General features: G+C 32.3%; 2 protein-coding genes and 2 long non-coding RNA genes across 4 annotated transcripts; all 4 read right to left on the bottom strand.

Annotated features, from left to right (window-relative positions):
• Nucleotides 1–19026: 19026 nt before the first annotated feature.
• On the bottom strand, nucleotides 19027–28240 carry LOC140451063 (uncharacterized). Its single transcript, XM_072544781.1, has 3 exons — nucleotides 28049–28240; nucleotides 21736–21799; nucleotides 19027–19997 (listed from the first exon to the last, which is right to left on the bottom strand). The coding sequence occupies exons 1-3, from the start codon at nucleotides 28238–28240 to the stop codon at nucleotides 19027–19029; spliced, it is 1227 nt and encodes a 408-aa protein (XP_072400882.1).
• Nucleotides 28241–30039: 1799 nt separating this feature from the next.
• On the bottom strand, nucleotides 30040–31142 carry LOC140449665 (uncharacterized). The gene is made up of 3 exons (XR_011951856.1): nucleotides 30846–31142; nucleotides 30347–30455; nucleotides 30040–30294 (listed from the first exon to the last, which is right to left on the bottom strand). It is a non-coding gene; the product is annotated as an uncharacterized lncRNA (long non-coding RNA).
• Nucleotides 31143–35876: 4734 nt separating this feature from the next.
• Nucleotides 35877–36716, bottom strand: LOC140451064 (uncharacterized). The gene has a single exon (XM_072544782.1). It carries the CDS (start codon nucleotides 36714–36716, stop codon nucleotides 35877–35879), a length of 840 nt encoding a protein of 279 aa, XP_072400883.1.
• An 8198-nt stretch (nucleotides 36717–44914) lies between these two features.
• Nucleotides 44915–45437, bottom strand: LOC140449666 (uncharacterized). The gene is made up of 3 exons (XR_011951857.1): nucleotides 45377–45437; nucleotides 45171–45318; nucleotides 44915–45085 (listed from the first exon to the last, which is right to left on the bottom strand). It is a non-coding gene; the product is annotated as an uncharacterized lncRNA (long non-coding RNA).
• Nucleotides 45438–72089: the final 26652 nt, after the last annotated feature.

The raw sequence follows: 72089 nt of genomic DNA on the forward strand, positions 1-72089 counted from the left end.
TTATTATACCGCGTTTTTTATGTAATTGAACAATAATTGGATCAGACATATTAAATAATAAACGTAAAACGTAAACTTAGTACAGTCAAAACGAATAAGAAACACAAGGCAATAAATTGATAAGGAAATGTGTTTATTTTAAAGGTATTATGTATTATCCTACTCACTTTTTTGAAGAATTCGGCTAGTCCCCAAAACCCATACAATGATTGTCGCTTGCAGGTGTGCAATCGGTCAGTGGAATCGTCGCTGAAACGTCGCTTCGATCGCCAATTACTGAATTGACCGACCAGATGTGATTGTCTGGGACGCCTGCCCCTGCTAGGTTAACGGAAATTGAATGTGATTACTTCGTGATTTTTTATTGAAAAACTTGGATATCCGTAGCGATGGACCATATGATGGATACCCTCGAATTAGGTTTGCTTTGCTTGAAGTATGGTTGTTTTACACCCATTGATTAGATGAATAATGAGCCAGAAACTAGAAAAACTACATGTCGACTTTAGAACGTATATTTCTAGACTGTTCCGGACGGCGCTAGCAAGCTGCGTCGACGGTTAGACCTACAGGGTGGGCCTTGCCCAAAATATAAACATAATTATATTCATTTAAAAGAATGAAACTTGAACACGTACGTCCAGTGGACGTCCATAGTACGTCCCTCACGGACTTTAGGGACGTTCCTCGAACGTCCGCTGTGGTCCTATTTACGTCCGTTTTACGTCCTATATTGGTCCGAATGTTGCTGCGCCAAACGTCCTATGGACGAATGGACGTCCATTTTACGTGCCGAGCGGACGTACCGGGACGTTAATTGGACCTTAATCGAACGTCGATAATACGTATTGAAGACTTACTGGATGGACTTTTGTGATGTTTTCGGACGTCTATTTTAGCGGTGAGGATGTAAATTAGACGTCAACGCCATTGTATACAGTACTAACAGTGGCGTCATCCTATGCATATTAGGAATGTATTTTGGGAAATAAAACGTAAATGTTTAATGGAACTTACGTTTATTATTAAATTTATTTATATTTATTTATTATTAACCAAAATTATACAAAAATGCAACATTATAAAAATATAAATCATTTTGAGTAATAAAACGTACATTGTTTAAAGGACCTTACATTTATTATTAAATATATTTATATTTATTTATTAACCCAGATATTACTACCGTCCTTTTAAAAGGCAGTGTAAATTATGCGTAATTTAGGTTTGTACAGCTACCAACTGATAGATGGCTCTAGATGGAGTGTTTTCAAGAGCCAGCATTCGACAAGTTTTAACGATTTTAGTGCGCGCACATGCTGTAATTGTGAGGTTATCTGTGTAAATTGCCAGGTTTTGGACTACAAAATGGATGCTTATAATTGGAGGTAAGTCTAGAATTAAAAAACTGTTATTTCACGGCATTGGCATGTGGATTATTGTATAATAGGGACTTATGTACGTATATTCTTGGCTCGAATAGTTGTCACGTTGTTTCAAAGGCTCGCCGCTTGGGATTTCATTTTGTTCTTTTAAAAGGACGGTAGTAATTAGTACTACCAACGTGCGTATTGTTTCAGGAGGCCTCTCAAATTGCATGAGCTATTAGAAGAGCTTGATTCTGATGAAATACCAGTCCCTCCAGATGGTTTGATCATATTTCCCCCAGAAAATGCCAATGATGATGTCACCGATTGCGACTCCGGCGATGAAGAACTAACTACAATAAATAATTTACCGGGTAGTCAGTTGAGAAACGATGTAGAACTTGTTTTTGACAAAGCGACTGAATTACCACAAGATTCTGTGAATTCCAGCCTACCAGAAGAAGATTCGGATGATGACAATATACCATTGGCTTTGTTTCTTTCCAAGGAAAAGCTGCCCCATCAATTAGAGAAGAGAATATCTGCACACTGGATTCAAGGAGACTTGTATCAACACCCTGATTGTACTTACTGGAAAACTCAATTTGGACCAAAAATGACTTAGTCGCCGATGGAAATTTTCAATTTGTTTTTTGATGATGAAGTCATCAATTTGGTTACCGAATACACTAACATCTACGCAGGACAAAGAAATCTTTTGAACGACATTACTCAAAATGAGATTCGATGTTTTATAGGCGTTCTTGTATTGAGTGGTTATGTGGTTGTGCCGAAAAGGTACATGTACTGGGAAAATCGTGACGATTCGCACAACGCAATGGTGGTAGCTGCTATATCTATGGATAGATTTTCCCACATAATGAAAGTTTTGCATGTTTGCAATAACTTGTCATTAGATAAATTTGATAGATTTGCCAAGATGCGACCCCTGTTCGACTTAATAAACAAAAAATTTATACAATTTTCCCCTTTAGAACAACATCACAGCATAGATGAGGCAATGGTTCCGTATTTTGGTCGCCATCCCACAAAACAATTCATCAGGGGAAAACCAATCCGTTGGGGGTACAAAATGTGGGTAGGAGCCCTTCGTCTGGGATACATAGTTTGGTTTTCTCCTTACCAAGGTAATTCCACTACAATACCTGAACAATATAAAGTCCTTGGATTGGGTGCATCAGTAGTTCTATCCTATGCAGACAGATTGAATGAAGTATGGCCTCAAAGGCGATTTCATCTTATTTTTGATAATTATTTTACTTCTATTCATTTACTGCATGAGCTAAAACAAAGAGGCATATTTGGTACATGCACTGTAAGGGAAAATCGCACCATGAAATGCCCTTTACCCTGTTCATCTATTATGAAAAAAACTGAACGTGGTAAATACGAGTATCGTCTTGATAAAAATACAGGAATAGTGGTTTGCCGCTGGCATGATAATAATATCGTTTCTATTGCTTCCAATTTTGTACCAGTAATGCCTTGCTTCTCTGTAAAGAGATTTTCACAAGCAGAGAAAAAACATATTCAAGTTCCTCAACCAAATATTGTTAGAATATACAATAACTTCATGGGTGGCGTTGATCGCAGTGACCAGAACATCAGTTTATATCGAGTGTCCATAAGAGGAAAGAAATGGTATTTTCCCCTTTTTGCTTATTGCGTTGATATGGCTATTCAAAATGCGTGGCAGATTCACAAAACTCAAGACGGTAAACTGGATCAACTTGAATTTAGAAGATCTATTGCAACTAATATTTTGGAAACTTTTAAAAAAGAAACAAAACGCGGACCTTCTAAGCGGAATTCGAATTCGGTAGCCAATTCAAGATATGACGGTATTAACCACTTGGTTCTTTATCAAGAAAAGCAATCGCGATGTGGATATTGTCACAAAAAAGTCCAGTTTTTGTGTGAAAAGTGCAAAATACCTTTACATCCAAAATTTTGTTTTAAATCCTTTCATTCTTTGTAAATTGATACTAATAAAATATATATGATATCTGGTACCGTATATTACTACCGTCCTTTTAAAAGAACATGTCAAAACTTGACAGGTATCGTCATAAAAAAATATATGATTGTGTTTTTTGGTTCCATATGCTATAATTTCCATGAAAATTCGAAATTAATTTAAAATGTTAACAATAAAAGTTTCAGTAATATCTGGGTTAATAACAAATTGAACAAATACACTGTCAAAATTATACAAAAATGCAACATACACAAAATTACAGACAAAAATAAAATATACATGAATAAATAAAATAAGTACACATCTAAAGCTATTGATACAGAAGATTCAGACCATACCTATAACTGAACCATAATTAGTTCGGCGGTAAGGAATATGGAAATGTCGCAGTGAATGAGGAGGAATATGAAAACAAACTAGATGAAGCAATTCAGGAGATTGGTTATTTTATGAACAATCTTAAAAATAAAGATTGAAAGGTAACTCTTCTGGTAAGAGAATCCATATTCAAGAAATTGATCATACCAGAATAAGAATATGGTCTACACAATTTACAAAAACAGTAGATGCTTGTAGACAATTCGTATAAATTTAATCGACATAAAAAATTTTTTTTAATGCAATTAAAACATAATCAGTGTAAATTGGTAGAAGTTGAACGACCAGACAGGCAACATTGCTGACCAGTATGAAACGGATTCTTCAGATGTACTGTCAAAAAATCAGTCAGTAAAGCCTTGAAAATTTTAGGAATAGCAGAATTATAATGGAACAATAATTAGAAATCAATGTTTTAATGATGAAATCAATAAATAAATTGTGATGGAAAGTGACCCTCAGTCACGAGATTTATTAAAAATAAGCCATAGAGGCCTACATAAAAACAATGCATAATTGTTTAAAAATAAGTTAAGATGTTCCGTCTGGACCAATACCTTTATTGGTATTAAGACACTGTAAGCATGCTAGAATGTCACAAATTTTAATAGTTAATGAGTGAATATGGCTGTGACTAATATCAGGTCTTTGACTCCACTTGTCTGGACAGAAGAAAGAAGGATTGTGGGTACTGTTATAGAAATTGGAAAAATCAATATGACTGTGGCTCGTTAAAAACATAATCATTCAACTTTATGCAATTTTTAATATCAAAATTATTTCACTTACAATTGTGTGGTGAGTAGATATTATGTCAATATTTGAGTTTTAAAATTAAAATTAATTAATTAAAGTTAAAATCATAAGTATAAAAATGATCAATACTTGATATGGAAATACATACATCTTCCATCATTTTGATTTGTCTACAGTGAAACTTGGATAATTCGAATCTCAAGGGACCGTTAAATGCAAACGATAAAAATCAACAATAGTTGACCATTTTTATCGCTTGCAGATGTTTTCTGCAGAAATATCGAATTATTTTATCGTTTGCAGAATTATCCAAAAATTCGAATTAAAAATATACCCACAAAAAACAAAGATGCCTAAGAAAACATCTACAAATGATAAAAATCAACAATAGTTGACCATTTTTATCGCTTGCAGATGTTTTCGTTACAATTTTTGCCCGAATTTTGTCAACCGAAAAAAATGGGCTAACAAAATTCGGCCAGAATACCAATTAAAGCATTTGCAAGCTATAACAAATGGTCAATTATTGTCGATTTTTATCATTTGCAGGTTTTCTCATTGGTATTTTTGGCCAAATCTTGGCCGAAACTATCGGCAGATAAAAAATTCCCAGTCAGAACGCATCAGTAAAACAATAAAACATTTTGTCTCAAAAAATTTATTGAAAATAAGAATACATAATTAATGAAAATAGACTAATTTTTTCCAAAGAAATCCGAAATTTTTAGCTGCTTTTTAGAATTTAACTTCTCGGCAATGACAAACGATTCTAAGATGTTCAGTGAACTAAAAATAGAGTGACTTTTTTACTTTCAAAGTACCGTTTAAGTTGCGTAATATGGTGTGTTGCTTCGGCCGCAATCGGAACATGTATTTCTCCCGCCACTGATGATGCGTCGTCTTCATCACTCTCTTGTTTTTCATCATTGTCCTTAAGCACTTCAGCGATGATATCTGTATCGGTTATTTCACCACACACTACAACATCTTCATCCACGTTGACAAAATCTTCATAAGAGATGGCAGGATCAGAAATGATGTCCCCCCAGCAGTCAACTGAAAGCAGCTCTTCTGTTAAATTGTCGTCTGTGTTCTCCTCCTTTTTTATAAAACCAGCTCTTTTGAAACAGTGTTTGATCGTTTCAGGTGTTACTTGGTCCCAAGCTTTCTTACACATTCGAGATGCTTGTAGAATGTCTAACTTCTCAGTTCTCGAAAAGATCACTAGTCATCCAATCTCTTGCGCTGCTCACATATTCCACTGGTTTTGACTTGACGTTCTTAAAACAACGCGGATTAGCCGACTTGCCAATCATCAGTAGAGGCAGTCTTTCCGATCCGTCCATGTTTGGACCAATTAGGAGAGTTAGTCTTTCTTTACTTAGTTTTCCTCCGTGACATTTTTCGTTTTTAAATGCTAGCGTTTTATCAGGAGTGCATTTAAAAAAGAGACCCGTCTCGTCAACATGAAAGATATCTCTTTCATCTATACCCTGAATCATCTCTTTCAAATTTTTTTTCCACTGGTTGGCTTCATGCTGATTAACGGTCCCACTTTCTCCACAAATGGATTTGAAAGAAATTTTGTTGCGTTCTTTAAAGCCGTCGAGCCACTCTGTACTCGCCTTAAAATTATTTTTCCCCATTTCAATAGCAAATTGTTCAGCTTTGCTTCTTATAAGGGGACCACTCAAGGGTATCTTCTTATCCCTAGCTTGTTTGAACCATTTTAACACACAACTGTCTAATTTGGATTTTCTGACTCCCTTAACCTTTTTCGATCTTTACCGCACTCACTTTCACTGCTAAGAATTTTTTCTTTATTCTTCACGTAGGTGGATAATGTGTTAGGAGCAATTCCAAAGTCCCTGGCAATCTCAGATTTTTTCTTCGCCCCCTTTTCTACTTCTCTAATTGCCGCTATTTTTTCCGATAACGTTAAAGTTTTGTATGTTTTCGTATTGCCATGCGACGACATCTTTACTCAATACAAAGTGACTTGACGTGATTTGCGGTGATTGCAATTGCAACGTCAACGCATCTCAACTGAAGGGGCGTGCCAGATGGGGTAGAATTTAGGTGACAGGTACGGGTACAATGTACAATGGCCTTGAATGCCTTGAAACAAGTGGCACGTTAGAACAGAAAAGAATACTACCTCTTTTAGCGGAAATTTCCAGCATGAAATTGGCATTTTTAACTTGTAGAAAAGTTCAAATTATCCAAAATATAATTCGAATTATTCACGACTTTTTAACATTACTTATATAGGAAATGCTAGGGACCAGAATAAAAATTCGAATTAAAGAAGATTTCGAATTAACGAAGTTCGAATTAAGCAGGTTCTACTGTATTTTATTTCAGAGGTAAATAATTTTTTAGATATTTTTAATAAATAAAAATGTTTCTCAAAAATTGACTTCTGTTTTTGTCTACCGACCACACAATTTAACCATTAGATTTTTAAATTTTTATTTCGGCTTTTGCCCTTTCCTTGGCCCTTTTGAGGTATTTCATGATGTCACTCTCAATTTTCTTTTCTGTGGCAGCACTAGTTTTCAAATTTTTCCAAGCAGCATCTAAAAACAAAATTATTGTATATTATAAACTGAAGAAATTAGTTTCAGATTTAATGAATTATACTTTGTTTGTTGTGAATAAATCATCATGTGATTAAATTTAAACAAGTAAATTTCAAGTGTTAATGAATATAGCCTGAACTAGAAGAAGAATACCAACTCAACCATTGGTATTTATTTCTAATGACCCAAACATTTGTAGAGTCTGTAAATTTCATTACCTAAATTTTATATTGACACAGTTAACAATATGCTTTATCCTCAGTATGTGATTACTTGAGATAGAGTAAATTCTTAAATGTACCTTAAATTGTTTTATATTTACAAGTTACAAACCTTTTATAAGCATGGCTATATTTGTTTCTGCAAAAGCCTTTTTTACCTTTTTCCCAGCCAACTATATTTGCCCTGAATTTTGTTGCTGATGAGCTTCTTAAGGCATCTTTTAATAAACTCATCAATTGTCTCCCCACCAATTTTCGAAAGCTCATTAATATAAATCAAAATGTAATGGATATCTAAGTACCCCTCAAACTTGATTTTTCATTCTTAATTATTTTAGCTTAAACTATCTAATAAAAAAAAGTTATTTCAATCTTTCACCCTACGCCAATATGTGGTAACAGATAATCTGATAATATGATATGATCAGTGATAATATGATAATCTTATTATCACTGATTACCAAAATTATGAATACACTGAATTTTGTATTAGTAACAGTATAGAACTTACCGATTCAAATTTTTTTCTGATGATTTCAAAAAATCCTCAAAATTCGCAAACTCTTCTTCTGAGTCCAAAGGCAGGGAGAAATTTTCCAATATATTTAATATAGTTGGCTGTTCTCGAAGTTCTCGGGGTGATGTTGATGCAGATATCTTGAAAAGATTACTGACTTCAGCCCGTAAGTCAGTAACAATTAACTCTAACATACTTAATTTTCTAAGGATGTGCTTTAGATATTCTAAAAAAGAGAACATTTATGTGACATTGATATAACTAGTTGTTAAAAATTTTTCATACCCTCATTTTTTTGTTGTTGTTTTTCACATTTATATGCTGCTCCATTTTTTCCATTGCTGTCAACTAAAATATAAAATAGGTTAAAATTAAATATTTACTTATAGTTATGATATAAAAAGAATACAGTGGAACTTCTATGTAATTCATAAGAAGCATAATTAAATAAGGCCTAATAGAAACATAAATTTCTATTTGCCCCTATTTGGATAAGTGGCATTGTAGCAAATTTTGTATAAAAGATACTGAACTAAAATTAATTATAGAAGTTTCACTATGATGCTATTATTTTATATTTCCTCTGTACCTGATTCTACGTCTTCCATGGTTTCTTTCGCACATACCTCTTCCTGCAAAGAATCTGAATCACCTAAAAAACAGAGCGAATATAAATGGGAAATAATTCCTAAAATATAAATTATATAGGTAAAAACAAATCTAAAAACTTGTGATGAATTACCTGATCCTTTATTTAATGCAAATTCTGGCATTTTTGGAAGATTGCTTTGGATGGTTTTATTTTTATGCCCCATGGCACTCTCTGAATCACTGCTGCTGCTAGTGGTGGCAATCTGAGAGGCCTGTTATCTGATGAGTTGAGATTAGATGTTGGCACTTCCTCCTTGCAATACTGTAATCATCTATGAAAAAAATTATTTGTTTATTTATATAGATCAACTAGAAGGTCCTAAATGAACTTATGTCATGTTTTTCCGACGTAGGTAGAGGTGGGTCACCATTTTTTAGAGCCTTTCCTAATTGATTGGCCTCATAATGTGACCAAGAACAGGTATTGCCGCTCAGCCAATTTGTTGGCACAGCCTCTACTGAGCCATCTTTCAAAAATCGAACTATTGTCCAGGTTTTCATAATAACGCTAAAATAATAAAAAGCAGCAAATTTTATGTTTAAAACACATCCTTAGATTAACCAAATGGAATATAAAAGGGGTTATAATAAGTCTAATTTAGAATCAAACTAATTGCCAAATATCGAAGGACTCACCCATGATGACTCTAAGGGAGTAATTATTTAAATAAAAAGGTTAAATAACCGGGAATGTAACCAATACAAAAGAAAATATAAAATTTACTGGAAGCACTACAATAGAATAGGCTTAGCTCAATAGAATGAGAGTTGTGCTCAGAGAGGAGGTTGGCACGTTTGCTTGCCTGTAGTAACTTAAGGTTAGATCAATCCTAAGATGATCTTGAGATGGGAGCCAGGGTGAATTTTTGAATATCACTCCAATTTGGGATATATGTAGTTATATACTAACTGAAAAATAAATGATAGGAAACAAATAAAAATCTGAAATATATATATATATATATATATATATATATATATATATATATATATATATGAAAAAATAGTATATGCTATTATCGGATTATATTAAGAAAGACATGTTTATGTCAGGGATTTTAACAACCGTTTATTAGTCCAAAGATATATTTTTACAGAAATTCCACAAGGAGCTGTCTTAAGTTCTTTTCTTTTCAATTTATACACAGCTGACCTACATAAATTAAAAATGGAAAAATATCCTTTTAAGATCATCCAATATGCAGATGACTTCAGCATATACTGTGAAACAAAAAAGAGAGATGAAGCTTTTGGATTTTTAATGGATACTTACAACGTTGTAGAAATATGGTTGGAAGAAAATCACCTTCAACTGTGGGCCACAAAATCAGCAATGACCATTTTCAGTAGAGATAATATTCCCAATATCGAAACATTTATAGTAAAACAACGAGAAATTCCTTTTAAAAAGGTAATTAAATATTTGTGCATTATACTGGATCACAAGCTCACATGGAAATTTTACAGAATATGTGTTAAATAGATGTGAAAAATGCCTAAACTTTCTGAAAATGACAACTAAACCTTGGTGGGGAACAGATGTTCAGACTTCCTTACTGTTTTATAGAACGTACATTCGCTCTATCGTAGATTATGGATGTTGGATATATGGATCTGTCAGCAAGAACTTACTAAAAAAATTAAACATTTTTATAAACCAGTATTTGCGGATCTGTATTGGTGCCATGAAGACAACTCCTATTGAGCCTCTTTGTGTAGAAACACTTGAGCCTCCAATTTCTCTTAGAAGACATTTCTTGGCCGAAAGATTTTTACTGAAAATTAAACACCAGAACACTTTCCTTTCTACCGAATTAATAAATTTTAACAATAATGATTTAACGAATAAATATTGGACAAAGAAAAACTATCCAACCCTATGTGAAGCTCTTAGAGAAAACATAGTTTCTGCTGATGAAGCTATTAATTTAAAATCACACACAAATATAAATGATTTTGAAACTTTTTTTATAGCTTTAAATTTATTAAACCAAATTATGTAAACACTGGAAGAGCAAATAACAACATTATAACAAGCATCTTATCCAATTGGGATTACTACAGTAATATCTACACGGATGCCTCCAAATCAGAAGACGGTACAGGATATGCCTTTTACATCCTCATGGAGAAGGTAGAAAAAATGTTGAAATTAAAAGCAAATATTTCCATATTTAGTGCAGAAGCAATGGCCATATATCAAGCCCTACTTTTTGTTTCTAACAGGGAATCCTCCGTTATTATTGTTTCAGATTCCATGTCAGTTCCCACTGTCATTAACCAACCTTTTTTTCCAACCACATACTCCAATCCCTACATAATATTAATTAAACAATTAGTGAAACACCTTAAACACAATAAAAAAATGTGATATTTATATGGGCCTTAGCACACCAAGGAGTTAAACATAATGAACATGTGGATCAACTAGCCAAATTGAGTATTTATTCAGTGGATACCACAGAATATCTACACAGTATTTCTGATATGGTTGCTTCACGCACTTAGTTGAAATATAAATGGAGTGATCTATGGTCTGAGTTTTGTTTTACCAACCCAAATAGATACACTTCTTTACACACAACTGTCCCTGTTGCATATTGGCATAGAACTTATAATGTCCCTAGGCGTTTTATAACAACCATATCTAGGCTAAAATTTGGACATGCTTGTTTTCCTGCTCATCTTGCAAGAATTCATGTAATCGAGAGTAAAAACTGTGTGGAATAGAAGGTGACCTAGATCATGTAATTTTTGGTTGTGCCAAATTATAATTTGGAATCCACCTGATTATACAATAATGTAGTTCATATTACCGGTAAATCTCCGTTTAACGTTTTATCTGCCCTAGCGACTCAAAATAGATTAGTTTACGATTGCATAATCGATTTTTTGACCAAATGTAATATTTTTCTTTAGTTAAAAAATTTTTTGTTTTTACTTTTTGCCTTTGTTTTCCCTCCTTTATATGTTTAATCCTATTTACCGTGGCCTAGTTCTCCTGTGTATGTTATATACTATACTGTCCCGATGGGCCCCTAGACGTGAAGCGAGTGACCCATGTTAATTGTATGTGTTTTTGGATATATATATATATATATATATATATATATATATATATATATATATATATATATATATATATATTCTCTTCTTTTTATTAATTGTTGTACTGATTTCCCAACTTTAAATTCATCTATTTTAGTCTATTCGACTGCAGACTGCAAATAATTCAAAAACTTTTTACTGCGCCTAATGAGATTAAAAGATCATGTAACTGGCTGTATGGAAAACTGCCGAAGCCATTTAAAAAAAATGTAGGTACTGATTATGGTGGTCCTTTCCTTATCAAGGATCGAAAAACTGGAGGTGCTAAATTAACCAAGCCTTATATTAGCATTTTTGTTTGCATGTGTACTAAGGCTGTACACATTCCTTAATCTAGGTACTTAGAGTTGGAAGCCTGTTATAATTGATGTAACGGCTGTCATATTGTAATATCTCTCTTGTCATCAGGGATGGGCGGTGTCGATAATGTCATGTCGACAATTCGATTGTCGACATGTCGACAATCATGTCGATGTCGAGTGATTTAAAGTTGTTGCCAATGTCGACAATGTCGAGTATGTCGACAATTAGCAAACGATCAGAATGACGTTCCGTGCGCACTAATTTGAAATTTTAGGTTAATCTGGCTGCGCTGACTTATTGAAAAAGTATGCATTAATGTTTCAACAAGTTGCAAAGAGACCAAATAATCTCAAACTTTTGAAACTTTTAACCTCACTATTAACTTGCGATTGTCAAATTCATAGGATATTCCATAATTGTTTGATTGCAGGTTTTTCAAGTGTAAATGAATTTTAAATAGAATCATATAGAGACAATTTATTATGTGCAAACCTCATGATAGAGTAATGCAATGTAATGAATCTAAAATATTACCATATAGATGCAAAACCAGAAAAAACCAGCAAAACAAATTTTCATAGATTTTTAATTTTCTATCGTTACTCGTAAACTCGTAACATTTACAGAAAGGTTTAAAAAAATTAAAAAGAAACGTAAACCTAAACGTCAGTAAACGAGGTAAGATTCAAAACCACAATCAAACATATCTCAGTACATTGAAACCTTACCTTGTTTCCTAACATTTCGTTTACTTTTTTTTTAAATTTTACTAACTCTTTATTATAATAATTATAGTATAATAATTACTGAAACAGTGTTGAATCTCTTCGTGCTTTGGCAGAGACTGCATAATAAAAACATTACAACATTTTGCGGTTTTGCTAATTTTTAACCAAAGAAAACATTTAACCAATAATACATCAAATAGTTGTACTTTCCCCGTCCATATCTACAATTTCTTCCTCGTCCAGGTCATAACTATTTTTATCAGGATACTCTCCCTTTAATGAAACATAAATATGTACCAATTTCTTGGAATTAGTGAACGTTAATCTATTTCTTATCAGACTGTGAATGTGTCCCCAATTTGAAAAGAGTCTCTCGATTTGAGCTGAGGAGGCTGGCATTTTTAGAAGTCTGAGAGCCATTTTAGCAAGAATTGGGCATTCCAGTTTGACCACTCGCCAAAATACTAGAGGCTTTTCAACTCCTTTTTCCCAAAGTGTTGAGAATATTCCTGAAATTGTAAACCTAATATATTAAAAATCAAAAGAGCGATAATTTTGTCTGAAAGACTTACCCGATTTAGTGTTAAATTTGTCCCATTCTTCTATGCCCTGATTGCACAACTTTCTGAGTAAGAACTGAGTTATTATACCAGTGTGCTCTGACGTAAGCTTGGAATTTTCATATTTCGGATGCAGATAGTACGCAGTTAATGCGTACACGTTTAACGCCGTTTGTTGTCTGTGTTTCAATTTTTCTTTAAGGTTATCTGGCAGATTCAAATTGAGCCACAGATGAACGGCATCTGCTACAGATGTGTCAGATTTCTGACAAACATTGATCAGATTACAAATGGGTTCATAAATTTCTATGTTCTGTTGAATCTCATCCACAAATTCATCGTTGAAGATTAATTCCTTGACTTTCGGCTTAATCTTTTTTTTCGTTACAGCGGCTACTTGTTTCATATATACCAGATTTTCTAGGAGACTTTTGAAAGAATCTCGGTAAGAGCACCATCTTGTTTCGGCCGGCAATTTGATTCTGCGCCCTCCCTTATCAACTATCATTTTTTCTAAATCTGGTTGCTTAAATTCTTTGAGGACAATGACCACATTGTCGACTAACTTTTTATCCAGCACGTCTTTGGCTAAAAGGTTGCCGGTGTGGCTACTGCACGTAGAGTGCCACATGTTGTGCTTGAGGAGGGATCCCATTTTAATCATTGCACTAGCATTATCCGAAACTATACCGTACGCATCTACATCGTATTTTTCTTTTGCAATTTTTTTAGATTCTGTTATTATTTCGGCAAGTTTTTCTCCAGTCTCACACTCCGTGGTTAAATCCCAAGCATCAAGAAAGGCATTTTTTCCGTCTGCACTATGCAACATTGTCACAACCGTTTTAGAATTAGTAGATGAGTTTTTCCAACCGTCACACAAAATGACTGACTCGGTTTCCACTTTTTTACGTGAAATCTCAATACAGTCTTCATAGCACTTATTTAAAAGCGATGTACAAAGTTTTTTCCGGCCAGGAATTTTGTCTAAATAAGCAGGACGGATCGTTTTTATAAAATTTTTAAAGAGAGGTGATTCTACCACAGTAAATGGTAAGTTACAGCCGAATATAAATTTGGCTAGTGCAGTGCTTATCTTCTCCTCTTCATACTCTTGTAATATGTCCATATAGTCGGTGATTTTCTTTGATTTTTTGGCTGGTCTAGCTTGAGATGTAGCGAATAAATTTCTTTTATTCGTGCTTGTGTAGCTTGTGCTGGAGGAAGTTGGAGTACTTAAGTTAGTCAAATTACTACTCTCAGTATCAGTAGTTGATAACATCATATTTTCAACAATACTATGAGTGCCTTGAATTGCTACACCATTGTTTTCTTCCAATTCCAATAAGGCGGCATCGGTATCTAATGAATTTTCTATAATTCCATCTAGCATGTTTTCAGGTGAAGTTCCAGTCACAATAGCTAGCGAACCATCTTCCATAACTTCGTAACTACCGTTCGTTGTATTCTAAAATTCAAAATAAAAAGAAACTCTAAGGTGACTAAATATGAAGGGCGGATCTACGGACACCCTGTATACAGAAGTTGGCATAGATACAGCGTTTTGTACTTAATTCAATAGGCCAATCCGTTTTTTGTCGTAAAATACTAAACTTGGTGTTTTTTAAATGGGACACCCTGTATATACAGATGCAACAACGTGAAAACCTCAGAATACAAATTCTGGGGTGAAAACTGATGCAATTTATGTCCCCTTCCGAATTCGAATTAAATAGTAATCAAGAAATCTACAATAATATATAGTGCGTTATTTTCACTTCTTGCCGTTAGATGGCTATACGGTTTTTGACGCCATGTTTTCTCCAATATACTACTACCGAAATTGTGATCCATGCGTTGTTGAGTTATGCGGCTCCGAACACATTTTACGATTCATTTTTATATTATAGATAAATGTAATTTCAAAAAGTTCCCCCCAAAATTTTTTCTAGATCCGCCCCTGCTAAATATGTAGTAGAACATACGTCCTATATACTCACTTGTGGATTAACTGTAGGTGTAAAACCTGTGTCTGAGCCAGTATTTTCGTATATCGAAACATGCTACATTTCATTATTGGATTGATTACCATTGCCACGATCTAACTTGCAGACGTTTCTTAAAATGAAAGTACGGGACGGGGTTAGTTATCAGCCGATACAAATATCAATTTCAGAGAATAAATCTCTATAGCTATCCAGCTAAAATTAATTAAAATATTTCTTCTTACCTGTGACTTTGCAATCTTGCTGCAGCTGTATTTTTTATCACATTTCCACACACACAACATTTAGCCGCGTGCTTTCCTTCTATCTTTAATACTTTGAATGATAATATATCATAGTTTTTATTCAGTTTTCTGCCACTCATTTTGATTCTGATCAGATCAGATCACATTCAAAGTTTACAACTGAATAATTTCATAACATAACCTCACTTTTTTCCATTATGGACACGTTGCTGACATTGTCGACATTGTTGACACGTTCTCGACATTGTCGACACGTCTGTGTCGACAATTAAAGTCGACGTGTCGATGCCCATCTCTGCTTGTCATGCAGCAAAACGTCTCCTTATTTAATTGAAGTTTTTATGTACTGTAATATTAAACGGTAAATTCAGGAATATGGTCAATCACCATTGATTAGCCAGAAGTTCATACAGCGTGTTCCAAAATCTGTATTACATTTGAATCGGTAATTTCTTATCGCCGTAGCAATTTATCATCATTGTTATTATTAATCATATTTGTATATTGTAGGATAGGCAGAAGAGAATTACCAACTAACAGTTTAGAAACAGTTTACCCGAATAACAATCACCACCTGACCGTATTGTAATGTTTTTATTAATTCTAATTTATTTATTAAAGGTTCTATTTATAACACTCACAAATTTATTAAAGTCTTTATTTGTACTAATTTATTTTTACAATTAATTTATTATAATACGTGCGTTACAATTTAAAAACGCGGCGCGCGATCTTCAGATATTAACTGTCTCTGCAAATAAAATGTTTCATTTATATACACAAAATGCCGTTATCTAGAAGGATCGATGACCTTCTTCATTAGAACGGGATCCCATCGAATAGACTGGTTTTTATCCGGCCTGCTTGGAAACCTCGAGTCGTGGATGACTCATCGTAATTCAGGTCTAGAGGTTTCTGGTAAACAAGCGCCGAAATGACTAGAACAAAAACAGAATTAGTCATAATATATTTACAGTTTTAAACGCCATAATTATCTTAACAGTATTACTGAACTGTATGTACTACCTTTTTCGGTATTGTTAAGCGGCGGTGGTCTAAGAAATGTACCAGCTTTTTAAATCGTTGTCGCTTACGTTGCAGTGGTATAATTTTTCGACCAATGTAACAGCCATCTACTGGAGACTAGGCAAACACACTGGCATGCTTAAATCCAGATTTTATCGCACTCTGTAGTCACAAACTTTATTTTATTGTCAGTGCAACTGAAGCTTGTCGACAGTTTTTTATTAATAAGTTACTAAGTATGTATTTACAAAATAATTGTGTTCAAAACGTGGGTTGAGGTTGCTAGATAAGTAATAATTAACCTAATTGATAATATTTGTGTGGCAATTGAAAATCCACAAGGTTTTCTCGTGGTACAATATTTGTACCACCGCTCCAGTGGCGGATCTACGGGGAGGGAAAAAGGAGAAATTTCTCTCCCTAACAAGGTCCAAAATAAAAGATAAAAATTGTTGAAAGATAAAAATATAATAGCTGACAAGAAACTTAAACCATATACAGACAAATTCAACCCAATAAACACACTAGTTAGGAAAATTAAAGGAATTTAATGCGTATAAGTTATTATTTATGTCTTTTATGTAGTTTGGGTTTATCTTTTTGATGTCTTTTGGTTGGTGTTTCATTGGAAGTGTCCTCCCAAGGAAAATGTCTAGATCCGCCACTGCACCGCTCCGCATATATTTAACAAAATTAATTTTTATCTAGGAAAATGTCGATATTGAGAAAAGACAATCTACCTTTTATTGCTAACTTGCTGCTCAATTAACTTCCAATATATTACATTAAACGTAACAAAGTGACTAAAACACAACGAATGACAGCACAAAAGACATATCAAAGATATAAGGTAAAAGTAGAACCGACAATTAACAAACAAGAAAAGAAATTTACATTTAGAAGACTTTAGAAAAATAAATTGGTAAAAATTCTAGAAAACTTTATTTTTTTCGGAAATGAAAGACACTACAAAAAGAGCCGAGATAATTAATATTCCAAAAGAAAGATTCAGTGTTTTCACCAGTCTTAGGTTTCTACTGAAACATTTAGGGCTTACCACTGAAGGTTTTTTCTAGAATACCATTTACCAGCTGTCTGTAAGCATCTGTAGGGTCAGATTTTTAATCTAGAAAGAAGGACGAACTGAAACTACTTTTATTTAAAATTAATAATGACGAAAGAATAAGAAAATGCCTAAAATAAGGTTATACAAAATGAGAGAAGTATGTCTAAAGACAAGCAACAATATTGTTATGCACTAGTTCTCTATACTTCACTTTAAAATTTCTAATATTCGAACATAACAAAACACAAAAATAGAAAATTACCAAGAGATTACAGAATACCGAACGAACTCCTAAAGTATGGAGGACCAGATCTGACCAAACAGCTATTAAAACTACTCCAAAAAATAATAGAACAAAACAGAATTCCTCAAGAATGGAGATCATGCATCCTAATACCTCTCTTCAAAAAGAGAGACAAACACAACACTAAAATTAACAACCAAAGTGATAACAAATAAATTGAATGAAATTATAACACTAGCAGAAGAACAAAAAGGTTGTAGGTTGAGAAGATCATGCAACGACGCTATTTTTATAATGAGGCAAGTGCAAGAGAAAACATCAGAAAACAATAAACCGGCATATCTATGTTTCGTAGAACTTACAAAGGCATTTGGCCGGATCAAACTAAAAGGCGTTATCCACTTACTGTATGCAAGAGATATACCTCTAGGAATAATAAAAACGATCTAAAATATCTTCCAAAACAACACAATAAAAGTAAAAGTAGAAGAAGAACTAACCGACCCTATTGAAGCTGTCAATAGGGAGATTACCTGAGTCCTCTATTTTTCAACCTGATTAAGGATGAAATAATAAAAAAAAGTAAGAAGTAAAAAAGGATAACAAATGAGAGAAAAACAACATATCGTTATCCACTTACTGTTTGCAAGAGATATACCTCTAGGAATAATAAAAACGATCTAAAATATCTACCAAAACAGCACAATAAAAGTAAAAGTGGAAGAACTAACCGACCCTATTGAAGCTGTCAATAGGGAGATTACCTGAGTCCTCTATTTTTCAACCTGATTAAGGATGAAATAATAAAAAAAGTAAGAAATAAGAAAGGATAACAAATGAGAGAAAAACAACATATAGTTATCCTTTTACTGTTTGCAAGAGATATACAAGTAAACAGAAATAACTGCGATGGTGACGATTTGACTCGACCAGACATTGATTGATGCGGTGTTGCCTAATCGAATATTATTTTAGAGGTTGTCCATTGAACTGTAATATTAATACTCCATAATTACTGTAATGAGTTTATAATTATCTTTATTATCAGAGCCCTAATATCAAAGTTAAAATGTTTGAGGTAATTGATAAAATATGTTATTTGCTGAAGTTATTAGTCATAATCATTAAAATGAACTGAATGAATGGAAATCTATTAAATTAGAAAGCTAAATTTGTTTCATACTGAGAATTGCGATATTTAGTTAAAATAAATTGTTTCCGACGGTTGTCGAAATAAGCTTATAAAAATAAATTTACCTGTTTTTATTTTCAAATATCAAGTTCGCTATTTTCGCTGTCGGAGTTTAATTGTAAATCGTCGCTATCTGAATCTTCATCTGGATTAATAACAATACGATCTACGACTACATCAATTAGTGGCTCTTTTGACATCAATTCACGTTCAGTTGCGATGACTTTGTCTGTTATTTTTTTCCACTCCTCCACAGGAAAGGTTTCAAAAAATTCGTCCGACAGCTGCTGGATTGATGTAAATGTAAAGTCTACATTTCTGGCTCCTACATATGATTTCAAAGCTGCCCAAACCATTTCAATGGGATTCAAATCTGGATGGTATGGTGGGAGTCTAAATACATCATGTCCTTGTGCTCGTATAATTCTATCGATTGCATATTTTATATAACGAGGTTTATGCAATTTTATTATGTTATAGAGATCAGGCTTCAACATAGAGGCAGTATATGCAATATTTCTTTCCCGAAGCCATTCCTGCATAACACACTTTTTCGATGCAGATGTGGGACATTTATCTTCCTGTGTATTATGGTATGGCGCATTATCTAACACTATTACACTATTCGGAGGCAAGTTACACAAAAGATTTTCTTCCAACCATTTTTTAAAATTTGCATAGTTCATGTCATCATGATAGTCTCCAGATTTTGACGTCGACTTCCACCTCACATAAGAACCAGGAACAAAACCTTGTTCATTTCCTGCCCCAACAATAATTAAACGTTGCCCTTTTGACACTGGTTTTTTAAGTCCATTATTACTGGTATCACACCAATTGTTTTTTGCAATATGGCTCGTAAGTAAATAAGTTTCGTCAGTAAACACTATAAATTTATTTGCATTTCTTGCTTCCTTGATATTCCTCAGATATTGCAGCCTTAAATGTCTAATTTCGTGTTTCTCTATTAACATTTTTCTGTTGTCGACTGTTTTTTTCCAGCGAAACCCAAGTTTGTGGAATTCCATCCTCATACTTTCTCTACTACCTGCATAATTCAATTCATTTACAAATTTTTGGTGAATTTTTTTAATTGTGGGAACTTGTTTATGGCGAAGATGAAAATCATATATTTGTCTCCGTAATATACTTTTCTAATACTTTGTATTTTTGAGGACTTTTTTTGTCGTTTATTAGGTGTGGAGAATCCGGGGGTTTCTCCATTTTCAACCTCATGACCCTCTTTAGCTATTTTTCTGACGCTAGATAAACTGACACCTATAACAATTGAATACAGTAAAACCTCCGTTAACCGAAATATTTGGGGGGGAGGCCGTTTCGGATAACAAGAATTTCGGTTAAAAATAACATTGTTTTTTATAATATTCTTGATCAAAGTATTGGTATTAAAAAATACTATAAGTTGATTTCGTAATGTTTTCTAATAAGTAAATCCAAAATAAAGTAATAAAATTAAGGAAAATGAACAAGTTTAAAATGCTTTTTTAAAGAAATCTGCTATTTTTTTCGCGTTTTCGTTTGACAACGATGTTTCTCTCTCCCTCCATCGTTAATTTGCAGAGCGTCATAAGTTTGCTTCATTCGATTGTTCGACGAAACGTAAAGTAATCTGAAAAGGACAAAACTTTATGTAATGACAACAAAAATTAAGAATCTAGTCGTGTCCCTAACTAATTAGGCCTACTGTATAAAATTCTTTCCTCTAAAGCATTGAAAATCTCGTCGACGGTCTTGTGCTGCCTGTTGCCTCTTGGGTCGTCATCTTCGTCATCTGATATGCTCAGGTTGTCTTGATAAAGAACCATATCAATGATGTCCTGGTCGATGAATTCACGTTCTGAGTCATCAGCTGCTAACCAGTCACGTATCTCTTCTTAGTTAATTTCGTCATGTCCCGGCAAATTTTTAATGAAAGGTTTAAAATCTTCTGTCGTTTTCTTACCATTTTCTTCTTCAGGATCGTCAATTAAAATCTTATCAAAAAGTTTGTTCCAGTATTTTTCCAAAGTTGAAGATTTGATCTTGGCCCACGACTCAGCTCACCAATAAAAATGTTTTATTGTTAAAGATTTGAGAATTTCGGGAACACTTTTGGACTAATTCGTCTCCTGTAATAACAGATGTCTTAAGAATGCTTCTCTATAATGTCTCTTGAATGTCTCTATGACTCCCTGGTCTAACGGCTGGATTAAGCTTGTGACATTCGGTGGCAAAAATCTGACAATTGTCACCATTTTGTAGATTTTTAGGGTGAGGGCGCATTGTCAACAAGCAACAATGCTTTGATGAGAAGGTTTTTTGATTTTAAAAAGGATTTTACACTTGAGACGAATTCATTTTCAAACCATTCTAAAAATAAAGTGGTTGACATCCATGAACTTTTTTGGCTTCTATACCTTAAAATGCCTTTTCGGAAATATCTTTTAGAGCTCTTGGTTTTTGTGATTTCCCAAAACACATAGACATCAATTGGTGAGTGAAATTAACGGAATTGTTTACGTTTTGCGACAAACATTTACTTTTTATTGACGAAATTATTGAAACTGTCAGCCGTTTCGGTTAAACGATGTTTCGGTTAAAAAGGTTTCGGTTAAGGGAGGTTTTACTGTATTATATTAACTTTTTCCTCTTATTCGATTATTTTCTATATCTCTATAACACCATCTCTTTTTTTAATTGATTTATAACAAAAAATGGTAATTTAAGTATGCAAAACATTTATAATATATTATATACATTTTAATATAATTATATAATCGATTTACCTGTCAAAGCAGCTACTCGTTCTTGCACTTTCGATAACTCAATAAGAACATTTCCTTCTGCTTCCTGTTGCGTAAATTTTAAAACCGAGTATATAATTTCACGAGCTTGTGCACTCAGAACCCGATTTTTTACGGCACTTACGTGATTCATTTTAATAATAAGAAATAAAATAATAAGAAATTTCACCTCTTGCGTACTAGAATATTATGAAAATTCAACAATCACTATTTCACGAATTACGAGGTTATCTGACAACGTAGCAAATAGCAACGTAGGTTTTATATGGATGTTTACGCTTCGAAAAATTGCATACAACTGACTATCGGCTCCTCCGTTTATCGATGAAGTGACCTTGAGCATTGCAGCTATATCTGTCGAATTGTACTTCTACGAATAATCAAAACGATCTAAAATGTCTACCAAAACAACACGATAAAAGTAAAAGTAGAAGAAGAATTAACCGACCCTATTGAAGCTGTCAATGGGGTAAGACAGGAAGATTCCCAGAGTCCTCTATTGTTCAACCTGATTATAGTTGAACTAATAAAAACAGTAAGAACTCAAAAAGGATAACAAATGGGAGAAAAACAACATAAAATAATCTGCTATGCAGACGATGCAGTACTACTCTCTCAAAGTGAAGTTGATTTACAACGTATGCTGCTCCAATGTAATATAACCGCCAGAAAATTTAACATGTTAATTTCCCCAAAAAATATAAAATGCATGGTTACAACAGCAAATTGACTAAGATGTAAATTGGAGCGAAGAGGTCAAATAATAGAACAGGTGATGGAGTTTAAATATATAGGCATCACATTATCCAGCTACGGAAAGCTCGAAACCGAAGTGGAAGTCAAGTAAATAGAGCCAACAGAGCCGCAGGCTGTCTTAATGAAACAATATGAATAAAGAAAAATATCGGGAAAGAAAGGAAAGGGAAAATTTACAAAACAGTTACAAGACCAATAATGCCATATGCGGCAGAAACAAGACCTCACACAAACAGGACAAAAAGGATGTTAGAAACTGTAAAGATAAAAACACTTAGAAAAATTGATGGTAAGACACTATGGGACAGAGCTAGAAGCACAGAAATACGACGTAGATGCAAGGTGGAGAACATCACAAACTGGGTAAGAAATAGAAGAGTAGAATGAAACGATCATATGCCGAATGACAACAAATAGAGTAGTAAAGACGGCAAGAGACGGTTCCCCAATAGGAAGATGATCAGTAAGAAGACCGCGAAAACAATGGAATAACAACTTACCTGCGGCGCATTGAAAAACAGACAGCGTCATGTCTATATAAAAAGAAAAAGAAGAAGAACAAAACACAAAACCTTTTAATTTCCATGTATTATTTTCAACTTTATCTTGAGATAGAAGATTTTATTTTTCTAGAAAATGAAAAAGGCACTAAACACAGAGCCGAGATAACTGATATTCCAAAAAAAAAGGTTCAGTGTTTACCAGCCTTAGGTTTCTACTTAAACATTTAGGCGTCGAATGTCGCTGTGGACCGAGCGACGGCGACTGGCTTATCACTGAAGGTTTTTTCTAGAATACCATTTAGCAGCTGTCTGTAAGCATCTGTAGGGTCAGATTTTCAATCTAGGAAGAAGGACGAACTAATATTATTAATGACGAAATAATAAGAAAATGCCTAAAATAAGGTTATACAAAATCAGAGAAGTATGTTTAAAAACAAGCAACAATATTGTTATGTACTAGTTCTAACACCACTTCAGTTAAACCACCATATACTTCACCTTAAAATTTCTAATATTCGAACATAACAAAACACAAAAATAGAAAATTACCAAGAGATTACAGAATACCGAACGAACTCCTAAACTACGGAGGACCAGATCTGACCAAACAACTATTAAAACTAATCCAAAAAATAATAGAACAAAACAGAATTCCTCAAGAATGGAGATCAAGCGTCCTAATACCTCTTTTCAAAAAGAGAGACAAACACAACACTAAAATTAACAACCAAAGCGATAACAAATAAATTGAATGAAATTATAACACTAGCAGAAGAACAAAAAGGTTGTAGGTTGAGAAGATCATGCAACGACGCTATTTTTATAATGAGGCAAGTGCAAGAGAAAACATCAGAAAACAACAAACCGGCATATCTATGTTTCGTAGAACTTACAAAGGCATTTGGCTGGATCAAACTAAAAGGCGTTATCCACTTACTGTATGCAAGAGATATACTTCTTGGAATAATAAAAACGATGTAAAATATCTACCAAAACAACACAATAAAAGTAAAAGTAGAAGAAGAACTAACCGACCCTATTGAAGCTATCAATAGGGAGATTACCTGAGTCCTCTATTTTTCAACCTGATTAAGGATGACATAATAAAAAAAAGTAAGAAATAAAAAAAGATAACAAATAAGAGAAAAACACCATATCGTTATCCACTTACTGTTTGCAAGAGATATACTTCTACGAATAATCAAAACGATCTAAAATGTCTACCAAAACAACACAATAAAAGTAAAAGTAGAAGAAGAACTAACCGACCCTATTGAAGCTGTCAATGTGGCAAGACAGGGAGATTCCATAAGTCCTCTATTGTTCAAACTGATTTTGAAAACTGACATGACATATCACCCCAACATTTCTGTTAGATCGGGAGCCATTCTGTCTCCGGCTTCTGCACGCAATGTAGCTTTTCTTCAATAATTTTAAAGTGTTTGTTTGTCCTTTTGTAGAGTAGTGTGATGTACAATTATATGTTTATGACATTTTGTTCTTGTCGGATAGGCCGCAATTGACGAAATGCCCCTGAAGATGATCTAGGGATCGAAAGTACTTGGGCAAGATTAAATTAAACTGTGCTCGATATATGCCTTTTATTTAATCAAAGTTCATTTATTCGAGCATTCAACCTTATATTTATTTATCTAAAATTCTCTGAGGTACTATAGAAGCAGGCCACAAAGTAGTCGGAAAAACTCACACGCCAGTACCGTGATGGAATACCAAATGTGACGAAGCCGTCAAAAAATACAAGCGAGCTTTTAACAAATTCAGACGATGTCCTACTACACAAAATCAAATAGAATATAAAAGACTAAGAGCTGAATCTCGATATCAGATTAAGCAAACCAAAAAACAAAACTGGAAATCTTTCGTGGCATCCATCAACAACTCTACTCCCCTGTCTGCATTATGGAGGAAAATTCGTCAACTATCTGGAAAACAACAAAACACCTAAATTAGTTTCTTAAAACATAATGATCAATTCATTACCTCAACAGAAGAAATCACAGAAATTTTTACAGACCTTTACGAACAAAATTCCAGCACTAATAACTACTCTCCAAATTTTCTTCAATTTAAATTTAGAAATGAAAAGAAGGAGATAATGATCACAGAGAACACGGAAGACTACATGAACTCTCTAATTTTACTGGAAGAAATGGACGATGCATTGTTTGGTATAAAAAACTCTTCTCCGGGTCCAGATGATATACCAATAATTTTTCTTCAAAAGCTAAGCACAAACGCTAGAATATACCTCCTTAATGTTATGAACCAAATGTGGATTTAGTACTACTGTCCAAACTCTTGGTCAGAATCATATATTATCCCTAAACCCCAAAACTGAAAACAGATCCCCAGTCCTATAGACCAATATCCCTAACCTCGTCAACCTGTAAGCTATTTGAAAAGATTATAAGCCGTCGTCTTACATGGTTTCTGGAAGATAAAAAATTACTTATCCCGGAGCAAAATGGCTTTGGTCAAAATAGATCAACGACGGATAACCTAGTTGATCTTGAATGCGAAGTTCACGAAGCACTCATTAACAAACAACACTGTCTAGCTATTTTCTGCGATATAACAAAAGCCTACGATTGCACATGGAGATATGGTATAATAGAGAAGCTTCATTCCTGGGGTATTAATGGAAAATTCCTAAAATTTATTCAAAATTTTCTTTAACTTAGAACATTTAAGGTACGAGCAAATGGAACACTATCATCAACTCGAATCCAGGAAAATGAAGTCCCCCAAGGATGGGTGTTAAGTTAAACTTTATTTCTTGTTGCAATTAACGACATCTTGGAACAATGTCAACATCCAGTAAAAGCAAGACTATACGCAGACGATCTGGTTTCCTACTAAGAGGAACAAATCTAGAATCCACTCAAAGAATCCTACAAAGCGCATTAAATAATCTTCAGAAATGGTCTGACAAAACAGGACTCAGTTTCTATATCGAAAAAACAAAATGCTTGTTCTTCTTAAAAAAGCGAAAAGAGGATAATCCAATTTTAACATTGAATGGTAAGAATTTTATCTTTGTAAAAGAAATAAATTTCTACGGTCTTACATTTGACAAAACATTGAATTGGAAAAGTCACATTAAACTACGAATCTTTTCATCCTTAGTTCGATCAAAAATTGACTACGGCTCAGTGGTATATAACTCAGTCAAGAAATATGTTCTTAAAGAACTAGATGTAATTCAAAATACGGGACTGCGAGTTGATGTGGATGCCTTTCGAACAAGCCCCATACTAAGTATATGCAGTGAGTCAGAGCAAACCCTTGAGAATTTAGAAGAGATTTTTTAAGTTTGTCGTTTGCTTGTAAAGTTCTATCCTCTCTAGATAACCCAGTCTACCACAACGTTTATAGCAATCGTTTTAGCCACTACTACTCATCTCATCCTCAATGTAATCCGCCTTTCTATGAACGAATTATTCTACGAACTAAATACTCCCGACAATACACCACTCTTCCGAAAACCCTCCGCCTCCATGGACTGTAAATAAACCACCAGTAATCACTGATCTATCAAAATTTAATAAACATGAATCCCCACCAGCCTTATTAATAAACCACTTCAAAGATATTATGGATAGATTTAGCGACTACTGACAGATCTACACAGATGCATCAAAAACAACGGACGGAGTCGGCGCAGCCATTTTCTGTAATGCTCATAATGCTAAATTTAAGTTCCATAACAAATGAACTATCTCCAATGCAGAACTATACGCAATCCTTGAAGCTCTAAAATTCATTAACAAAACGAACCAGAGAAATTACACAATCATGACTGACTCAATGAATGCCCTTTGTGACATCCAAAACATATACTCTAGCAACCCTAAAGACATTTATAATATTGTCATAAAGACATTTACAAAGAACTTCAAAATATTGCAAAGGAAAACAAACACGTGGTATTAATCCGGGTTCCATCTCATATTGGAATACACGGTAACGAAGTTGTGGACCGTCTAGCTCACGAAGCAGCGACAAGTGATGGTCAAATGTAATTGAATAAAATAGTGCCAAGTGATATTAAATTGTGCTTAAAAAACGTAGTTAGTTGTGCGCAAAACAAATGGTCGCAGTGTTACGAAAAACTAAGGCAAATTAAAGACAATACTTTACAAAAACAAGCCTTTGTGTTACCTAGAAAAAAACAAGTCACCTTTTCTCGACTTCGACTTGGTCACACCCGCCATACAAATCTTTACCGAATTACAAGAGACAATCCTTCATACTGCAAGTGTCAAACCAACAGTACAGTAAAACATATTTTAACCGAATGTCAAATTTTCTTAGAGACTTCTTAGAGACAACAATCATCAAAACAATATTATAAAGTTTTTAACGGCTATAGGCATAAAAGATATTTAAATTAAAATCTAGTCTGTATCACAAATTACATATCGATGGTGAAGGATCAATATGTCCTATCTAAAAAAACGCTACTTTTCAGGAGAGCGAAAAAATTATTTTATAGATATAGTTTTAATGGACTAGGTACGAAAAAAAAACACGTCAATTTTATTTTTTTAATATGGTTTTTTTGTAAAAAGGACAGTTTAAAAAAATATTTCTTGTAATACTTTTAAAAGATAGGATAAATTGAAATAAAAGTTTGTGATACATAGGACATATTACAATTCATAATTGTACCATCTAATATTATAAAAAATAGTTCCAGAGTGAAACTATTTGGCGCATAGGATATTTGGCGCATATTCTTCTATCTAATTGTTCTTATATTAAGAACAGAATCTATCTACCTATTAAAAAAACTCAACATTTTGCAGTAAATAACGAAAAACTAAAACATAACATTGTATTTTTTAAACTAAATAGGTACAAGTCAAAAATAAAATAGAAATTTCACATAGGCAGAATTGTAAATTTCAGTATTATGACACTTCACGGCCAATACGGAATCCATCTTTGTTACGAAAGTTTTACTCTGAATATGACAAATTGTCGTAAAAACTGTGACAATCTTCTGGAATTACCGATTTTAATTCCTGCAGGTTTTGCCATTTCGATTTAGGAATTTTACACCTTTGCGTGTACAGCGGAGGATAATTTTCAATTGGAGGATACTTTTTAGACCTTATTGGTAATTCAGTGAATTCTGAGCTAGAATGATCCAGTTTTACCTTGATAACGCCCTGTGGATCATAATTGATAACCCTGATATCCATAACTACCGGATCTTTTGCTACTCTACCTGGTCGTATCGATGAATATCTCAGAGGGTTTGTATAATTTTTAAAGAAACTGAACTTACAGTTTATTGCTTCATACGGAGATGGGTTTTTTCTGGCTTCTCTAGTAATACCAATATAATCGCTTGGAAGCTTAATTTCCGGTTTTTTAATTTTCGTTCAATACAGGCATGCACTGAATCGACTTCCATCTGGGTATGCCCAACTTCCAAAAACTTTTGAATAATTTGTACATTATGCATTATGCTAAAGTTTAGCAAAGCGTTGGACATAACACAATTTCTATTTTGCGCCGTACATCCGTCCGAATATATGATTATCGGTTTTCTATCATCAGTGAGACAGTATTTGGTAAGGTAGTCTATTAGGCAAGACGTGAATGTAGAGGCTACCAGTTGATTGTTCTGGTCCTCAGAAAACCAGTAACAAGTAGCGTGTTTTGTAGCTACGTTATATACTGTGATGTTATGGCAGCACAATTTTGTTTTATAATAAAAGGCATTTGCCTGGGTGAATGGTGCAAGTTTTACAGCCTGAACATCGAGTTCCAGGGTGATTTGACTGCCAATTGCTGCTTCGTTTTTATCTTTGTCTTTTGCAGCTCTAGCTGTATCCTTTTTGTTAATATGATCCTGCCAAATATTCTCCATAATATTTCCACTTCTGTAGCTTGCACACGTATTACATTGATCCTTTTTCGTGGGCAAAATTGAAATATTTTTCTTGACAATCATTGCACTAAAGGTCGTCCTGCTTACACATCCAACTGTTTCTTGTTCACACTAACTAAGGTAGAATTTATAGACATCCATTATCCTGTGTGGAAGGTAGGTTCCAAATACAATTTGGAGGAGCTTTTTCTAGCATAGTGTGAAGGCATTTTTGGGAGGGCATTTAAAAAATTGTCTAGAAAGTCTATGTTGTCTAGTAGTTTCTGATCAGTTTTGTACCGTTTACCACCTGGAGCATGAGGCATTTCAAAAGAATTTTGTTTAACCCAATATTGTACCATCCGATACTTAATTCCAAGCGTGTCTAAAAACATTTGTCGGCAAACCTGTAACTGTTCTTGTCCATTATTTAAATGGTACTGTAAAGTTTTGGTACGTCTGGAGTCATCTCGATGAACAGTATTTTTTATTTTATTAATATGCTTTACATGTGCTGCAACAAAAGCATGTCTTTGTTCCCAAGTTATTTTCCAAAAATGCTCGAAAATTCTTTTTCTAACGTCTTCTGAAAACTCGGAACAATACCTAAATTTTGATTTTCTACACACTTCTTTGTCACAAGTGGGTTGCATGTGACGAGCATCTTTTTGTTTCAACTGTTCATACTTTCCTGTTTGCCCTTTCATGAATCACAAATAAGGTTTCCCTTCCATTCGGAGTTCCTTATTTTTGTTTCTTTTCCATTGGCTAGGATCAGCAACATTTCTTCTTTTACGCCCTTCATTAATATTGTGATTATTGGGATCAAGTTCTGCTTCAGAACTGTCTGTAGAATTTTCATCAGATCCTTCGCTATGGCTATTATAAACAGGATCATATTCTGAACCATCATTTGATGAACTTCTGTTTACAAATATTTGATTATCCCTTAGATTTGTATTTGAAGTTGACGGTCCTTCAATACTTAACTGCTGATCAGCTATGGGACCTTGAACGTCATTTGACAAATCAGTATTTGTACTTGATGGTTTTACTGCACTTAAATGTTGATCAGTTGCGAGACCTGCTTTTTGATTGTCAGTAGTAAGTAGTTTCATCAAGTTGGTCAAGAGCTGGATTATTTTCTGCACCGTCTGTAGCTTTGTTTGACGAATCTGTTTTTGAAGTTAATGGTTCTACAATAACTGAATACTGATCTAAATCTTTTCCGACTTTAGGACTGTTAGTAACGTCTTGAAGGATAATATTGTGTCCTGTTATAATCGGATCAACTGTAATAGGTACATCCCGACTTGTTACAGATTCCCCCAAAATAGATATTAAAGTGATCGTTTCAGTAACGTTGATTTCATCAGTTGCCTAAAAAATTAATTAAGATATAATCAAGAATTGCTTTGAAGAGTATTAGTACCTTAGTCACAGTTTTGGCTAATTGATCGCTTGATGCTATCTGTAACTCTCTTGCCATTTCAATAATTTTTTTTCCTCTCCCTGATGGATGCATTCTTTTAGTAATCACCCTGTAAATAATTACTTATTATAAATCAAAAACCCTTACGTACTATTGTACAACAAATAGAGTGGTAATTATTTATTAATTTACAGTAGAGTATTTTTTAACTGTAATATACATACAGCCAGATTTGTCATAGATTAATTTTACCTAGGTTTATTTTATAAGATTACAATACATAATTAAATTTTATATGGACAAAAAGCATAAAGTCCTATCTGGCAATGTTCTTATGAGTGAATTATTAGCAGTAATAGTTTCTGATAAAACGAAATGTCCTATATATCTCTAACCTAACCTAATCTATCTCTTAATATAGCTAATATTTAGAATTTTAACGGTAAATCAATACTACAAGTATACTATTTGCTTCATACTATTTTTATTAACAACTTACCAATATCGTGAACAAAAATAAACGTAAAAATAAACGTTTTTCTACAGAAAACTTCGACAAATCACCAGCATGTACTTTAGTTTATGGAGAGAAGACACTAAATGCTTAGATAGGATTATTTACTTGCAGATCTGTTGACGCTAGAGATAGTACAACTTGAAATTAGATGGTACGATGCGATGTTGCCTATTTCTCGAAAAAATATAAACTTTGTAAGACATCATTATCCTTTTTAATAACTTTGCGCCAAAAATCTCAATTTTGAAAAAAAGGAAGATAGGACATATTGATCCTTCACCGTCGATATATCAATCTTCTTCCATGTTAGTATGTAATTAATATTTACCTTTCTTTGTTCTATGTATTTTTCATTGTTGTCGTCTATAACCTCAGTGGTTCGGACGACATTAAATAAATCAGTAAAAAAAAAAAATAAAGTAACATGCATTATACTTTTATCAGAATTGTTTTCATTCAAGCACATTGATTTATTATTATTGGAATGCATGCTATTTTTAGTTACTGATAAATATGGTTTGTACTCACTTTCAGTGGTCTTGGGATTACCTGACTTCAATTTAAAACAATTGAAGATGTCATGCCCTAGAAGATGGCAGTGCTTGCATTTCAGGTTTTCTCGGAAACATTTCGCTGCAACATGTCCTCTGGTACCGCAATTGAAACACCTGGTATTTGATGTTTGACGAATAAGATCTTTTAGACCTATTTCTGGATCTACTCATGACTTATAAGTTATAGTTTAAACCGTATAATGTCTAAAGTTAGAGCTTAAACCTTATATTTAAATTATAACTTAGTTTCAAAATTCAAAACTTATTTTTAAATTAACAAATAAGTAAATATCTATTTAAACCGTATATTAATGTCTAAAGTTAGAGCTTAAATCTCCAAATTTACAGGTCGAACCTTGTATTTAAACCAGAAACTGATTAATTTAAACCGCATATTTAAATTAGAAAAAACTTACTGCGTTGTGATTGTCCAAAATAAGCACCAGCTGAAGAAGTCCAGGCCGTGTATCTAAACAGCACAATGTGTATAATGTATAACTCTCTAGTATTATAGCCTTAAACCTTTTATTTAAACTATAATTTAGTTAATTTAAAACTTATTTTTAAATTAACAAATAAATAAATAACTTATATATCTATTATAGTTTAAACCTTATATTTAAAATAAACAAAGAATACTTTCTTATCACTTAAATTCATGTAAACTCTCCGGTATTTTTTTAAAACGGAAAACTTATTAATTAGTCACCCAGACAAAAAATTATCTGCATAGATTATACGTTCAAACTGCACCGCAAGAAATAACAATAACATAAACGGCCAAAGCACATGAATTTAATTACCCTAAACCCGAACTATAAACTAAATTAAAAGCGAGAACTCTTTCCAAAGATTTATTTTAGACTATTATAATTTATCATTCTCTATCGGAAACGATAAATTCGTCACCAACAAAGAATGATTTCACATTTTTTACTTTAGGCAAAATTGATAAATAGTCTTTTTACGTTGTATATACAGGTCCGTCGTAAGTATTTCTTAGTTACATTTTGGAACCGGGAATGGGTCCAACGGACGAAATAAGTAAAGATAGCACAGGATAATATATATTAGAAAAGATATAGAAACAAACAAAAAAATAGACGTAAAATTACCAAAAATAAGATAATATAGAAACAGGGCGCCACTTAACTGTTCAGTTCATCACACTGGTCTTATTCACAACCATATAAATAATAAATTTCCTGCGAGGTGAATAATAGTACTACTCAGGTCTAAGTGTGCGGTTCTTGGCAACATGGCGGAATACAGCATACACGTTGAAACTGCTGCATTAAATAAAATGTGTCTAGAGTATTCAAAAAAAGTTGTAAGTGCTTTAACTTGTATAAAATGCAATAGTTTTTATCGTCCTGGTTGTGCAAAATCTTTAAATCATGTGAAATTCATAAATAAAAGTGACATTGTTTGCTGAGAACTAGAGGATAGGTCTAATCTTAAATTGGACGATGATTTCCTAAATGCTATTCAGCAGGTTTCGATTGACAATAAGGTAGATATAAAAATATTTAATTATATTATTAAACAAAAAGACCTTATTATTAATGGTCGGCATCAACAAATAAAGGTATTAACAGACCAAATCAACTTTTTTTATTCCAATAAAAAAGGAAATCCCATGTTTATCAACGAAGATACAAAACCTGAGAATAAACAAGTATTTGCCCAAAGCAACAAATTACTAAATACTCATACAGAAAACCATAACAGCGTTGCCAAAGGTTCTCAAAAATCTCAAATTGCTATAAAACAAACTTCCAGTGCTATTTTAGAAGCTGAAACTGCTGCAAAATGTAACAAATATATTAGTTTAAACCAAAATATAATACCTGAGTCGGAAGAAAGTCATTGGCAAACTGTTTCTCGGAAAACGTCCAGAAGAAAAGTCAAGATTGGAAATAACGAAGATATAAAAATAAATGGTGTACAATTTAAAGGTGTTGGTTCCTAAATATATGGACTTGCATGTTTATAGGCTAGACCCATCAATGTTTAATGAAAATTTATTGAAACTAATACAGAACCATTTTTCGAGGCTATAAGTAACCCTCCGAAGTCAAAGATTCCAGACCAGTATTCATCCTTTAAAGTGGGTATTTATAACCAACATTTTGAGAAAGCTATGGACCCTAGCATATGGCCCCAAGGTGCATATGTACGGCGTTTTTTAGTGAAGAAGATGCCATGCCTTTACTTCAAATAGTATAAATCAATCTCAAAAGTTGACGGTTTGTCACTTAAATTTTAGAAGTTTGAGGTACAAAATTCAATATTTGACAACATGAAATTTTAAATTTGTTCGTGGACTCTTATGTATTAACACGTTCCTTGCCGATAACGCGCTGGCGCGTCGCTACAAGACTTTAGCTATACGCTGACGACGCTCTCGCGCGTTCAGACTTTTATTGATTATGATCTTGGATTATTTCACTGGCTCTACAAGAGGGTCTTTTATATTTCAAAGGCAGGTAACTAGGGATCAATTCTCTAACTTTGTTCTTGTTTCTTCGACTAACGACTTTTTGTCCAGACAGGGTGTCTATATCTTTTGGCTTTGTAATAATTGTAAATATTAGTAACAGTACATAAAATTCTGCAAATGCTTATTATTTTGTCGGATTAGTAACCATGTAAAGATTAGTAATTCCCAGATTTCAATATTTCTCCTATTTTTTGACTGGTGGATCATAAAGCTTGGTAATACCCGGATATTTTCAGTGTTTCCCCTAAATATGATTTGGGTTCTTTTACATCTCGTTTGGTTAGTTTATATTTGAATGACATAGGGTGTGCATATTGAAGTGTAAAAATGAATAAAAATAATATAAATGACGATATTATACCAAGTGGCTCAAATTCAAATAAAAAAAGAAAGTTAGATATGAAAAAAAAAAATTATCAGATGAAGAACTGTTGAGGTTATTAGAAACAAGCGATGAAGAATTTAATGACTTTCTTGATTCAGACAGTGAGTGTTTACCAGAATCTGAGGATGAAATTGAAAATAACTTACCTGCAGCACTTATTGAGGATACGGAAGATAATGTATGTTATAAAATGAAATGCAAATATTAATCTTTGAATAAAACTATATTTAATTGTAGACTAAGCTGCTCGTTAAAGTTGATGGAAGCGATAAATGGGAAGAAAATGTCGATGGTATGAAAAATTTTCCTTTTTTAAAACACCAGGAGTTACTAATACAAGTTCCCGATAATAATCCAATTCACTTTTTTCGAATGCTACTTACTGATGAATGTTTGCAGCAAATATGTGATGAGACCAACAGGTATGCCGAGTACGTTTTCTTGTTTAATTCAGGGGCGACACATTCTAGAATTTTCGATTGGAAAATTTTGACTCCCGAAGAACTGCTAGTCTTTTTAGGATTGGTTTTACATATGGGTCACATTTCATTGCCTAGGATTGAGGATTATTGGAAAAAGAAAGATACTCTTTTTGCTAATGCAATTTTTTCCACTTTTATGGACCGGAAGAGATTTATGGTCATACTGCGTTGTTTGCATTTTAGTAAAAATCCAGAAGAGGGAGAACAAGTACCTGAAGACAGAATATATAAAATTAGATCGATGATAAACTTTTTTAATAAGAGAATGGAAGAAGTTTATTATCCTGATCGTTATTTGAGCTTAGATGAGTCAATGGTATTACACAGAGGACGACTTAATTTTAGACAATACTTAAAAAACAAAAAGCAAAAATATGGAATAAAGTTGTATATGTTGACCGAACCAAATGATCTAATTTTAAAATTTTTAGTTTGTTCTGGAATGTTTGACGATTCAGGTGGAAAAGGACATGCCAATAAAGTGGTTGTGGGGTATTAACAAACAAATGTACTATTACGAATTAATAGTACCTAAATTAACAGAACTATTCCTTCGATAACTCTGGCGAGATATAATGAACTTTTAACTCATAGGTGCAAATAATTATTAAAATTTAAATGGTTGCAATAAACAATCAAAAAACAATTTATAGGTTTAGGTAAAACTTACCGCTGGGTCTAATTACCAGGGTTTGCATTACGAAACAACGAACAAAACCAATTCAATATGCGTGCATGGGTTCACTTGCCGGGTTACGTCTTTTCTTTTCAACGACTGGTGCTCTTCTGGTCTAAAGGGACGCATTCCACGAGCCCGATGGCGGTACTTATAGGGATCGTAGGAATACAGGGAGGACAAATGTTTTGATTAGTTCACACAACCATATTTGAATTTAAACATTCTCCCCCCTTTAAAGGCCATAAAGGCCATAACTAAAACGATAATTAATACAAACAATTCCTATACAAATCTTAAACAAATATTCAAAATTAAACTAAAATAAAAAAATTAAAATTAAAATAGTGGTTTCGTCGCGGTTATATTAATAAAAGCTGAACAAAACAAAATTAGTAAAAAATGTTAACCATCTAATTTTCATCTATCGGCAAGGGACAGATTCGGACAAGAGGCCGTTTTAAGGTTCCGGTGATCGTACGCACGGTAGTCACTCGAGCTACACCGTCTTTACCCTCATGCAATTCAACAAGACGCGCGAGAGGCCATTTACACGGAGCCAAATTATCCTCCTTTAAAACAACTAAGGCACCGATTTTAGGTACAAAGCCAGAATCTAACCATTTGGATTTTTGTTGCAAGGTGTGCAAATATTTCTTTCGCCATCGAGCCCAAAAATCTCTATGGATGCGTTGTAACAACTGCCATCTGGACAAACGATTGAAGGATACCTCCGAAAAATCAGGCACAGACAAAGAGGTCAAGGGTTCAAGAGTCAGGAAATGTCCGGGGGTCAAAGCATTGAGATCTTCAACATCATTAATTAATGGGGTGAGAGGGCGTGAGTTTAAGACGGATTCGATTAAAGTTAAAACGGTATAAAATTCTTCGTAGGTCAAAATTTGAGCCCCGACTATACGGACAATATGTTCCTTTACAGAACGAATTCCGCGTTCATAAATACCACCAAAATGTGGAGCAGCAGGAGGAGAAAATGAAAACTTAATATTTTCTTTATCGAGAGCGCTCTCCATGAAGCTACTAAGCTGTCGATAAGCACTATGAAAATTAGTGCCATTATCACAAAATACTTGCGATACTCTGCCTCTCCGAGCGATAAAACGTTGTAAAGCGGCCAAAAAGGCTTCCGCGGTCAAATCACTAGCTAATTCAAGATGTAAAGCCTTTGTAGCGCAACATACAAATAGACACAAATAGGCCTTTTGAGTTCTAACTCCCCTGTAACGAGACATGGTTATCGAACACGGTGCACCATAATCTAACCCACAAATCGAAAAGGATTTAATGGCACCGAGACGAAATTTAGGCAAATTACCCATAGGGGGTTGTAAGTTTTTAGGAGATTGTTTCCAACATCTAATACATTTGGACAATACCAAATTAACGGCTTGTTTAGAAGACATTATCCAAAACCTTTGACTAACCAAAAACTGAGTACTCTTAAATCCAGCATGTAAATACTTCTCATGATAATGACGAACTAGAAGAGTAGTAAGGCGAGATTTTTTTGGTAACAAAAACGGGTGTTTTGCTTCATACGATAACGAAGACTGAGATAGACGACCACCTACTCTTAAACACTGAGTACTATCATCTAAAAATACTCCCAACTTACGACATGGTTTTGGAAAAGAATTTGATTGAAGATGTTCTTCAAAATACTTTTCTTGTGTAAATCTGACAAGAATAATCAACGAGTCTTCTAATTCTACGAAAGTCAAGGGTCCTGACCGTTTCGACCTTTTATAACGAGAGTTGTGCGCGAATCGCAACATAAAAGCCAAATTTCTTTGGATCGAGGGCAAAGACGATTTATTTTTCAGCAAACATGACAAAAAATGTTCCTCACGAGTGGAAACAAATACTAAAGCTTTCTTTATCTCTTCCAAAGAGGATTTTTCCTGCAATGAGGGAGGAACCTCTGGAAAAATTAATGGAATATTATACAAAAACGAAGGACCTGTTAACCAGTCTAACTTTGATAGAAAAGCGGCCGGTAGCCATGCCTCGCGAAGGCGCATCGGCTGCATTATTTCGAGATTCGATATAATGCCAAGAATAATTTTGACTATGGGACTGGATATACGAAATGCGATTTGCGACGAAAGTTTTGAATCTCGAGGGGGAACCTTTAATCCAGTGCAATACGATTTGCGAATCTAACCAAGCATACACATTTTGAAATATTATATGCTTCCACGACTCTAACACAAACGACATACGTTTTACCAAATGAACAGCAGCTAACATTCTAATCGAGGTATCGTAATCTGTTTTATATGAGCTACTTTCGATTTGGCACACAGTAAATTAACTTGAACTAGGTTACGAGTATCAATACTACGAATATAAACGACACAAGCATATCCCTTTTCATTAGCATCGGCAAATCCATGAAGCTCTAAGATGGGACATGAGGAAATATTCAAAAAACGAGGAATTTTGAACTGTGAAATAAGAGATAGTTCGCTCTTATATTCTTCCCATACACGAATTATTTCCGAAGGAGGGCGATCATCCCATTTAAGACCGGTTGCTCTAAGTTGCTGGATTAAATGTTTAATAAAAAAGGTAATAGGTGTTAAGTAACCACAAGGATCACACGATTAGTTGATTGAGACGAACTCACACTAATACTGTATGAAAGGTACTAAGACTAAAGTCCGTGTCAGACAATCAAATATTTGATCAAACTAGTTTGACCAAACCAAAAACTTGACAGCATATGACGTCACACCCTGAGTTTGATCAAATCCTCTAAAAATAGAGGATCTTCTATTTTTAAGGTCAGTTTGATCAAACTTTAATTTTGATTGGTCGCAAAATATTATAACGACAAATGACAATCGACATCAACACAACAGTTTAGGTACATTTCTTTTGTTGATAGTGTGTGGTTGTTATTTATTTTTCTATTTTGCTATTTGCTGTTTAAAGACAAATAGTTTAAAATGTCTTGGAGCCATGAGCAAGTTTCGGCTTTAATAGATTTATATAGAGAGAGAGGAGCAATTTAAATGTGAAACATCCTCACTATTATAAAAAATGTGCTCGTCAGCAATGCTTGGCGGAAATTGCTTTGAAATTAAATGATATAAGGCCACATATTTCAGGTAAGCTGATATTTATTAGTGATAATGTACTTCTTAATGATTAAACTTTGTTTGTAGTTGAGGATATCAAGCAAACAATTAATTCTTTGAGAACCCAGTTCAACAAGGAATTAACAAAGCTTCGCAAAACACCAAGTGGTTCAGGCTGTGATTCGGTAAAAATCTCATTGTGGTGTTTTGAGGATCTTTTGTTTTTTCAAGATCAATTTACGGCTAGGGAAAGCGATTGTAATATGGGTGAAAAAACAAGTGGCAATGAAACTGTATTAATAAATGCAAATGTAAGTAAATATGTAGGTAATAATCACCTGTATAATAAATAATCACAATCAGTCAAAAATACAGTATATGAATCATCATCATCATTTAACCCGGATCTATCCACTGCTGGATATAGGTCTCCCTCAGTCTTTTCCATGTATTTCTGTTTTGTGCTGTTTGCATCCAATTTTTGTCGATCCGTTTTATGTCATCAGACCATATTGTTGGTGAACGACCTGTACTTCGATGTGCTTCTTGTCTCGGTCTCCACTGTATTATTCGCTGTGTCCATCTGTTATCCGACATTCTAGCTATGTGCCCCGCCCAGTTCCACTTAAGGGTCATAATTCTTTCTATGGCATCTGTCACTCCTGTTCTCCGTCTTATTTCCTTGTTCGTGATCCGATCCCTACGAGATATGCCTAACATCGATCGTTCCATGGCTCTTTGGGTAACACACATTTTATTTCTTACTTTTTTGGTTAGTGTTAATGTCTCTGCACCATATGTAAGTACTGGCAACACGCACTGATTAAAGACTTTTCTTTTAAGACACATAGGCAGTTCTGATTTAAGAACATAGCTTAGCTTGCCGAATGCCACACAAGTGAGTCCTATGCGGCGGCTTAGTTCGCACGTTTGATTATCTCTTCCTATGCGTATCTCATGTCATAAGTATTTATATGAGGTGGTTTCTTCAATATGCATGCCATTTACTGAAATTTTTTCGCTTAACACAAGATTTCTCATCGCATCATCGATTCTGTCAGCAAAAACGACAATATCGTCAGCAAACCTCAAATGACTAAGCATTTCTCCATTGACATTAATTCCTTTTTCACTCAGATTTCTGTTCTTAAACATATGCTCTAATAATGTTGTAAACAATTTTGGCGAAATTGTGTCTCCCTGTTGCACTCCCCGTTTTATTTTAAATACGTTGGTCTTTTTATCTGCCAGTTTCACACTTGCCGTCCCATTTTGATAGATGTATTTTATCATGTTTATATAGCGATGATCTATACGGCACTCTGTTAAGGCTTTTACCATCTTTTGATTACTTATTGTGTCGAAAGCTTTTTCGTAGTAAACAAATATCATGACTAATGGCTTGTTATATTCAACACACTTTTCTATTAAATTCTTAATTACTTGTAAATGATCATTCGTGCCATATCCTGCTCTAAAACCTGCTTGCTCTCTTGGCTGATAGAAATCCAACTTACTTCCTAGCCGGTTGGTAATAACTCTTGTAAATTGCTTATATACTTGTGACAACAAGCTAATGGGACGGTAGTTTCTAAGGTCGCTGATATCTCCCTTCTTATGAAGTAAGATAATTTCCGCGTTGTTCCACTGCGTCGGTGTTATCGCTTCGCACAGACATTTATTGAACAGTTTAGCAAGTGTCAGTAAGAGCTTATTTCCTCCTAGTTTTAGGCTTTAGGTCATTACCCTGTCTTCACCTGGGGATTTATTGTTCTTCATCACCCGAAGTGCATTTTTAATTTCGTCAACAGTTATGTTCGGCATTAATTCTGAGCCTTGATTCTCTATCTTTGGTAAGGAGCGTCTTTCATCGGATTCACTTGTTTCATAGAGTTGTCTGTAGAAGTCTTCCACTGTTTTCACTATTTCTTCCTTATCAGTCACAATGTCGTCTTGTTTATTTCTTAACTTATGTATATTCTTTTTTCCTGTGGACATGTTGTGTCTTAAAACTTTCAGACTTCTATTTTTCTCTATCACCCTTGTCACCTCTCTCATGTTATGTTGCCGTATGTCTTTTCGGATTTCTTTGTTTATTGTTTTACTGAGTTGACTAAATTCTACCTAGTTTGTGTTATACCTGTCCTTTAGCCTCCTTCTTTCTTCGATCAGATTTTTAGTGTTGAGACTTATTTTCTCAAGTTTTTTCTTCATTTTAGGACAGCACAACTTCTCCGCTTCTTTAAGGGCTTTTACGATACTTTCGTTTCAAACTTCGACCTGTGTTTCGTCGTTGATTTGTTGAAGGTTATGGTCAATGATGTCACGAAAGTGGTCTGTATTTTCGGGCGGGGTCCATTTACGATTGTCTGATTTTATCATTTTTGTTCGTTCATTCTTTAAATTGAACATAATTTTTGCTCGAATCAATCTGTGATCGCTTCCAATTGTAAATCTGTTTAAAACAGATACATCTTGTACAATTTCTTTTTTATTAGCAATGATAAAATCTATTTCGTTCTTTGTGAAACCGTCTAGACTTTTCCAGTGGACGTGGAAAAGTCCAGAGGGTTTCACAAAGAACGAAATAAATTTTATCATTGCTAATAAAAAAAAAATTGTACAAGATGTATCTGTACAATATATGAATAAGTAATAATAAAAAAAAATAGTCACCTGATGTAGGTAAACCACTTAATCACTTCCTACTTTTGCTTTTTTAGTTGGATGACGAAGACATAAATGTGACTCAAGAAAATGAAATTGAAGAGTCATTCATTAGTGACGTAGAAAATGCAGAGTTACAAACCCCACAATCAAAGACAACCTCACAATCATAAATGCTCATCAGTGTCTGAAGAAAACATTTATTTGTCTTCACGTAAAAGACAAAAACTGGAAGCAGCAGAAAATCCACTGAGAGAACTCTCTAAGGCTGTTTTAAAAGTAAGCCAAACTTCTAGTGAGGACTCCTTGACAACATTTGGTGAATTTGTTGCAAGTGAGATTAGGAGTCTTCCAAAAATAACCCAAAGGGAGTGTAAAAATTCTATTTTAAGAACTTTAAGAAGTTTACTTCAAACTGTGAGGATAGCAGTGAATGATGTTAATTTTAAAAAAATTTTTATCTATTTGTTTTTATCTATGTTTTGTCATATGAATTTGAGTATGTGGTAGCATGTTTCTGTTCTCTCTTTAAGGTAGGTTATAGTTTCTGCTGCAGTTGCTTGTTGACTTGGTATCATGTCTTTTTATTTTTAATATAAAAATCATTGACATGTTAATTATATGATTTTATCTTATATCACAGATTTTGCATAAAAAGTTTTTTTTTTTACTTTAAGATTACCTTTTTTGTTAGATTTTTATTAATTCTATGTAGTGTTTTTAATGTTTCTAATATTTTAATATTAACATTCATACTATGTTAACATCCATATAATGTGCAATTGTAAAATATTCCTAGTTTATTAAAGATTTAATGCATTCATAGCTGGCTGTGTGGTCACCCATTGCAGTTGATATATTTTACTTTATTGTCACATGATTTTTGGGGACATTCTTTAGATTCATGTTTGCCTGCACATTTTACACATTTGAATTGTTTATGACAGTAAGTTGTTTTATGTCCGTAGTCTTGTACATTATTGGATTATTCTTTTGGTATGAGGTTGTTCACATTTGACGATAGTGTTTCCTAGATTTTCTATTTTTTATACTTCTTTGATGTTATTTTTCTTCACTATGATGCCAAATAAAACATTGGTAATGGAATTTTTTATGTGTAATGTTTTATACTGTGTATGTTTACTGCCTCAATATATCTGTACTTCAGAACCAGACAAATGTAAGTCACATTTAGCCAACTTTTCAGGAGAGAGCAAAAACTAAAAAAGTTGCCTAATTGCTTAATTATAAAGCTGTCACTTTAATTTACCTTCAAACTATTGTTTGTATTATTAACAAATAAGTATCCTTTATTTATTGTTTAATTTTTTTTACTAAATTATATCCCATTTTGTAAAAAGTGGACTTATGTTATTGTGGCTCCACACAAAACCCTACTGTAGGACATAGGACTTACTTATCTAGGAAAAGGTGTTTAGAAATAAACTTCATGTGCTACTATTAAAAACACGTAATTATTATAAACAAACATAGATGAAAAACTACCATTTAGTCAATGTTTTTCAATTAATTTTGATTATTGTCAAAGAGGTCAAGTAGAAAAAAAATTATTCAAGGGCATTCGAGTCATCCTCAGGGAAGTTGCCTTCGTGTTCACCATGTGGAAGGTTTTGAAAGAAAGATTTGTATTCTTCAGGGATCCATTGCATCAGGTTCATGAGGTCGTTGTACTTTTCATTGCTTATTTTCTTTTTGTGTGCCTGTATTTGTAAAATTGCCAATGTCATATTAATCCCTTCTTGCCTCCGGCATGAATGAGGAATGAATCTTCCTCAAAACTGTTTTTATAGTATAGCTTACTGTCCCCTTTTCGAAGCTGTAACCACACTGCAATGGATATTAGAAATGGTTCGTTGTTTGTGTTCTTCTTTCTTGATATAAATGGGGCGTCTTTGCTCCTCAAGAAGAGAAAATCAAAGAAGTGTTTAATGCACATCTGTCTGACAAATGGATTTTTTTTGAGCATGTAGCAATAAAGTTTACCCAATCATTATTTGTAGTGAATATGGTGTTAGTTTTTATTTGTTTTTTAGCTCTCTCTATTATTCTGTGTTTTCCATCAACTTCCATGTGGGTGTGTCCATCCAAATAAGAACTTGTGGTTGACTGTCTTTACAGTAGAAACTTTTTTCAAGAGTCACAAATGCATAAAAACCATATTCATATTTCTGTTTTGTCCACTGCAATTATCTGTCCAAATAGTCAGTACATCAGTAGGCTGATTATTAGTAATTTCTTCAGTTGGCCATGTAAATAAGTAAGACGCTATTTCATTTCCTTCTTGACCCGCTGTAAATTCACAAGTTTTATCAGTTGTTGCATCATAACTAGTACTGTTTAACTAAGATATGTTCCATGGTACAGACATTTTAAGATAAATCGAAGTTTTTTTTCTCTTTTGGGTATGAACTTGATATTGCATTCTTTTTGTCAAGTTCACTAATCAATATCTTAAAGTGTTGTGCTACGAAGACTTAAGACTTTAATGTTTCATAGCTGATGGTTTTCAGTATATATTGTGATTTGTTTAAATAGTTACTGAATGTGTTTTATCTAACAATATGGTTAATGTGTTGTACTACATCTACATTATATATGGTTGTCGATGGTGGCTTAGGTATATTTTTTAAATTATTTTGTTAATCATTTCCTTCTTTGCTCTCTTCAGTGATCATGCTAAACGAGCTGTTTGTGTTCAGTGGCTTTTGCAGCCAATAGTCACCATTTTGTTCGTTTTCTACATTTTCCCTCATCAGGACTTCTCTATTCATTTTTGTGAATGTGAAATGATGAAGGATTTGGTTGAGATAAATATTGTGGGATAATTGGTTGCATTTGTGTGGGTAAACCTGGCATCTGTTGATTTACAACCTGTTGGTAGTCTCCTGGGGCTGTGCCATTGGCAGTGGGAAAAATATTGTTAATAAGAAATTATTTTGTTATAGCACTTGTTTTATTTTTATTTATTTTGATCACTGATAATTAGTAACACTAATTTATATAATTAGTGTTATTAATTATCATTAATAAGTGTAAATACTTGAATGTGCAAAATAAAAGCCTGTCTGAGATTTAACTGTTTTTATTTAATAAGAATAAACTAAGACTTACATTAAAAATAAGTCAAATAATTTATGTGGTAAAATTGTTTACAGCTGACTGCTGCCAGCTAACTGCACCATTGCTATTAAAAAAATCTTGAAATTCTATTCTGACATCTTTGGCATTTGTAGTACAACGATTTCCAGCTTGCCTACTAATTCCCTGCATTTTACTTAATAAATCTTCATCCTCCTGGTTCTCTGTATATATTGAAGAGGTTTTTAAAAGGTAGTTGTGTAAAATACAACATACTTTTGTAATCATACAAACTTTTTCGACATTGACATTCATTGTGTCTAGTAAGATACGAAATCTATTACAAAGAACACCAAAACTATTCTCTACAGTTCTTCTAGCACGGCTGACTCTATAGTTATAAATCCTTTGTTCGTTTGTTAAACTATGAGACCTATAGGGTTTCATTATATTTTCTTTTAAAGGAAATGCATCATCTCCTACAAATACATAAGGAATTGGTTTATCACGCCCTGGTAAACATTACGACCATTTCTTCCTATGTCTACAATAAGAAATTGACCATCTGCATCTAGTACAGCAAAAAGTACAATGCTGTCAGTTCCTTTATAATTTCTATAATAGGCTCCATCCTTTTTGAGAGGCCGAAATTTCACATGTTTTCCGTCCATAGCTCCTACACAATGTGGAAACTGCCATTTGCTATTAAATTTATTACTAATTTCCTGCCATTCTTGTTCTGTTTGTGGTGCCTACAAGAAAAACAATTTGAATTGATATTTTAACTTAAGTAAATTCAAACATCTACTTGTGCATTTTATATAGATAAATACAAACCCTTAAGTATTCTTTTTCTAAATTTTTTATGATTGCAGCCATTACTTCCTTTATTATTACACTAAGTGTATTGTGTGCAATTCTCGTGGAGTAGCTTAAACTTTTTAATGTTTCCCCTGTGCCTAAATAGCGTAAAGTAACCATTAATCTGTAAAGAACAATATTGTTTAAATATAAATACTCTTAATTCAGTCATTGGTTTGTACCTGTTCGCACTATTAATGCTTTCACGCATTGATGTATTTTTTTTTGCCAATGTCTTCTTGGACATAATTTAGTAATGTTTGGAAGGACTGTTTAGACATTCTTAAATAATTTTTATAACTTAGAGGGTCTTCTACTCTAAGTTCGTTGTCCACTATGGATAAAAAATTGTTAAAAGGGCTTTCATTTAGTCGAAGAAGCCAAGGTCTAGCCCACATTTTACGTTTTTTCTTTGGTACTCTTCCAGCCTGATATGTCAGAACAGTGGCAATACTTAAACAAGTTATAACTCCCTTCAGTATTTTTATTTTCATCGTGAATAAGAAAAATTTTAATTGTAAATTAAGTTAATTCTCGTTCTTACAAGTGATAAAGGGAATGCCACTGTCCTCATGGATAGAGATCAATATCTTAACCTCAGTCAATCGTTGTTAGATGATGATAGATACTATCAACCTCTCTCTACCAACCCTTGCTCTAAATTTACAAATAAAATAAATAAATTCATTACACACTTAAAAAATATAAAGATCATAGATCAACCACTTGCAAAATTTTTACATAATTATGCTCCCAGATTTTATTGTCTACCTAAAATACATAAGCCCACATTGAGCATGAGGCCAATTGTTTCTTCCATTAATTCACCAAACACTAATATTGCAAAATTTTTAACTGACATCTTATCTAAATCTTATAATTATAATAACTTTAATATTGTTGATTCTTTTCATTTTAGTGAATTTATTAATAATTTTGAACTTCCACAAGGCTACATTTTAGTGAGTTTTGATGTGGTATCTCTTTTCACTAATTTACCTCTTTCTAGCGTTATTACCTCCTTAAGAAATCACTGGAACTCCATCCAACCAAACTGTCCTGTATCCTGGAATGTATTTGCAGAACTTTTACAATTAATATTTGACACTAATTTTTTGGTCTGCAACGACAAATATTACCTTCAAATTTTTGGGACACCTATGGGTTCCTCAATCTCTCCCATCCTGGTTAATTATGTACTGGATGATTTAGTATCTGACCGTTTGGGTCTTTTAGATTTCCAAATCCCTTTTATTAAACGGTATGTTGATGACTTATTACTAGCCTTACCTCCAGACAAGATTCAGGCCACCTTGTCTTTATTCAATGAGTTTGATCCTCATTTACAGTTCACTGTTGAACATGAGAAATCTAACACACATAGTATTCCCTTCTTAGACATGCGTGTCATTAGAATGGGAGATAACACCCTTACTACAAGTTTTTACAGGAAACCAATGGCCTCTAATAGGTTTCTCAACTACCACTCTTGTCATCCCTTTAAATATAAATTAAACCTTATTAAAGCTTTAAGCTGCAGGCTAAATAGACTGATACATCCGATTAATCGAAGGGAATCCTTTCAATTACTTAAAAATATTCTGATTGAGAATTCCTATCCATCCTCCCTTATTAATAAATACCTTTTCGTTCAAAGCTATGGTTCTTCTTTAAACGACATACCCAATGGTGACCAACTTAGAATAATATCAAATAATTCAATTAACAACACTGTTCTGCCTAATACTGTACTTGGGAATCCAACTACCCATTACTCATCTTTACCTTATTTTCCTCAAGTCACTGAGAAACTCGTTAAACTGTACAAACATAACAACGTACCGGTTAAAATTGCTATTAAGAATGCTAAGACTGTCAGGAATTTGTTTTCTAAAACTAAAACACCTCTGTCCATTCTGGAACAAGTTAATGTAATATATCATATACCTTGTGCTGAGTGTGACTCATGTTACATCGGTCAGACAGGGAGATCACTGAGAGGGCGTCTTACGACACACCGCAGTGATATTAATTTATCGAAGCATACTTGTGCTCTTGCCCAACATGCTATTAACACTAAGCATGAAGTAAACTTTAATGAAGTTAAAATTCTTGGCACTGAACGCAATCTCGTTAAAAGACAGTTTTTAGAAATGTGTTCAATATTAAAACATCCTAATACCCTTAATAAGAGAACCGACATCAGTAATTTGAGCCAAATTTATCATGCATTAATTTTGCAGAATTAGGCTTGATATGTTGTTTACTTAAATTTTGTCCCACATTGGTGTTTTCTTCTATCACATTTTCATATAATAAATTTAAATAAAAATAAAATAAAATAAATTATTCCTTCTTTAACTAAGATTTATCAACTTACATTTTATTAATTATTTGTCAATATCACTTTTACATAATTAAGTAATTGTTCTTTTTGATGAACTAGTTTGATAAAATTTTAAACTGAAATTGATTCATAGAATCTTTTTCATTACGGTCCTAAATGTTTTGAACCTTTGGACTGTGGAAGTTGTATTAATCTTCACCTGTTGGCTGGCTAACCAGTGACGTCATAATATTATAATATATGATATTTTGGATTGACTTCGCATGCTTTGTTCTTTGTTGACAGATCAATCACTGTAGGGTAAATGGTGATCTTAACCACCCTTTCCTTTCATTGTTTGCTTTTTAACGACAAGTTGTCAACCAAATTCATCACATTCTTTGAATATACCGCCCTATTTATAGAGGTTGGTAGTTTGCCTTGCTGTTTGTGTCATTTTGACCTCAAGGCCACTTCTATTCACGTTGTGTGCGTGGGTGTTAAACCTGTAAATTCATTTATCGGCGAGATTCAGTAAGCTAAAGACTGGTAACTTCATTTTATCTTTATTACTATTAATCTTAAATAACTTATAATGTTGCCTAAAGTTAAAATTAAAATCTAATTTATTAAATAAATTTGTTGGAAGTGCATTCTTATGATCTTTCTAGTTCTTTACACTTTAAAATAAACCTGAATGTTTTTTACTTAAGTTTTTATAATAGCTTTTTTATATACATGTATGTTTATCACATGTTTTTTTTTTGCTGTGCTAATTTTGTTAAATTGCAAACTATACCTAGTTTCAATTAATTGTTTTATACAACGTTAACTCTGAATGTCCAGTTTCGTAAGCTTTTTCATATTTTTAACATCATTGACTGCTACATGTCTTTGTAAGGTAACACACTTTTGTTGTAACTTCTCTATGGATGTTTGGTTTCATATTGTTCTTTTTAGATGAACTGATGATGCTTTCTGAGCAGAAAGCGAAACGTCTTCAATAAATAGATGAAGTAGCCACCTTCTTTGTCTTTTATTTCTCCACTTTGACCGAAAAACCCACCACTCTTCGAGTGTACCTTAGTTTATATATATATATATATATATATATATATATATATATATATATATATATATATATACATATATATTATATATATATATACATTTATATATATATATATATATATATATATATATATATATATATATATATATATATATATATATATATATATATATATATATATATACATGAAGGGCTCGGGTGTAAAAAATGGTATGTGACATTTTTTAAATGTTAAAGGAGACACTCTTGAAAGTTTCAAAAATCCTATGTAAGAAATATATACTCTAATTACGACAAATTTGAGACTGAAAGTGCAGTAATACAATTCGAAAGTATAGTAACAAATTTGTGTGCACTGGATTTTTTCAAAGATATTATAAGAATTTAAAAAAAAACCTGCAGTAGATACCATTATTTATACTTTTTTAATTAAGACACTGCAGTAGATACCATTGTTTGCATTATTTTATTTAAAATCAAGTTACATAAACAATAAAAGTTTTTTGAAGAAAATATATCCTTAACTAAAAAATAATTCAAAACTTAAAATTCAAGCATTGGATTTAACACGTAAATTGGTATAATAGTCATGATGCACTGAGGGTATCCATTGTAGGCATGATAGCACATGTTCAAGTTTTCCAGACTCAATGGGAAGCTGAGCTTTATATTTCCTTTCTAGTTTGTTGAGAAACTGTTCTTTAAATCGAACCGGTCTTCCTCTTTTTTTAATTGAGAAACTAGTAAAATGGCCACTATATGAGTTCGATAACTCTATCATATCAAGATATTCAGCTGAAAATCTCATTCTAACAACGTTTCGGATACTCATCTGATGATTGTCGGATGGTTTTGGCTGTTGGAAATAATTCCTCATATCAGAAATTTTTAAAGTCTTCCTGTTTCATACGATATACTAGGAATGGTGTTTTTTTTTTCTGTGAAGCGATTAATACTGCTTCCCATTCCTTTGGAGAATATACATATTGGCAGTGAGCTCTAATATATTTTTCCACTAGGGCAAAATCTCGATCTGAAGGAAGCATTGTATGCCCAACTTGAGGAAACACATGAATAATTTCTTTGAAACGGCCTTCTGCTACTAGACGAATCCAAACTGAGGCAAGTGACTAATCCTTATTTTGTCCACTGCAGTTGTCAGAAATGACAATAAGTTTGGAACCTTTTATATCATGGGATGAAAAATGTTTAATTATACAGCTTCCAATATCGTCAGCTCCTCTGCCAGCTGTTGCCTCATCCCACATGTAGAAATACAAACTATGGATGCTGAAATTGTAACAAAACAACTTCTTCTTGTAAAAGATTGGCCCTGTCGATAATTTAGGAGTTGGCAGAGCCTGCTGAAGATCGAATTTTATAGCATAAATTCCATCAGATGTTGAGGCTTCCAGAGTCGCTTCTTTTATGGCGTCTTGGCCAGCTTTGACTTCTCGGCGATGCAATTCTTGTTTAAATTTTAGTTCTCGTATAGCGCCTTCATCAGTTTTTGAAGCGGCATTTTTAAGAGCGACGTTTATGCTGTCACAAACACCGCAGGTATCTGTTTGTGGGTTTTTAAACAATTTTTCACCAGTCATGTGTAGGCTTGCTCCTGAATCACATATCCACTCACTTTTATTTACACTGGAGGTTGACAAGTACATGGAAGAAATATCACATATATAAGCTGAACTTGATGCTAAATTACTTCCTGATGACTTGTTCTTATCTTCATTTTTGGAATCATGTATTCTCTTTCTACGTTCTCTAACCCAATGTCCCTTGCGTTTACAATAATTACAGGTGGAATTCTTCTTTAAGTCCTGTATATTTGTTTTCCTTTTACTGGTGGCTTCCAGTTTACTTTGTAAAGCCTCTACTTGTAAAGCAAGACGGGATATTTCCGAGTCATCATTATTCATTCTAGTTTCTTCTTTAAGCAATCTTGCTGCTAAATTTTCGAAAGTTTGCTGATCACTAGTTACAAAGTCCCAGGCTGTACGAAAGGCATTAAATCTAGGAGGTAAACTATTAATTACTTTGGAACAAACAGCACTATTACTAATAGTTTCTTTAACATCTTTTAACTGTCTAACTAATAGTTCTATTGTTGATATATGCTCTGCAACTTTTGCATTCTCATGCATTTTATATTCATAAAATTTTTGCCATAGCAACTCTCTAGATATTTCTGTTTTTTGTTCGTGTATTGTGATCAGTCTTGACCACATTTCTGAAGCATTTTCGCAATTTATCAAATGTTGTATTTGATCTTGACATATAGTGGATTACAAAATTACCTGTGCTTTTGAATTTTTGTCATCCCATTCTTTCCAGTCACTGCTAGTGTGGTCTTCTGGTTCTCTAACTGTCCCATTCACAATTGAAAGCAGCTTCTCTGCTTTAAACAAAATGGTCACACTAAATTTCCATAGTTGAAAATTTGACCCATCAAACTTAATAATATTCCCAGAATCAATTTTCATAGCTGAAGCCATTTTTGCACTTCACTAAATGTTTATTTTATAATTGTTGTACGACTCGAACGTAACGAAAACTTAACACGGGACCACTCACGACTTGAACGTGAAACGGTAAAACAACTAAACTCTTTACCACACTACCAACTACTTAAACTTTTTACCACACCGGTGCGAACGACAGACTAGTTTTCAAATTTCGTAATACCGTGTCTCAGTAACCATAACCTGATAAATAAAATAACTAAACTGTCCATGTAATAAAAAGTTTATTAAATAATAATTGTTAGCCTGAGAATATTAATTGAACACATGTGTAACCGTTATTAGAGAACATAGACATAACCTAAAACTTTACTTCTTCTTTTTCTTAAATCTTGAATATTACATTAGTGCGGGAGCTTATATTAACACCATATTTTATTAAATAATGATGTTAATAAAAAAAAAGAGTGAGAAATACATAAAATATTATGCAGGAATATAAAACAATAAAATACAATAAAAATGTAATTCTAATGATAAACTATATAAATCATGATCATGAGACGAGTCTTGCTAAAAGAACGATAACTTTTGTAAAGTTTCCAGATATTTGGCCACTAGTGTATGTTATGTATAAGTTTAATTATTTCCTTGCTAAGTTTGTCTGTTGCCGTGGCTTTTTTGTTCTTCATGTCTTGCATGATGTTTTTTATTTTATCTTGTGTGAAGTCTATGTCATTTTCTGTTGTGTGTGTAATCTTTTGTTCTAGGTGTTCTGTGTGTGTCGTTGTCGTCTTCGTCATTGTCGTGTGGGAAATATTTTGTGTGTAAGTATTTTATTGTGTCATCCCTGTTTATCGTGTACGTTCCGTCTGGTTTCTTAATGGTGTTGAGTGTGCTATTGTTGTTTTCTTTTTTCTTAATAATTCTGTATCCTAAATTCCAGGAATTGTCTGGGTCGTGATTTGTCAGGTATTGTCTAATTGCGGTCTTCTTTTCTACTATTATGGCATCTTTGTAGGTTCTTCTGTTTGATGTGTATATAATTTGAGGCTAGCAGAAGAATAGTGGACTAAGCCCAAATTGAATGAATGGAGATAAATGGGTTTAAAAATGGAACAAAATTTTCATTTAGCTTTATGATTTAGTTTCGGAATATTTTTATTCCCACTTATTTTAGTATGTATCAAATGAGGCATAGTAATTATTTAGTACCGCAAAATGTATAGTAGCGACAGTTGTTCCAATTTTAATTTGGGTTAGTCCACTTTGCTGAACTGCAGTTGTACCAAAGTCAGTGAAGCAATAGTATGAAATAAGGAAGTTTTTATTGTACGTATTGTTACCAATGAAGTAAGAGAAAGCTAAGGAAAACCCAATTGTTGTTAATTAAAAATGGAGAGAGCTAATTGTTGCAAATCAGAAAAGGAAAAGCCTGAAATGGTGAAGCCAATATTAGAAATTATGTAAGATTTATGGTTAGATAAAATATAAAATTAATTAATAATTATTTAAATAAAAAGGTTAAATAACCGGGAATGTAACCAATACAAAAGAAAATATAAAATTTACTGGAAGCACTACAATAGAATAGGCTTAGCTCAAGAGAGTTAGCCTATAGTTAAATGTACCTTAAATTGTTTTATATTTACAAGTTACAAATCTTTTATAAGCATGGCTATATTTGTTTCTGCAAAAGCCTTTTTTTTGCCTTTTTCCCAGCCAACTATATTTGCCCTGAATTTTGTTGTTGATGAGATTCTTAAGGCATGTTTTAATAAACTCATCAATTGTCTCCCCACCGATTTTCGAAAGCTCATTAATCTTAAATATAAATCAAAATGTAATGGATATCTAACTACCCCTCAAACTTGATTCCCCATTCTTAATTATTTTAGCTTAAACTATCTAATAAAAAAAAGTTATTTCAATCTTTCACCCTACGCCAATATGTGGTAACAGATAATCTGATAACATGATATGATCAGTGATAATATGATAATCTTATTATCACTGATTAACAAAATTATGAATACACTGAATTTTGTATTAGTTACAGTATAGAACTTACCGATTCAAATTTTTTTTCGTGATGATTTCAAAAAATCCTCAAAACTCGCAAACTCTTCTGAGTCCAAAGGCAGGGAGAAATTTTCCCATATATTTAATATAGTTGGCTGTTCTCGGGGTGATGTCGATGCAGATATCTTGGAAAGATACTGACTTCAGCCCGTAAGTCAATAACAATTAACTCTAACATACTTAATTTTCTAAGGATGTGCTTTAGATATTCTAAAAATGAGAACATTTATGTGACATTGATATAACTAGTTGTTAAAAATTTTTCATACCCTCATTTTTTTGTTGTTGTTTTTCACATTTATATGCTGCTCCATTTTTTCCACTACTGTCAACTAAAATATAAAATAGGTTAAAATTAAATATTTACTTATAGTTATGATATAAAAAGAATACAGTGGAACTTCTATGTAATTCATAAGAAGCATAATTAAATAAGGCCTAATAGAAACATAAATTTCTATTTGTCCCTATTTGGATAACTGGCATTGTAGCAAATTTTGTATAAAAGATACTGAACTAAAATTAATTATAGAAGTTTCACTATGATGCTATTATTTTATATTTCCTCTGTACCTGATTCTACGTCTTCCTGCAAAGAATCTGAATCACCTAAAAAACAGAGCGAATATAAATGGGAAATAATTCCTAAAATATAAATTATATAGGTAAAAACAAATCTAAAAACTTGTGATGAATTACCTGATCCTTTATTTAATGCAAATTCTGGCATTTTTGGAAGATTGCTTTGGATGGTTTTATTTTTATGCCCCATGGCACTCTCTGAATCACTGCTGCCGCTAGTGGTGGCAATCTGAGAGGCCTGTTATCTGATGAGTTGAGATCAGATGTTGGCACTTCCTCCTTGCAATACTGTAATCATCTATGAAAAAAATTATTTGTTTATTTATATAGATCAACTAGAAGGTCCTAAATGAACTTATGTCATGTTTTTCACACGTAGGTAGAGGTGAGTTACCATTTTTAGGGCCTTTCCTAATTTATTGGCCTCATAATGTGACCAAGAACAGGTATTGCCGCTCAGCCAATTTGTTGGCACAGCCTCTACTGAGCCATCTTTCAAAAATCGAACTATTGTCCAGGTTTTCATAATAACGCTAAAATAATAAAAATCAGCAAATTTTATGTTTAAACATAACCTTAGATTAACCATAAGTTCAAATGGAATATAAAACGGGTTATAATAAGTCTAATTTAGAATCAAACTAATTGCCAAATATCGAAGGACTCACCCATGATGACTCTAAGGGAGTAAGAAAAGAAGCCTTATTATGTGTTGACGTTTGGGGACTTTAAATAAATAAATATTTTGAAATTGAATCCCTACTGTTACCAATAAAGTAAGGAAAAGCTAATTGTTGCTACTTAAAAATGGAGAGAGCTAATTTTTGCAAATGAGAAAAGGAAAAGCCTGAAATGGTGAAACCAATATTAGAAATTATGTAAGATTTATGGTTAAATAAAATTTAAAATTAATTAATAATTATTTAAATAAAAGGTTAAAGAACCAATGCAAAAGAAAATATAAAATTTACTGGAAGCACTACAATAGAATAGGCTTAGCTCAATAGAATGAGAGTTGTGCTCAGAGAGGAGGTTGGCACGTTTGCTTGCCTGTAGTAACTTAAGGTTAAATCAGATCAATCCTAAGATGATCTTTAGATGGGCGCCAGGGTGAATTTAGAATGTCACTCCAATTTGGGATATATGTAGTTATATACTAACTGAAAATAAAAGATGATAGGAAACAAATAAAAATCTGAAATGCTTTATACACTATATTACAATCCTACTGTGCTATCCCAACCCTATACTTATATACACTAAATAATGATTAAAATATATCCCCAAAATCTATATTTACAAGAAAAACAGTTACTAAAAATATAACCCAAAATATAAATATCTACCAAGGTTTGATCTGAACAGTCCTCTAACAATGAGGAAAAAGGTAAGTTAATAATATTTAAATAACTCACATGGAGTAAATGGTAATTAAAATATAAACTAATTAAATACTTATACAGTTACAAAAAGGCAGCTTAAAAATCTGAGACTAGTCAGTTAAGACACTAGAACAACACATACATCAATTCGATATATGAGGGTAGATACAAATTCGCATAAAATTGGATAATATATCATGACAACTTATTAAGTGTAATATAAAATATTAATAAATAAATAAATTTAAAGTAAATAGGGAATAAAATAAAGCAAGTGAAAGGATTCAAAAAATAACCAGGTATTGTGCACAACGCTGTTTCGTAAACCCACTTAGGCTGAAGGCCTAAGTATCCAAGATAAATATATATATATATATATATATATATATATATATATATATATATATATATATATATATATATATATATATATATATATATATTATAAAAAAATTGAAATTTAAATCATTAAGTTTTAACAAGAAAATAAATGTCCTTAATAACCCTTTTGATGGAAAGGGAATTCGCTAATCCGCTGTCCTGGTAGTGGATGGCTGTAGGATGGATCAGCTTATGTGCTTTGTAAAAGCCTTAAGGACTGGCAGACCAACCAGAAAATGAAACCAAAATCCTTCCCCAAATCTCAGTATAATTTTCTCCAAATCAAAATATCTTCTTCCCAAATAATAAAAACTTAAATTCCAATCCCTGAGGTTGGGCCGGCAGGCTACAAGAGAACAGAAAAAGCCTTTTTTATTCTAGGTTCTTGTACTTAAAATAGTTTTTGTTTTAGTAACAAAAACTAAAATATATTTGCCATTAAGTGACCTTGGCTCAAATATTGAATGTAAGGTACTATACTGGAATATTATAATATGTATATAAAAAAAATAAGAATGATTGTCTGGCATTTCCAACAGTTGAGAAGATCTAGACGATTGAAACTGACAACCCAAATGGAAGATATTTGGACCTACCAGACCCCATTGGAAGTTCTATCTTTCACAAAACAAGGTGGCAGCCTCTCAAACGCACACAAACCAAATTCCTTCAAAATAACCAAAAATAAACTCTTCCCCTTTCCCAAGAAATAACAAAACAACTCAAAACCGCCTCCTTCCTCCTTCCAAGCTCTGCCTGCCGCACCCATCAACCTATATCCAGGAAGTTCCGTTCTAAAATGAACATGATGAACACGGCCACTGGCCAGCATTCGCCCTCCCTATAATGACAACGGGAATCGATCCCACTGCAAATCGATATATGAAACCGTGCTATAGGTTGCCAAGCTCGCGGCGCAAACCAGTAGCTACTGTAGGCAACGATTGCATCGTTACAATATTGATAACACTAATATTACATCAAACTAAAAAAAAGTTAAATTCAGTCATCATCTTCATTCAATGCATTATCAGTTAACAGCTGTCCGCCGGTTGCAACTGTCGATGATTGAATACTTGTATAAAAATTATGATCCACCGGAGGAATAAATTCCATCAGTTGAAGTAGGTCATTCTTTTTGGCATCATTTATTACATTGCCATTGGGGTGTAATATGGGTAAATTATTGTTTACTGCAGATAGAAGAGTTTTTCGTTTACTTATATCAACAACCTCAAAGTGTATTTCATCATTATTGGAGTACTTGTAATGTATTTTATTCTGATGTTCTTTGGTGAACCATAGCCATTGAATTTTCAACCATTCAACCTTAGACTTTGATTGTGAGATTTTTCTGTTTGTGATCTAACTTTCTAGGACCGTGGTAGAAATAAAATCAGATGTAGTCATCTCTATAATCTTGAATGGATTTTTTTTCTTGCATTTTGTATTACAGAGTGCCAGTCAGTAGGTACGAAAATATGGGTTTTTTTCTTTCTCAGTAAAAAAAAAACCTTGGCCACATGGTAAATAAGAGTGGCCACTCACCAAAAATTTATGATGTATTTCATCCACTGTGTATTCTGGAGAGCAAGTAATATAATTGTACAGTACTGACATCTTTATATTCCGGTTGTGGCCGCCACATTGATCGGAGTACATTATGACTTTTCTTGAAGTGACGAAATTTTTAAAGTAATACAAAATGCAAGACCCTATTTCTTGAGATCCTCTTGAAGCCACTGTTGTTTCATTCCAAGTGAACATACACGAGTTATTAGTACCCATATCGTAAATACTGAAGCAGTAGATCCATAACTGTCTTTTATAGTAACAAATTCCAGTTGTTAATACCGGGGTGGGTAGAGTTTTCATCAAATCGTAACATATAACTGAAACTCCACTTTTTGTAAGATCGGTGTCACGATTTAGACCATCTCTAGCACTCTTGGCTTTCCTTTGATGTAAATCCTTTTCATGTTCTAACTATATCTTCTGTTCCTCATTTGCAGCTTTAAGCTTTATATTGAATAGATCACATTTCTTACATGAATCACTAATGGGTGGATGAAAATGTAGATTGAATTGAGTATTAAAAATTCTATCAAAAATGTGATATGATACAGGATTCTCCGTTTCCATCTTATACAGCTCATAGAGTTTTCCCATACTCAAATCGGGCTATAAATATTTTCTGTGGCTACTTTTTTCTCTACAATAATGTGATTCATAGCTTGGAATCTTTTGAATAAATAGCTTTACTTTGTCGCTGAGGCGGATCTACGGCAGGTTGTGGATCACCGTCAGTCGCTCTATCCGCTAAGGCGGATGACCTTAATAAGAGGAAGAAAATAAGAAACACGAAGACAAGTTTCTTTATTTAATAAGAAATCGACGCGTCGGGGTCAGTTCGCCAAGGATTTCCCCTCTCTGAGAGTGTATCGAAGGTTCGCCACTGGACGACGTGTGTGACCAGGTGGGTGTAGTTGGACACACGCCTCTTGCTTGTTTCGAGTTGTCCACTCACAATACGAGTTACGCAAGTTTGAACCTCGGAGATAAGCTTATCTCGGAGACTGTCTTTAGTAACCGTATAGAATGGTATAACAACTCACGGGTCAAGCTCTAGAGAGCGTGCTTTGTTGCTGGGCCGGTAGGCGAAGCAGAAAGTGCGAACTAACCTCAAACAGGCCACGTGGTAGGACCTGAGAGGCACCTAAAACAGAAGGGAAGAATATGGAAAATAATCGAAAAATAATAAACAAGTGAAATTGTTATGTCTAGATGTCCTGAAAAAGAAGTAATAACAGATAGTTATCATAGAATATACACACAATATATATATATATATATATATATATATATATATATATATATATATATATATACAAATATGAGATAAGGTTATAGCATAAAGACAAGGTAGTATAAATGGCTGTAAGAAAAGGTAAAATTAGTGTAAGCTGGAAGTCAATATCATATAAATGTTCTTGCGACAGAAATATTCAAAGCAATAAATATGCAAACAAATATAAAATGTTAAGGTTAAAATGTGTAGTAATATCAATATAAGAATGAGCATCAACAAATATCACAACTAAAGGTAAATATGGTATATACGAAAATAGTCAGTAAAACATAACACTATAAAATGGAAATATTCCTGAAATAAAATAAATACCAAAATAATATTCCTAAGAATATTACAGAAATACCAAGCTGGAAGATGATGAGGATCGGAAGAGAAGTCTAATTCTCTTCCAAGGTTTCGAATATAAAAGACTAGTTATTTAACGTAAGTGGGTATTCCCCAACCAGAGGTCTTATCTAGCTTAGACTCGAAAACCGAATAGGCTTTCTGAAAAAGTGCACTTATCCCATTTTCGTGACCTTGGTGAGTGTTAAAAGTGGGCGTGACCGCTAACTCACCAATCAGAAAATAGGATAACGTCAGGGACCAATCAGAAAGCTAAGAGGTGAGAAATGCGCAGATCTGGGTGCGTATTAGTCAGTTTTACCCTGTCTACGTGGCAGATCTGACGACAACTTCAGTCTCCTTTTCGGTTGTTGTCTTATTGGCTGGAGGATGCTTTCCACGACGATCGGAAGGTGGAGGTGCTCCTACTGCTTTATTTTTCAAAAGTCTGTCCAGTCTACCAGCAGACACTTGCAACACAGCTTGAAAAAAATATTTGCAAACCTTTTGATCTTCTCCGTTTTCATTTGGTAAAATATAAATCCTCGTTTTCTCTCTTCTGGAATTTTGGTTGGAAGTATGTGTACGTAATTTATTTTGAACTTTGATTAAGTTAAGTAAAGAATATAAGTAAGATGTTTGCAAATCGAACGTACCCAGAGAATAGAAATGTGTATGCAAATCTCTTTGACGATCATGTGAAATTAAACTTGTACATTTGAGTTTACTGCTGCAGTCAACAGCGTTGAATGTTTTGGCTTTAACAGTTTTATTCAATTTGGTTTTATACTCCATACCAGAACACCGTTTGAATTTGTTAGAGTTCCTTTGCCATGTTTCAGTTTAACGAACTCGCTTCTTAGGTTTTAACTGCTTCGATGTCGTTGGTGTATTGTCTGTGACGGACAATTCCATTTCATCATCAGTAGGCACGTACTCCGATCCAGAATTTTGATATGGTTCCGATTCTGTAATTAAAAGATAATCTAGATAATCTACTTTCAGTCAGTGCAATAACTAAGCCACAAAATGAATATAAACAACATAACCTACAAAATAAATGGTTTAAGGGTTTACCTTATTTCTATTTATTTCTTACTTAATAAAATAATAAATGCTATTACCCACCTACTGTTCCACGAGTGTCCGCCATTCTCCTCTGAGCAAATAATACAACGGGGGTTTATATTTGGTGAGATATGTGTAATCGTGTATGTTTTCGGGACGAAAACTGTCACAAATCCGTGACCAGAGGTTTGTAGTGCGTGATTAACTCAGTAAAATACCACAATAAACCTTGGATACAGTGTATATATATATATAAATTGTTATGATGTGGTTTTTGTTTGAATGATGAGCAATGAGTATTTTTAATAATATAATATATAGGGTTTTTATCGCGGTTCTCAAAGAATTAGCTTGTAAGTACTTTTTTAAATTATCTTTATTATAACTATTATGAAACACACATATATATCTAACCTAGTCAATGTAAATTTAAAATAAACTATCTTTAAACTGATATTCTTATAAAACTAATTAAATTCTATAGACAATCTAAAATTTAAACAAACTATCTTCAAAATTGAAATTGTTATGACACTAACTAAATTATATTAACAAAATTTTGTACCTTTCTTTCACTGAATGCCTAAATGAACTATTTTCCACTAAGTATATAGATTCTAATCACCACTGAATGTCTTCGTACTTCAGTTATCCTTGTTTTTTTGTGAAATTACTTTTTTCAATTATCAGCTTCTACCAATTTAAGATATATTTTTCTTCACCAGCATCTATACACCACCAACCAAACCAGCAAACAGCATTTATATTTATTCTTCTTTTCAATATACCAATATCCAATTATTATAAGTTGATTTATACTAATCTCCAACCATAATATAATTTAATTTCTTCCAATATACCTTTTTTTATAATCTTCAATAATTATTTGTGTATAATTATAAATGTGCATTAATTATATGCATAATTTTTAATCTTCATTTAACTCACTATATTAAACAATTGGACTATTTGTACCTGATTCTCTGACTCCAAATAATCTTTCATATTTCTTACTAAACTTTTCTGACTGACTTCTTGAAAATTCTGAACAATTTACTTCACTAAATGTGTCTAATAACTTTCATAATAAACTGGCCTGACTTCTGACTAAAAACTTCCAAAAACTGCCATCTTGAATCCAAATCACGGGTATTTATATCTTTTGGACATTCTAGAACCATCTCGTAAGAGATCATGTTCCAATTTGTTCTATTTCATACTTGTATGAATTTTCTGGAACAAACCATTTCGCAAACATGGCCATCTCCGGAGATCCAGAGAATTCCATTCTTTTCTATTAATAATTTTGTTTACATTTAGGCTTTTCAGATCAGAATATATAATTAAATTAGTAACTTAACATTCTAATTTAATAAAATACACATTTCAAACAATATATTATTATAACCCACTTTATATTCGTAAATATTCTTAAACGTCACTTCAGAGTATAAATATCTGTCAATCTCCGAGAGTATTTTTGGTTGCCTAAGCACATGGCTCACTTATATATATTTACAATATTAAAATACAACTTTTTACAATTATTATATGCTAATTTATTAAAAATGCCCTCACATAAATATATTTTTATTAAATTCTCTAGTATATAACTTATTTAAAACAACCAAATATCTAATATTATGTAGTATATAACTTATAAATTATTTTCTATAAACCCTAATCGTCACAATACCCCAAAAATAATATTTAAAATAAATACTTTACTTATTATTTTTTTAAATATTAATTTTCTCATACCTTATTAAATTTAATAAATTAATAATTCAATTTTTTTTTTATTATTTAAAGTGTGTTAAATACATCCCTGTTCGCTGTCTATGTCAAAACAGAGAACAACGGAGCACAGTTCGGCTATTCTATGGTCAAACTGTCATGTCAAATGGAGAGAATAAAATATAACCTTAATTAAAAATATAATGGATATTGTGTTCTGTTTATTTATAGACAAAATCTAGGAATTATTTCCATTCAAAATAACTTTCATCAATATAAATTGGTAAGTTTTTCCACTTTATTATATTAGAAAGACATTTTTATAGCAATTATAGTATCGAACCCCAAATTATGATTTTAAGGGTACAAATTAATTTCCATATATACAAAATTCAACAAGTATGATGTCAAATTTATTCAAAATAATGAAATCTACCATCTACCATTTAACAAATCAAGTCTATTGAATAAAATGGATATATCAGTAAGTTATTAGTGTTATTATATTTGTGTTAAAGGTATAGAAAATATTATTCAATCTCTTCATGATATTGAAAAATGTCGTTGATATGAAACATGCCTCTTAGTCTGTTCTCTGCATCTATTAACACATAACTATTTAGTCCATTCTGATTTTCAATTGTATATGGACCTTCAAACATTGGTTGTAATTTCTTACAACGGTTTTCTTTAACATTACTTTTTCTAAGTGAACGAATTAACACTAGGTCTCCTTTTTGAAATGTGATTGGTTTTTTTTATATTTCGATTTTGTCTTCTGATATATTTTTCAGCTTTCCTCCTAATTCGGTTATTCACTTTCTGCATTACTTGTTCTAACATATCCTGATTATATTCACTAATCCACTTTCTGTTTCCTATATGGCCAAACATTAAATATTCTGGTACTTCCTCTGTATTCAAATTATGTGTATTATTTAAAAAATACTCTACTTGTGGTATATGTTGCTGCCAAGTTTCGTGTTGATTTTGGCACAGTATCCTTAAATATTTTATAACTTCTTTAATATATCTTTCTGCAGGATTTGCCTGAGGATGTCTGATACTTGTAAAATGAATGTTGATTCCCTTTTTCTCACAAAATGTCCGAAATTTTTTGTTGTTAAAATATGTAGCATTATCTATTATGCAATTTCTAAATGGTCCTATTTCTTCGAAAAATTGATTAATATATAATTTTAATGTTTTAACATTTGTTCTAGAGCAGGGATATAGTTTAATAAATTTTGTATATAAATCAACTATCACTAGTATATGCTTTTTTCCTGTTGGACTGAGAACTAAATTTGAAATAAAATCCATGGAAACTGTATTTAGTTTTTCATATACCACATTAGATTTATATGTGTTCTGGTTTTTGAAATTCTTTTCTTTGTTTAGTTGACATATTGGGCATTGGGTAGTAATTTCTTTTGCTATACTTATGTCATTCTTTGCAAAATAATTGTCCCTAAATAGCATCCAGAGCTTTCTTGAACCAATATGCATATAATTGTTATGTAAATTTTTCAATATTTTCTTTGCTAAAGTTCTAGTTATTACATATACTTCTATGCCATTTATTATTTTATAATATACCCCATCTTTCCTAAGGACTTTTTGTTTTTCACTCAAATTGATCTGATCTCTTATAATTTCTTCTTTAGAATATAATCCTGTACTTTCTACTAATTGATTTAATCCAATTTTTATTGTGCGCTGCCCTTTTTGTGATGTATTTTCTAACCTTGATAAAGCATCTGCCACTATATTGGATTTTCCAGAAATGTATTTGATTTCAAAGCAGTATTCACTAAGTATTAGACTCCACCGATGTATTCTACTGTTTCCATATTTGTTATTTAATATAGACGTTAAAGCTTGGTGATCTGTTTCTATTGTAAATTCATTACCCAACAAATAAAATCTTAATTTTGTGACACAGTGTATTACACTTGCTAGTTCTAATTCTGAAACTGAGTAACCCTTTTCATGTGGCTTTGTAATTCTTGAAATGAATTGTATTGGGTATTCGACCCCATCATGTATTTGTAATAATACCCCCGATAATCTCTCTATTGATGCATCTGTTCTTAATATGAATGGCTGTGTGTAGTCAGGATAGTATATTTTCAAATTTGACAGAAAAATGTTTTTAATTTCTTGGAATGCTAGTTCTCTTCTCTGATCCCATCTCCATTTTACACCTTTTCTCAGTAGTTCAAGTAATGGAATTTCTTTTATACTTAGATCTGGTATCATCCTTTTATAATAATTAATTATTCCAATAAATCCTCTTAAAGTTCTTAAATTGTGTGGTGTTTTATATTCCTGAATGACTTGTGTCCGTTCTGGATCCATTTCGATTCCCTTAGTGTTAAGTTTATAACCTAGATATATGACTTCTTTTTGAAAAAATGTACATTTTTCTTGATTTATTTTTAGTCCAACTTTGTCTAATCTATTTATTATAATTTTTAGGTGTTTCTCATGATCTTCAGCCGTTTTAGAAAAAATTAATATATCATCAATGTAGTGAATTACAAAATGTTCATATTGATCCAAAATATCATGAAGACATCTACATAGAGCACTGCAAGATGATTGAAGTCCAAATGGTACTACTTTGAATTGATATACTACTCCATCTATCTGAAATCCTGTATACTGTCTACTTTTTCTTTCTAGAGGTATTAACCAGAAACTATGCTGTAAATCGATTTTAGTGAAAAATGACATTCCTGTAATTCTTCCTAATATTCCATCTATACTCATTGGTGCTTCAAATTGCTTTTCAGTAATCTTGTTAATATTCCTTGCATCCAAACATAACCTGATTTCACCTGATCTTTTTCGTACTACTACTATGGGGTTAATAAAACGTGTGTCTGCCTTCTCAATGATCCCATCTTCTAACATATTATTAATTGTTTTGTTTACTTCTTCTCTGTATTTATATGGTATTGGGTATGATTTTGTTTTAAAATCTTTTTCTTCTTTAACTTTTATACTATGGATATAATTTTGTGCAATTCTATTTTCTTTATTGACAAGTCCCTTGTGTTGCTGCAATATGGAAATGACTATTGATTTATATTCTTCAGGGCAATTTAAAAATTTCATCATATCTTCTTCTTTACAAATCACATTATTCTTCAATATGTACTCATTATTCCTTGCTTCCAATTTTACGCACTCCGCCTCGTAGGCATCCATCTGCTTAAAATTTCCATTCCTTAAATATTCACTACCATTATTCTTTACATTCTTTTGGGACATTTCCCTATCATCAAAATACATTTCTTCTTCATAAACATCATTATTTTCTTTTAATAATATCCTATCAACTCTTATTCCTTCTTCCACCTCATCTTTCTGCATAAATTTAATTATTTGCCCTTCCAAAGTTACCATTTTTTTTTCAAAATCTATCTTTACTTTCTTCTTTTCCAATTCATCATTTCCCATTAATATATCAACACATAAATCCTTGACAATAAATCCTTGCATATTAATTTCTTTATTAAGAATATTAATTTTAAAATTGGCTAGTTTATCAATTTCACCCAACTTCTTATTATTTGCACCAACAATTTTAATTTTTGGAATCTTTATTATATCTGATAGTTTTAATGTATTAAAAATAAAATTCTCCGAGACTAAAGTACTTTCTGAACCAGTATCTATCATAATCTTAATCATTTTATTTTTGGCCAAAGCATTTATATAAATTAAATTAATAGATTCAATAATTTTCTCTTCATCTAAAGAAATAAATTCAGAAGGTTTTTCATAATAGCAATGGCCTAACTTGTAATTCAGAAAGTTTACTGCACAAAATTTTGATTATTAGAATTGTCAGATTGTATCTGACCACTTGGATCTGATGTACTATGTCTTTCCCTACTATGACTTCTACTCACATTCTCCTGCCTTGTACTACTTCGTTCCCTGCCTTCGCAGCTTCTATTCCTTCGAACACAATTTACCTGTCTGTTATAGTTAGGTCGTTCTGTATTTCTTCTATTGTTAAAATCTTGTCTATTATTATTAGTACTGTTATTAAAATGTTGTCTATTATAATTAGTATTATTATTAAAATTTTGTCTATTATAACTAGTATTATTATTAAAGTTCTGTCTATTTGGATTAGTGTTAGTATTATTAAAATTTTGTAACTTATCACCATACCTAGTATTATTGTTATATGATTGTCTATATTGTTGATTATCATTTTTATTATATTGAAAAGTATTGTTGTTTTTTCTGTTGTTATTATTACTTGTCATATTGCCTCTTTGTATTCTTTGAATAAAATTAATAAAACTATCTATTGTTTGAATATTTTGTACAGTTACGGTTTGCACAACATCAGCATCAAAATGTCTAGATACATTTAAGACTGTTTCATCCTCTCTAAGTGGTGGTTCTAAATATTTTGCAACTGTTATCAATTTCAATGCATAATCTACCATATTTGATTTTAAATTTTGATTATACTTTCCAAAATATAGAATTTCTCTAAACTTTGCTTGCTCTAATTCACCCCAATAATAATTTAAAAATTTATTTTCAAATGTTTGAAAGTTATCTAAATCATTTTCAATACTAGCAAACCAAGTTGCTGCATTGTCATTTAATGTCATTCTAATATAATCTTTAATATCATTAATATTATTCACAAATCTTAATTTATGTTTTAAACTATTTATGTATACTCTAGGATGCAAATTTTTTATATTACCAGAGAATTTAATCCCAGTCTCATTTGTTAAATTTAAATAAGGTCTCCCTATGTCTCTCATTTGTGAAATATCATCTATTCTCTGTTCCACATTTCTTATTTGATTACTATTTATTTGGATATTTTGTTGTATATCGTCTAATTTTTCTTCTGTGTTTCTCCTGTCTTCGTTAATTTTTACTTCTAAGTTACATTTCTGTAACTCTATTTTCTGTTCTATATCTATCTTATTATCTTGAATAATCCTCTTTACTTCTGTCCTCTCATTGTCTATCCTTTTCTTGTAGTCATTCCGTATACTTTTTATTTCATTTGCAACTTTTTTCTCTGCAGCTTCAAGTTTTTTATCCATTTGTTTTTCCATTTGTTTTACAATTTTATTATTATTATCTTCTATTTTCTTTTCTAATTTTCTATAATTCTCTTCCAATTTCTGTTCCATTTTTTTCATGTCTTCTTTGACTTCTTTTGAATTCTCTTCCAATTTTTTTATGTCTTCTTTGATTTCTTTTGAATTCTCTTCTATTGTCTTGTTCATCTGCATCATTAATGACATCAAAGCTGCCATATTGACATTTTCCTCTCTTTCTGGATTCATTTCTGCAGTATCTTGTGGAACTTGAACTAAACTCTCCTCTTGTATAGGTTGTGTTTCTACTTCCACATCTTCTTCATTCTTTTTGCTTCTTGTACCTTTCTTTCCTTGAGACTTTTTGAGACTTTACTTGTTCAAATATAATTAAAAATAAATTCTATAATTTTTCCTTTCTACTGATAATTAATTTAATTATATGAGAGCACTTATCTTCCCAAACTAATTCTTTTAAATAGAGAGCCACCGCGTTGGGTGCCAAATTGTTATGATGTGTTTTTTGTTTGAATGATGAGCAATGAGTATTTTTAATAATATAATATATAGGGTTTTTATCGCGGTTCTCAAAGAATTAGCTTGTAAGTACTTTTTTAAATTATCTTTATTATAACTATTATGAAACACACATATATATCTAACCTAGTCAATGTAAATTTAAAATAAACTATCTTTAAACTGATATTCTTATAAAACTAATTAAATTCTATAGACAATCTAAAATTTAAACAAACTATCTTCAAAATTGAAATTGTTATGACACTAACTAAATTATATTAACAAAATTTTGTACCTTTCTTTCACTGAATGCCTAAATGAACTATTTTCCACTAAGTATATAGATTCTAATCACCACTGAATGTCTTCGTACTTCAGTTATCCTTGTTTTTTTGTGAAATTACTTTTTTCAATTATCAGCTTCTACCAATTTAAGATATATTTTTCTTCACCAGCATCTATACACCACCAACCAAACCAGCAAACAGCATTTATATTTATTCTTCTTTTCAATATACCAATATCCAATTATTATAAGTTGATTTATACTAATCTCCAACCATAATATAATTTAATTTCTTCCAATATACCTTTTTTTATAATCTTCAATAATTATTTGTGTATAATTATAAATGTGCATTAATTATATGCATAATTTTTAATCTTCATTTAACTCACTATATTAAACAATTGGACTATTTGTACCTGATTCTCTGACTCCAAATAATCTTTCATATTTCTTACTAAACTTTTCTGACTGACTTCTTGAAAATTCTGAACAATTTACTTCACTAAATGTGTCTAATAACTTTCATAATAAACTGGCCTGACTTCTGACTAAAAACTTCCAAAAACTGCCATCTTGAATCCAAATCACGGGTATTTATATCTTTTGGACATTCTAGAACCATCTCGTAAGAGATCATGTTCCAATTTGTTCTATTTCATACTTGTATGAATTTTCTGGAACAAACCATTTCGCAAACATGGCCATCTCCGGAGATCCAGAGAATTCCATTCTTTTCTATTAATAATTTTGTTTACATTTAGGCTTTTCAGATCAGAATATATAATTAAATTAGTAACTTAACATTCTAATTTAATAAAATACACATTTCAAACAATATATTATTATAACCCACTTTATATTCGTAAATATTCTTAAACGTCACTTCAGAGTATAAATATCTGTCAATCTCCGAGAGTATTTTTGGTTGCCTAAGCACATGGCTCACTTATATATATTTACAATATTAAAATACAACTTTTTACAATTATTATATGCTAATTTATTAAAAATGCCCTCACATAAATATATTTTTATTAAATTCTCTAGTATATAACTTATTTAAAACAACCAAATATCTAATATTATGTAGTATATAACTTATAAATTATTTTCTATAAACCCTAATCGTCACAATATATATAAATATAATTAAATATGTGCAAAAGGTAGAATATAAGTTTGAAATAATGGTGCAAACGTCTCTCGTGCTTAATCTACGTAGTAGAAGTTCCACTAGAACGTTATCTGCACAACAATAGTTAGAAAAAATAAGAAATAATATTTGTATACACAAATAAACATGAAATGCAATAATAAAAAGGCAGTTTGAGAGATTCCTTGAACTTCGGAAGGAATCCTCGAAAAATCCTTGTGTCTCCTTAACTTACGGAAGGCGACCACAAGTAAAATACAGAAATATAAATACTTCAAACTTATGGTCTCCGTGAAGAGAGATATCGCAATGAACGTATTTAAAACGAAAAAATGCAATAATAATATAGCAAAAATAAGAATATATGGAGCGTATGATCTCCTAAGAGAAATATCGCAACGGATATATTCAATAAATGGCAATAATAAAATAGCGAAAAATAGAATATATTCGAGCGTATGATCTACAGGAGAAATATCGCAGCAAATATATTCAAAATAAATCAATAAATGCAATAATAAAATAGATAAATGGGCACTTTCTCTGTGCGTGATCTAAAAGAAATACCACAGCAGAAAGTACAAAATAGCACAAAACAATATATATATATATATATATATATATATATATATATATATATATATATATATATATATATATTGATATGATTAGTGTTTAAAGAAAATAATTTATAAATTATATACTACATAATATTAGATATTAAAAGTATTTGGTTATTTTAATAAGTATATACTGGAGAATTTTATAAAAATATATTTATGTGAGGGCATTTTTAAGAAATTAGCATATAATAATTGTAAAAAGTTGTATTTTAATGTTGTAAATATATTTAAGTGAGCCATGTGCATAGGCAACCAACTATACAGTAAGTGACAGACAGAAATTAAGAATTTTTACGAATATAAGTGGGGTTATAATAATAAAATGTGTAGTTTATTAAATTAGAATGTTAAGTTAATGATTTAATTGTATATTCTGATCTGAAAAGCCTAAATGTCAACAAAATTATTAATAGAAAAGTATGGAATTCTCTAGATCACCGGAGATGGCCTTGTTTGCGAAATGGTTTGTTCCAGAAAATTCAGACATGTATTTAATAGAACAAATGGAACATGATTTCTTACCAGATGGTTCTGGAACATCCAAAAAGATATAAATACCGGTGATTTGGATTCAGAAAGTCAGTCAGTCAGTCAGAAAGTTTAGTAAGAAAGTTAGTCCACTCTGTTGGTCCATGATGGCCAGTTTTAGTATGAAAATTAGTTAGAGGCAGTCAATCAGTTACAATTGTTCAATATAGTGAGTTAAATCAAGATTGGGAAACAGTATAAGAAGGTATTATTGAAGATTAAAAATTATGTTATGTATAAATGATGATAATGGAAGAAGTATTAATTGAATATTAAAATTAAATAATATTTTTGGTGATTGGATATTGATATATTGAAAAGAAGAATAAAAATAAATGCTGTTTGCTGGTTTGCTTGGTGGTTTATAAATGCTGGTGAAGAAAAATATCTTAAATTGGTGGAAGCTAATAATTGGAAAAAGTAATTTCACAAAAACAAGGATAACCGAAGCTGAGAAGAAGACATTTGAGTGGTGATTATAATCTATATAGTGGAAAACAGTTCATTTAGGCATTCAGTGACAGAAAGGTACAAAATTTTGTTAATATAATTTAGTTAGTTTCATAACAATTTCAATTTTGTAGATAGTTTGTTTAAATTTTACATTGTCTATAGAATTTAATTAGTTTCATAAGAATTTCAATTTAAAGATAGTTTATTTTAAATTTACATTGGCTAGGTTAGACATATATCGCCTCTTTGCTTCAATAATGTGTTAAGTTAAAAAGTACAATTTTACAGGAGCGTCATTTTTAACTTAAAAAAAATTATTGTCTCGAAAGGAATGCATTTTTATAGTCCATCTAATATTAACTATAAGTGTTAACTAATTACGTCTCTGAAAATATTAGATAGGCCTGATGATGTAATAAATTTAGCTAAAAATTTGCATATTTACGAAAAAGGTGATAATATGTCACACTTTTCCTGCAAAAATGTAATAAGACGAATGTTACAAACTGACTTATCACGTTGTTGATGATATTATTTTTGTTATGTTACTGGGTTATAAAATAAACAAACGTTGTCGAAATAAAATATTTTAGATTTGAGAATATGTTCTTTATTGAAAAAGTGTAACTATAACAACCAATAACAGAACTACAAGGCAAAATTAAAGTGCAATAATTCTTAAATTAAAATTATTTCTTAAAGGTACTTAATAATGTGTAAAAGCTTAAATTCTAAACGAAATAATTTTATTAAATTACGAAAATGTAACACTGAAAATATTGTCTTTGTCAAAAGAAGCAATAACACGTGACTTTTAAAATTACAATGATTCATAAAATGGCCTGTGATATCTTGGAATTAGGTTTTTATTAACCAAATCCATGAGATCCGCTTTTTTCTTTTCAGGCATACCTAGTTTTGCGCTGTATGCATCTCTCAGTTCCAAAATTGTTGCTCTTTTTCTTTTTATTAATAACTACAGCTTTCTGAAATTGTTTGTCAGCGTATGAATTTTTAAAAAATATAGCATCGGGTTCGCTTTTTTTAAGTTGAATCACCTTTAAACCTGCTAGTTTTACTGTCTCATTATTTTCATCTTTCAGCAAAGAAAAGTTCATTTGATTGCATAAACTCTTCAAGTCAAAAAAATCGGCGAAACACATTTCATTAACATGGAAGGGCTCGCTTTTCTTCCTTGCAGCCTTTACAGCACCAATGAATGCGTCAGGTGTATACATAGGGCCGGATCTTAATTGGCGTTTAATTTCTCTCTCAATTTGAGAATGGGCAGAATCTCCCTCGTTTTGGGTGTGCCCTTTTATCAAATATTTATGCGTTACTGAGTTAAGATTTTCAATTGTTTTTACTGCGTATAGATACATACAGATCATAAATTTATTTTTTTGCTGGCCTGCACAATTATCCGAGTAAAACACAACGTCCAAATTGTTGGATGTTTCTGAAACTTTCTTAAGGTACTTGTAAACACATGTACCGATTTCATTCACACCTCTATGGGCGTTTGACTCATCCCAAACATAGCTTTCAACACAGTTATTCTGAATGTTGTATATGGTTAAATTAAAAATATTCAATTTCGATTTATAGTAGAAGACCGAGATTTCCCCTTTGGGGCACTGGAATACTGCTTGCAAGTCATACACTGCGACCAGAATTTTATTGTCTTTTTTATCATTTTCTTTCTCTATACGTGAGAGAACTTTTTCACTTTGATGTGTTTCGTATTTCTCTTTTATTTGTTGTTTCTCTTCCTCGGTGCTATTTTTATAACCTTCACACACATCACACAAGTCTTTTTTAGGAACAAAAAATGATATGTTGAAGTCTTGAGTAAATATACGGTAGAACATCAAATATGTGGCAAAAGGTACATTTAGTGATTTACACTTTGTAACATAGTCTCTGTGTAGGTCGGTAATCGC

This window comes from Diabrotica undecimpunctata, chromosome 9, assembly GCF_040954645.1.
Source record: "Diabrotica undecimpunctata isolate CICGRU chromosome 9, icDiaUnde3, whole genome shotgun sequence".
Taxonomy (NCBI): Eukaryota; Metazoa; Arthropoda; class Insecta; order Coleoptera; family Chrysomelidae; genus Diabrotica; species Diabrotica undecimpunctata.

Bases quoted from the DNA above. Each gene is read 5' to 3' on its own strand.
- LOC140451063 (XM_072544781.1), bottom strand. From the start codon at position 28,240: ATGGATATCAGGGTTATCAATTATGATCCACAGGGCGTTATCAAGGTA. The intron at 21,800-28,048 runs GTAATTCCAGAA...TTTACGCAACAG, and splicing joins ACCTGCAGGAATTAAAATCG to GAAGCAGAAGGAAATGTTCT. The intron at 19,998-21,735 runs GTAAATCGATTA...TGAATTATGCAG, and splicing joins ACGAGTAGCTGCTTTGACAG to GTAGTAGAGAAAGTATGAGG.
- LOC140451064 (XM_072544782.1), bottom strand. From the start codon at position 36,716: ATGTCTCGTTACAGGGGAGTTAGAACTCAAAAGGCCTATTTGTGTCTA.